General features: G+C 35.4%; 1 protein-coding gene and 1 long non-coding RNA gene across 2 annotated transcripts; both read left to right on the top strand.

Moving 5' to 3' along the window:
• The first annotated feature begins 54,193 nt into the window (after nucleotides 1-54,193).
• Nucleotides 54,194-63,800, top strand: LOC134686428 (uncharacterized). The gene is made up of 9 exons (XM_063546097.1): nucleotides 54,194-54,262; nucleotides 54,436-54,525; nucleotides 57,816-57,869; nucleotides 61,608-61,712; nucleotides 61,852-61,905; nucleotides 62,578-62,643; nucleotides 63,191-63,238; nucleotides 63,534-63,599; nucleotides 63,733-63,800. The coding sequence occupies exons 2-9, from the start codon at nucleotides 54,519-54,521 to the stop codon at nucleotides 63,798-63,800; spliced, it is 468 nt and encodes a 155-aa protein (XP_063402167.1). The 5' UTR covers nucleotides 54,194-54,262; nucleotides 54,436-54,518.
• A 124-nt stretch (nucleotides 63,801-63,924) lies between these two features.
• On the top strand, nucleotides 63,925-64,747 carry LOC134686088 (uncharacterized). The gene is made up of 3 exons (XR_010101536.1): nucleotides 63,925-64,000; nucleotides 64,287-64,358; nucleotides 64,649-64,747. It is a non-coding gene; the product is annotated as an uncharacterized LOC134686088 (long non-coding RNA).
• Nucleotides 64,748-72,089: the final 7,342 nt, after the last annotated feature.

Here is a 72,089-nt window from a genome sequence, read left to right as displayed (position 1 = left end):
GCCTTACAAGTAATATTATTTATATGTGTTCCCCAATCAAGATCATGACTTATAGTTACGCCTTAATATTTACTGTCTTTTACTGCTTCTAAAATATGATTGTGCAATCAAGAATCAAAAGTGGAAGGTTTACTGAGATATGAATAACATAACACTTTTCAGGATTAAAATTCATTTGCCAATCCTCTTCCCATTTTACTAAACTAGATAAATCTTTTTGAAGTAATTGTGTATCAGAACTATTATTTACATTTCTATACAATAAACGGTGCATCGCAAGTTACATGTTCGGGGTGGTCATTTATAAAAAGTAAAAATAATGTTGGGCCTAAAACTGTTCCCTGAGGGACACCAGAATCAACAGCTAATTTTGTTGATTTTACACCGTTTAATAGTACTTGCTGTTGCCTGTCAGCTATAAAATCAATTATCCACTTTAAATTTTGATTTCAAATACCATAAAAGTCTTGTTTCTGGGCTAATCTTTTATGAAATATAGAAGTTTAACATCTATTTGGTTACCATATCCCAATGACTTTGCAAGATCTTGTATGCTGATGATCAGTTGGGTCTCGCAAGACCTTTTACTTCTAAACCCGTGTCGACTATCATATGCTGCTTGTTAAAATGTGTTCTAAAATTTTGCAACATATTGCAGTTAATGAAACTGGTCTGTAATTAATAGCGTTATGCTTGTCACCTTTTTTAAATATTGGTACATTAGCCTGCTTCCAATCATTTGGGATTTTACCAGTATCAGTAGATTTTTGGAAAAAGAATGTCAAAAATGGAGACAATTCTTCTGCAAAATTATGTAAAAATATGCTGGCAGATTATCAGGGCCAGTGGCTTTAAGTTTTTAAGTAACTTTAATAAGCCATTATTACTAATAAATATGTCTGGCATAGTGGGGTGGGGAATTGTACCTTTTTTGGCATAGAAGATGTATCTTCGGTAGTAAAAGACTTTTTAAATTGTTCATTTAGGATGTTAGCATGTGTATTCGGCTCACTATATAATAAACCATCCTTTCCTCTTAATGGTGACACTCCAGATGTTTCTGTTTTTTTTTTTTTGCTTTTTATAAATTCCCAGAAAGATTTAGGTTTTTCTTCTAACTGGGGGCTAATTATTTCTTGCATGTACGTGTTCTGGGCTCTTCTTATTTCTTTTTGAGCAGTACCTTTCAACTTTCTATATTTATCTTTATGTTCTTGTTTACCCGTTTTTTTAGCTTTGTTTTAAGCTTTACGTTGGTTTTTACATTAATGGTCTATATCCCTCTTTGCTCAAGGGTTGGTGTACTTATATTTAGTGATTTTGCTTGGTACATTATCATCTATTATTTTATTACTACCTTCTTTGAATTTATTCCATAATTGGTCAATATTTAAATTTTCATTATACAAATTCAGATATAAAGTGAGAAGTTAAATCTTTTATCTTTATGATATCAACCTTTTTCCATAAATAAATTTTATGTTGTGATTGTTTAGATCTTTGGGGCTTGCAGATGTAAACCAATATCATGGTCAGATATACCTGGTATAGATTTTATTTTTGTTAGCAATGCAGGTTGGTTTCTTGTACCAAGTCAGGAATAGGACAGTTGATGTCCATTTGTTTAATTATTTAATTTTGTCATTGCTTATAAAGTACTTTCCGTTTCGAATTTTCCTCAGAGTTCAGCATTTTAGTGATTTTACTTTTTAAATTTCTCGTCCAGAATGTACATAAAAGACATTTCACTTGTTCATTTTGTCGTTTGTAAGCACAAATTCAATATTTGTTCGAAAATGCAAAAGTTTGATTAACTAGCTTAAAAAATTGTATAATATTCAAGATTAATGTAAAACCAAATGCTCTATTTTGATTGGTAGGAGAATTCTGATTGAAGTATAGACTAGAACACGTGGCATGGAGCACACAACTTTAAACGATTGTCAAATGTTAATTTGCAATGATGATTATTTTTGCATGACGATCTTTTAACTGATTAAAAAACTCATTATTGGTTAGTAAAATATGGAGACTGTCCGTTGTGTTAAATAACTATATACAGACATAATGGGAAGGCGTCGACAAGAACATAATTTATGAATTTTATATAAAGGACAACTTCATAAATGTTTGTCTGAAAGCATGGCTTCCGATCTGTATATGCTCGCACAATTTATGTATTTTGTTGAGTCATACTAATCGCAACTTATTAAGGATTCCATACCCTTGTGTTGCTTCAATGCTAAACGTATGGAAATTTTATAGAAAATCCACAGCCTATATTAGTTGGCAATTTGATGACCGATAGATATAGGATTATTGCATGAAGTGCTAGCATTGATTTCATTACAATAAGTTTATTAATGTAGTTATTGGTCAGAACAAATAAAAATATGGACCAAATCAAGTACACACTTTAGGGTGCGCTCGCCTCTAGTGACTCAGCACGAGGTATTTTGGAATTTACAGGTTTAGAACTTTTTGCAAAAAAAACCCACTAGCACATCATAGAAAAGCAAGTGAGTAACCTATGTTTCAAATTTTATAAAAAAAAATCTCTATATTAAAGGCTGTTGATTTTCTATAAAAATGTTGATTTATTTGCCACTAAGTACTCTTTTTCTATTGCAATGCAACAGTAAATAATTATGCGTTGCATCAAGTTTACCCCTAGTATATGTTCAAAATTGTTTGTCTCTATTATTCATTATATCTATAGTTTTGATACGATTGATGTTTGAAAAATTCGTCTCTATCACGAATAAAAAAAAAAAATCCCCGTTCCCACTCCCTATTGGTCGGTGTCTCTATCACGAATAAAAAATAAAAAAATCTCAGTCCGTCAGTCCCTCATTCCATTTACTAAATCTATCCTTCGGTGCCTTCTTCTTCTTCTTCCGTCTCGTGTCCTCAGCTGGCCTTCCCGTCTACAAAAATAAAGATACCTTTAGCCAAGGCATATCTTTTATGCGTAGCATTTTCACGGTTTGTGGTTTATGGGTAGCATTTTCACAGTTTCTTCGGCTGTGTATGTTTTCATCGTGTATAATTTTCTGCCCGATCTGGTGTGTTTTATCGAAGGTCCGACTGACTGAGTTTACTAATTAAAGTACTTACCTCTACCTTACTCCTCTCTACAATCAGCTCCTCTAGATTCTGCTCTCTCTCCGCCCGAGAGGGGACCACACCGCTGCCTCCGGCCGCCTGCTGTTGTCCTGAAATTTGATAGTGAAATTTAAAAAAACATTAAGTAACATTTTCACAAAAAAAATTAAAATAACATTAAGTAACATTTTCACAAAAAAAAATTAAAATAACATTAAGTAACATTTTCACAAAAAAAGAATCATTTTTACGGGAATAATATATTTGTTGCGACTAGTAAGCTAATTTACCTTGTAGGCCTTGCCAAGTTTGTCAAGGACAGCATGACGGCTTTCCACTCGCCGGGACTTGTCGTAGTACCGGTCGGCAGTCGCTACATTGTGCGCCATGTGCTTGGCCAGCTCAATGGTTTCCTCCCGGGTGGCCCCGCTCTCTCTGAGGGTGCTAACCGCCAGCTTCCTGTTCCGACTGGCGGTTAGGGTTGTCTTCTCCATCCCCTCTCCCTCGCAGAATCTATCCCATTCTGTCTGGACCAGCTTACTCATTGCCTGTAATAAAAATCACACTGACATTATGACCTCAACGAATAATACATAATACGACCGATAGCAGACCGCGAAATAAAAACACCGTCATTTACAATGTTCAAACACATAATGTATGTCTTATGTAAATGTACGTACCGAGGGCGAAAGGAATTTTCCCTTGCCCGTCAGGAACAAGTAAGGCTGGGGCTTCTCTGGTGGGTTCACTGGTAGGCTCAGGTGTGTCGCGTACACCTGTAGCAGTCCAAGGAGGTCAGCAGCTATCCTCACATGGCAGATCTTGCCAGAGCGCGCCTCCTTGTGCTCGAACACCTGTAAGAGAGGGATTGATATTAATACGATAGACAGTAATACTTAATCACCTGTAAGAGAGAGATTGATATTAATACGATACACAGTAATATAATTACTTAACACTTAATACCGATAACTTATAATTTATTGTGATTTACCTCGATATCAGTCCCATCTACTGGTACAGCTGCCAGGACATCAGCCCGCCTCAAGTGGGTTATGTCCCCAGCCCTCTTGGCGTTACTCAAGAGTAACCGGAGACATAAGATGATCCGGGCGTCCATCTTCTCTGCCCTGGACAGCTGCTCTCCTCTCTCTGCCTTCTCAATCACTCTCCTGGCTCTGGTGGGTCGTTGTCCGTCCAGGTACTTGGCTATCTGCGCTGGCTCCAGATCCACAATGTCCTCGCCACCTTGGCGATGAGGACATCCTCCTTCAGGCTCTTGCTCACCGTCTTTATTGTCTCGGTGAGCTGGTCTGCAAGGAGACGCAGATGGCGGAGCCAAGTACCCTTTCCTGCAAGGAACTGCAGGAACCCAGCCAAGCTGTGGCGGTATACCCGCAGGGTAGCAGGCTTCACTCTGAAAAAGAAAAAGAGGAAATAACAGACACTGCATTACGTATGCGTAACATTTTCACATGTATACTTACAAAGTTTCACGTATGCGTAACACTTTCACATGTATACTTACAAAGTTTCACGTATGCGTAACATTTTCACATGTATACTTACAAAGTTTCACGTATGCGTAACATTTTCACATGGCGTGCAACATTCCCCCCAAACACAACGTAAAGGCTTACAGGGTATGATTGACTTACCTGTCTTCTTGGAGTTGGCGGTTGACCTCACCGTCCAAGGTCCCGATCTTCTCCAGATCCAGGAGCGCCTGCCTCGTCAGCCCTGTGGGCAACCAAAACTTCACTGCCGTCAAGTGGCTCTGTGTGGTGGTAGCCTTGCGGGCTATCCCACAAGCTCTGTCTGTCATCGTCTTTCTAAAAGGGAAAACAACATTTGTATATATATGCATTTCTTATGCGCAACATTTTCACATGTATACTTAAAAGTTTCACGTATGCGTAACACTTTCACATGTATACTTACAAAGTTTCACGTATGCGTAACACTTTCACATGTATACTTACAAGTTTCACGTATGCGTAACATTTTCACATGTATACTTACAAGTCTTGGGTCGTCAGCGACGTAAAAGGCCGGCCGTACCCCAATTCTTTCCCACTGACAATCATACCACGTCATATTTCAATGTATTTTTTTTTCTCTAAAAACGCAATCAAAGGTACCAAAATACAAACTCACCCGTAGTCTACTAGTGCCTGTTGTAGTTCCTGCTGAGCCTGGGTGCCTTCCTCGTAAGGCACTGCTCCCTGGATGGCCTCGCGGAACTCTTCACTGTCCTTCTGCAGCTTGTGCACCGTCTTAAGGTGCACATCCATGCGGATCGTATTTGACCCGCACAGACCACACTCAAGACAGCCACCGTAGGTCCTGTTGCCCTGGTCGCGGGGTCTGCCCTTGGTCTTCACAGGCTCGGCGTCAGGGTGACACCGTCATGTGACGTCTCAGGTTGACCACCGCAGCAGTACACCCTTCAACTTGGCACTCCCTGCGTGGTCGTTTCTGTCGTTTCTGAAAATAAATAAAACAAAAACATTTATGTGTAACATTTTCTCATGACGGGTAGCAATTGTTAGAAAAATACACAAGTCCGTCCACCGAATAAAGTTTCAGGTCCGAAAATTTTTCCTATTTATGTGTAACATTTTCACATGACGGGTAGCAATTGTCAGAAAAATACACAAGTCCGTCCACCGAATAAAGTTTCTTCAGGGGTTCGATATGTTTTACACTGATAGCCCTTATAAAAATATATTAACATAAAACTCACCGTGTCACCCTTATACACCTTCGTGGCGGCTCTCCTCGTCCTTCTACGAACTGGCTCGTCAGCTGGCTGTGGGTCATCAGCTTCAGGGTCAGACCCTGACTCCTCCGCTGGCACGTCAGCAGCAACAGCTGGAACATCAGTTCTACGAACTGGCTCGTCAGCTGGCTGTGGGTCATCAGCTTCATCAGTGTCAGACTCCGACTCCTCCACTGGCACGTCAGCAGCAACAGCTGGAACATCAGTTCCAGCGGAACTGGCCTCAAACTCCGCAATAGTGCGGGCGACAAACCCCTTGGCCGAAGAATCTGCAAGAAAAGTGCGAACATTTATAAGTAACATTCACAAAATTTGTTTTTTTCTCGGGCCGCCTTGTTTTTTTCTGCGGCTTCCCTCTGTCTCCAGCCGTTAACCCGCGGCTCTCGCTAATTTTTTTTTTTTCACATTCAGTTAATTTTCAAATCTAATCCGTCCTACAAATGTGACAACCGCGTTCACAGTAAGTCAAGTTAACGATTGTTAAACTTACCTAACAGGTCCTTCTCCTCCTTTGTATCCTCCTTCCTCTTCTTGGCAGGAGGTGCCTCCTCGTCCGAAGCCCGCTGTAAAAGGAAATAGTCAACTTTCAATATTACTTGTAACATTTTCACACCTAAAAATATATTTTCATAATTTGATATATTTTCATACCCGTCACTTCGATGTCTAATGATAAACTTACCGCTGTCGTCCGATGAGTAGTCATCAGCGCTGGGTGGCGGGACATACTGGTCACAGGAGTCCTCCCCTGATGACATGTCTGTTGACTCTGTAAAAAAATTATTTGCCATGTACATCTACAGTATTCACCATTATGCGTAGCATTATCACAATTACGCGTAGCATTATCACAATCATATAGAACAGAAAAAAAAAAAAAAAACCAAAAACAAATACAGTATCCACCATTATGCGTAGCATTATCACAATTACGCGTAGCATTATCACAATCATATAGAACAGAAAAAAAAACAAATACAGTATTCACCATTATGCGTAGCATTATCACAATTATATACCCTGCTTCTCCTGTTCAATGTCAGCTGCCTCTGGGAAATACACCATAGACTTCCTCCTGGAAGATCTCCTCTCCCCCCTAAACTGGCGAAACTTCGGGGCTGGGCAAGCTGCTGGCGCCGGTGACTTCTGGAAAGCCTTCAACATCTTGCTCTGCTGAGCCAGCAGGTTCCCAAGGAAGGATGGTGTCTTCCTCTCTTCCTTCACGTCCAGCTTGGACCATTCCAGGTCCAAGTCCTGCAATCCTTTCCCTGTAAGAATAAGTATCAGAAAATTATACACGATGAAAACATGCACAGCCAAAGAAACTGAAAATGCTACCCATAAACCACAGGCATAGCCCGTGAAAATGGTACGCATAAAAGATATAAGGCAGGAAACATTGGCGCCGATATCTAAATACAATGTACCTACCAGAGTCAGAGTCCTCAAGGTACGCCTCCTGTACCACGTCCCTCAGCTGGCTGTTGCTGGTCACCTCCTTCCGCGTTGGGGTCGGTGTGACCCTGGTCTCCTCCTCCACCATGTCCTCTTCTGTAAAAAATGAAAGGAAAGATTAGCAAGGCATGTTCACGTACTTAACAGTGATAATGATTGACAGTGTTGGCTAATATCTAAATACAAGGTACTCACCGGTGACAGGCTCTGTCTTGGGCACTATCGGGGCAATAGGGACCGCCTGGAACAAGACGGGGTCGGCCGTGCCAGCGTCCACCTCCACCTTGAGGTCAATAGGGACCTCCATCCTCTGGCCGGCTCCCGCGTAGTTACCTGAAATATATAATGTGTAAATACATTGCACAACAGTTCTCTATGAAGTTTGCATTACCTGAAAAAAAATAATGTGTGAATACATAGCACAGTAGTTCCCCATGAAGACTTGAAAGTAAAGATTTAACATAGGAGGTAAAGGTACTCACCTATAGAAAGGTAACTGTCTGTCCAAGCCTGGACGCGGTTGGCTGCACCGCCGACTCTCAGGCTTGCCCGTCCCAGTCCTGCCGCCAACTGCCTCTTCCCCAGAAACAGGCTCCTAACAGGCCGTCCCACACTTTTATTGAGGGCAAACCTGCTAGGCATACCCGCTAGCATGCCTGACACGCAGCGGGTCCTGTCCAAGCCTCTGCTGGTCCATCCTTTTGGCGTCCTGGACGCGGGCCAGCCACCAAGGCTCACTAGGCAGTGGAATGTTCACTCCGGGGGAAACCCACCTCAGCTCCTTCCACACACCATCCCGAAGAATGGTGTGCTGCCGGGCCACCCTACTGGTCTCATGGTGATCCTTAATGATCACCACGCTAGTATCGTCCATCAAAACCTGCAATGTAAATGTTATGTGTAAGATTAGAGAATATCCACCCGCTGCCTCTCGATGAAAAATCCTCGGACATAGAAATTTCTCCCCCGGCTAATCGTACTACCCGCGGCCGCCCGCTAAAACGTCTTCCGCGGATCCTCGATGAAATGAAATGTAAACGTTATGTGTAACATTTTCGCTAATTTTCAAAAGTGTGGACCGATTTCAACAAGTAACAGATCGCTGCTTATAACCCTACTCACCTTCCTGCTTCTAGTCAGCTCCAGCTCAAACGTGGGCTTCTCCGTGGTCGGGATCCCCCAGGTCCTCAGCTGTGCCATGGGCATCTTAGTCTGCCGCCACTCGCATCCGGACCTCTGGATATCAACGACGGGTACATCCCGCACCACTACCTTCGGCACACCATCTTGAAAGATGATGTGCTTCGGGCCTGTCCCACTCGTTAGTGCTGTGGAGGGGTCCTCTATTATCTGCAATATAAACGTTATGTGTAACATTTTCACTGAATGATTCATTTAAATGTGAAATATTCACTGATGACATTTTTTTCCCTGGTCGTCGCAAGAGGCCGCAGAAGCAAGCTAAAAGATCTCCCGATGAAAATTTCATCCTCGTAATTTTTTTTTACCGAGGGTATAGTTAGACGGCCTCGATGGTCGAGAGACCCGCAGTAGCTTGCCTGCGTCTAACGTACGGCTTCCCGATGAAAATTTCAGCCTTGTAAATCTTTTTTTACCGAGGGTATAGTTAGACGGCCTCGATGGTCGAGAGACCCGCAGTAGCTTGCCTGCGTCTAACGAACGGCTTCCCGATGAAAATTTCAGCCTTGTAAATTTTTTTTACCGAGGGTATAGTTAGACGGCCTCGATGGTCGAGAGACCCGCAGTAGCTTGCCTGCGTCTAACGTACGGCTTCCCGGTGAAAATTTCAGCCTTGTAAATTTTTTTTACCGAGGGTATAGTTAGACGGCCTCGATGGTCGAGAGACCCGCAGTAGCTTGCCTGCGTCTAACGTACGGCTTCCCGATGAAAATTTCAGCCTTGTAATTTTTTTTTACCGAGGGTATAGTTAGACGGCCTCGATGGTCGAGAGACCCGCGGTAGCCTGTCCGCATCTAACGTGCGGCTTACCGATGAAAATTTCAGCCTTGTAAGCAGGGACGAACGATATATACCCGCGCCTCGTACCAGCGACAAGGGAAAGGCAGAGGCCTCGATCAATGAAACTGTCAGATACTGCTTGTAGTGGGGGGGGGGGGGATGGACAATTTGTATCCGCGGATCCTACCCGCAGATAGGGACAAACAACAACAATGATAACGATACTTTAATTAGAAAAAACATATATACATTGGTAACAAGAATAAGAGGGGAATGGAAAAGGCCGCGGTTAAAGAAGCTGTCCGGCGACCGCTACTTTCTAGAGGTCGACGGACATTTTCATGGGGAAATTTTTTCTAACACAGAAAAAAACGACTCATTTTGTTTTGTATCTAAGTGCTTTTTACAGGCGTCCCCCCAAAAAACGCAACAAATATCCATTTCGATATCGTGCTTCCTTTGGGGCTCGAACCTGCGCGTAAAATTTTTATGTGTAACATTTTCACAACCAAAGTACCCTGTGGGGTATGTATGATGGGTAACCTTTTCACAGGTACCCCATGTCGCGAAAAAAAACCTATTTACTCACCAGCGGACGCCCCCTGTCCACTATATTGCCATCCTCAACCATTCTTTCCACATATGATGCTTGATGGCTCATCTTCACAGTACTAACGATCAACAAGGTTGTTCACAAATAGTGTGTTTAAGCCTAGTTTTAGCTGCCTATATATACTAAAATGGTGTCACGTGACTATCAGACTCCAACCTTTCTCATAAAAACACTTGTAACTTTCTCAGTTTTAAAGATATTTCTTAAAGTAAGGGCTCATTTTGTTTGCAATTGAATTACCCGTCTGGTCCATGTAAAATATGTTCGTTATTTTTTATAGGGTCGTCAGGAAAAGGGCAGATACAGTCAAAAAAATTATGTCTAACATTTTCACATAAAATGACACAATTAAACTCATTGGGAAAGTACAAGTTTTATGCGTAGCATTTTCACCGATACATTTAACAAAATTATGTGTAACATTTTCACAATTAAACTCATTGGGAAAGTACTAGTTTTATGCGTAGCATTTTCACCGATACATTTAACAAAATTATGTGTAACATTTTCACAATTAAACTCATTGGGAAAGTACTAGTTTTATGCGTAGCATTTTCACCGATACATTTAACAAAAATATGCGTAACATTTTCACAATAAAACTCATTGGGAAAGTACTAGTTTTATGCGTAGCATTTTCACCGATACATTTAACAAAATTATGTGTAACATTTTCACAATTAAACTCATTGGGAAAGTACTAGTTTTATGCGCAGCATTTTCACCGATACATTTAACAAAATTATGTGTAACATTTTCACAATTAAACTCATTGGGAAAGTACAAGTTCTATGCGTAGCATATTCACAGATACATGTAACATTTTCACAGAAGGTAAGACCGGTGCTCTTTTACTTTTTAGTGTGGATTGCCTGAGACCTCGTACTAATGTACATCGCTCGGTCAGGCAGCAATCAGTATTGGCAATTCCTATCCATGCCTTTCTCGTTAAAGGTTCCCGAATAAAATGACACAACTCCTATCCGTAACTTTTTCACATCTTAAGCGTAACAATTCACAAGACCCGAACACGTTTAACCGTTTTACTTATTTATTTTTAATGGGTTTCGTACTTTGAAATGAGGGAATTGTCATGGCCTGCAAGAAGACTACGCGCAAATATTACCGGCGCCTTTCTCTTTATCCGTCGCCAAATGAAATAACAAACTCTTATGGGGTAACATTTTCACATCCCTATGCGGAACCCTTCACAAGACAGCAAGAGGGAAGGCCGTTAATTTTTTTGTGTAATGGGTTTCGGGCTTTGAACAGCGGGGTATTGGCTAAACCTATAAGGCCTACGTAGTCCTCGATTGGCAGAGGCCTGGCAACAGCCGTTAATCCTCGGTACATGGGGGTGGGATGTCACTGTTTGCAAATCGACCAAGTCCTGAAGTAGCCTTTTCACCCTTGACTCGGGGCTGCATTTAAACACGATCGAAAATCATGGAAAGGTGCCGGAGAAGGTAGTAGAAGAGAGAACAGGTTTTTCTACTCACCGTTGGCGTCGCTTGTCGCACGTGTACAGGGGCCTAGCCCTTGTAGTTAAAGATATACGGGGATCACCGAGAAAGTTGACACGGCACCCGATACACCATGCTATCCGATCGTGAACTGTTCCCGAATTCGAGAGCTACCGATGCTTCTTTCCAGTTTTCCCATCCGTGAACAGACTAAGTTTCTGCGAGTTTCTAAGTTTTATGCGTAACATTAGCCTACAAGACTTTTAAGGAAGTTAATTTCGAATTTGTCAGTGACTTACCATCTTCAATGGTCAACGCCTGCCACTTGTCACCCTCATCTGACAGGTTGTACAGACAAGGCTGTATTTTAAAAGACTGAATATCTGCAATAAAGATATGTGCATGTACCTATTGATACCGTAAGGAGTGATAAATAATATGACTAGAGGCCCGTACTCATTTCCGACAACGAACTATTCGCAAGTTCTACTCAGATGTGTTTGTGTAGCGTTAAGAGAAGAATGATTAAACATTTGGTTGATCTACAGTTGAGAGAAGGACGCTTGAAACTGTGATTGTTTACATATAATAAAGTGATAACACCTTCTTGGCGGATACATGGATTGACAGTTTTGCGTACGCGAACAGTCTATATAAGGGAGTAAGACGGTTCATTTAAAACGAAATGTGTCATTGACTTGCCCACATCAGTGTCGATGTGGGCTTCTTCCCACAAACCTGCTATTACCGTTTCGTGTAAGTGTAGAACATAATGGACTCATTTAAGGATTGACATTCACTTACCAATATGACACTGTGTAATGTCGGGGCCTGCCTCTTCTTGTTGGTGTTCTTTTGATTCGGTCTGTTCGTCTGCAATTACAGACATATATTTATGTTATTGATATATTGATAAATCCTACACATCTACAATTAAAGCCGTGACGTAATCGTGTACATATTTTACAGTGATATCAATTTTTGGGCAGAGGCAGGGCTATGAAATGTAATTGACTTACCGATATCTGTGTCTGTATCACGCTCCTCATGAGGAGTATTATCTGCAATCAAAAATATGTTGGTGTTATAATTGACATGTTAATGATTTATACAGATACATAGGGAAAGCGGTTACCCGTTGTCATTTACAACGACAGATGACTTGCATGAATCGCGACTTGTATAGAAATGTGTTGATCTGTAAAAAAAGGTTTTCTTATATAGGGACCTACAAGATTCGGTTTCTCGTTCCAGATCCAGATCTGTATTCACTACTTTTGACGACTGCCCTTACTTGTATATTTTAACTTTAAGACATGGTAGTTGGAAATTGCCTTCTGATATCCTGTTGACACCTTTCTCCCAATTTATATTTAAGTGCTCATATTCTGTTTTCAGGTTGGAAGTGCTGAAGTGATGCAGAGTTGGACCACTAGGACGATATTCCTCCTCATCTGGACCATCTAAAAACTCGATATTTCCATCATTCACTTGCCACCAGACATGTTTTCCAGACAAAAAAATCAGATATTTTCTCATAGTGAGCTTGAACTAAGGTTGATCTTATTATGACTATTTGAGCAGAAATTATTGTGTTTCATCTTCGCGGAAGTAAATATGCCTGCTTACTTATAATAGATTCCTGACGTTTGAAGGAATCCAACCTATCATCATCATCAATTTTTTCATTAACCTTTAACCGAAGCATACAGTTGTCTACAATATATTTTGCCTGCATGTAAGTGGTCCTTAAAGATATATTCCTCAAAACACCGAATGTTCTCTCTTCAGCTTCTGGTATCAAGGAACGCAGACAAAACATTCGATACAGTTCTGGGAATCTGTCCTCCTCTGTGTTCTAATTTTCTTCACCATCTCTCTTCTCTGCCACTCAGATACCATTCCTTCAACTTTTATTGAGTGTTGTTATAAATGTCTCTTATTTTCATTAAAATGCCTGTGGCTCTGATTTTATTATTATTTTATTTTCTGTTAATATATTTTGTGATAGTCCTTTTAATGAGTAAACAAGTAGTGTAATTAATCTGAGACAGTTAAATTAATGGTCAAGGGTACATATGTATGTTATAAGAATGTGAGGATTGGCAAGTCTCAACAAGGTAAATATATGAGATTTTGAATGTTAAATTTGTACCATATGAAAAAAGCTGTAGTTTCTGTTGGTCAATAATCATCAGATCCTCTTGGTATTTCGTAATGTTTATGTTCAGAGTCACCATTAAAAAGTAACAAAGATATATCTTGAATCACAGAATTTTCTATTCTTCCTCATGTCTAACTACAATTTAGTTACTTTCTTTTTTGTATTCTGAATCATACGCTTCCCTTTTCGGCTTCCATAGCTGTGGTCCTCATTCTGTAAGAAATAACCAAATCTAAGTTATCAATTATAAGCTTGCATGTGTCTTCTAATTTTTCTGTTTCTTGAGAAGAATATATTTTAGCTGTTCAGTCACTATAAATTGTTACAACTCATATATGAACACGCAACACATAAGTAGTAACTGTAAAGGTGCTGCAATTGTAACTGCCTAAGAAGTCTACAAATACAAAAGAAAAATATTCACAAGAGCTATATGGTTATACAGCTATAATGAAATACATATATACGTATATATACTAAAACAAAATAAGAATTAAACAACAAATTTAACTTTTGACAAAAGTCATATGACTATCTTATATATTCTAGCAGGACTGCCATTTAAAAATTTAGAAAATCATAGAATGGTTTGATGGTGACGTAAATGTAAAAATGTATTATGAGATGACTTACAGACTATATACAAATAAACACATTTTCTTGTTTTCAGTTTTACATTTTGCGACATGACTTACCCATACTGTACGGTACAATACATGTATTTTACATCTTTTTAGAAACAGAAGTTATAAATTGTATACCAAAGTTAGCAAATTTCTTTGTTTAGCTAAATAATATTATGCAGCCTTTATCAATATAGTTCTAATTCAATGCAAAAAAAAAAAGCAGTTTAATTGTTATTTGTTTTATTTTCAAACTAATTAAAATGTCATATCTTTCAATTCACTGATATCCCCTTCGATTCAGTGAATTCACAATAAAATGTGTTTATGGAGTTTCGAATACTATTGCATTTGTTCCTGCGAGGTTTTTCTTATTTGATTTATATTAAGCAACAAGAACCCACCCAAAAACTAGGGATGATCTTAGGTGATCTGGATAGTTAAGCAGATCCTGCTCCACATGTGGCACCCATTGTGTTGCCCCTCTTATAACTTATAGCAAATTCAATAAACATTATAATTCGGTAGACTGTGGTAAAGAGTTATTGTCATGCAATTGTTTTGTGCTTTTTCATATATCCCATATTATCGTATGTTGAAGTTTTATGTTTTGTTTTCACATGTTTGGCTCGATTTGCATGCTTTGAGTTTCCCCTTATTTATTTTCTGTAACGAGGGACTTAAATATCGAAATACGCCTGAACATTGAGAAATAGCTAATTTTGAACAATGAGGTCAGATATAGACCATCTTATATTTGTCCTAATAATGTACTGACAGTAACTTCGCCAGCTATAATAAGGTCAAACCATGTTATATACGTTTAAGACTGTACTGACTTTAGTCTCACCAGCTACAGTGAGGTCAGATAAAAACTGTGTTATAAACGTCTTTATATTGTACCGACTTTTGTTTCTCCAGCTACAATGAGGTCAGATATAGACCATTTAATAAACGTCCTTATAATGTACTGAAATTAACTTCACCAGCTACAATGAGGTCAGATATAGACCATGTTATATACGTTTAAGACTGTACTAACATTGGTCTCGCCGGCTACAATGAGGTCAGATATAAACCATGTTATATACCTTTCATGATTGAACTGACATAGCTCTCACCGGCTACAATGAGGTCAAATATAGACCATCTTATATATGTCCTTATAATGTACTGACATTAACTTCACCAGTTACAATGAGGTCTGATATAGATCATGTTATTTACATTTTAGACTGTACTGACATTGGTCGCACCGGCTACAATGAGGGTCAGATAAAGACTGTGTTATATACGTCTTTATATTGTACTGATATTTGTTTCACTGGCTACAATGAGGTCAGATATAGACCATCTTATATACGTCCTAATAATGTACTGAAATTAACTTCACCAGCTACAATGAGGTCAGATATAGACCATGTTATATACGTTTAAGACTGTACTGACATTGGTCTCGCCGGCTACAATGAGGTCAGATATAGACTGTCATATACGTTTAAGACTATACTGGCATTTGTTTCACCAGCTACAATGAGGTCAGATATAGACCATTTTGTATACTTTTTAAGACTAGACATTTTTCTCACCAGCTACAATGAGGTTATATAGACCATGTTATATCCCTCTCATGATTTCACTTACATAGGTCTCACCGGCTACAAAGAGGTCAGATATAAACTATATAAGATATAAAGATATGATAAATGAAATAAATGCATCCAAAATTCTAGATTTTAAAGCAAACTGAGTGCATAAATTTATATTGCGACAGGTGTGTGCAATTTGCATAAGTCATCCGGTTAGTAGAAATTGGAATTTGCCAAAGGGTTATATTTGGAAACATTAGGTACATTCCCAAGTAATAAATAAAATAGTCGAGCTTTTGAATAACTACTCAAATAGAAGCTGTAAATATATATCTTCAACTGGCTTCTTCTATTCACAGTCGATTATTTCAATTCAAAAGCAAACACAAATTCAGCAATAATCTTTTGGTGACCCGGCAGTCAGCGGTCTAAGGTTCATGTATTGCTTTTCTTTTTTTAAAGAAAGCAACTTGGTTTGGAATTTTTTGTCCTCAATGCTCTTCAAATTTATATTTGTTTGGCTTTATAACTATTAGCGTCACTGATGAGTAATATGTAGACGAAACGCGCGTCTAGCGTACTAAATTTTAATCCTGATACCTTTGATAACTATTTACTAAGTTTGAAATACAAAGCTTCTTTTCATAGTTCAAACGCTGAATGGAGAATTCGTCATTTGAAAAACTCTCGAGAATATGGGTAACTATAAAAACTGATATCCGTAACTGTAATAAACGTTTACAAGAGGATATCCGTAACTGTTGAGTAACGTTGTTTCTGCTCCATTCAGTGTTCTCGATTTAATAGTTTATTTCGGAAATAAAACTGTCATAAATTCGTCAAACTATCAAAAATTACCAGGAAAAAAAATATGCCCACAATGTTATTGCAACATTAGAATATTTTCACTGTGATTATTGTCAGATCTGATTGACTGATTGTTGCCCAGTGGCAAATAGTGCATGCATGTTCAGAATGAGAACAAGTTATCAATACAAACAATAGGTAGGTTCTCATAATAGATGCTACTAGTATTTGGGATGATGGTCGGGTAAATTTAAACTGCCACTGGAAATTGACGATAATTAGATAGGGACAGAAATTTGGCCTTGCAACAGGCCACCAACGGACCCCTGAAAAGTAGTTGCAAGAGTTCTTAAAGTGCAAAGAGCGTGGCACTCCCTTTACACGAGGCATCTGCTTAAATGTCCCCATTCTGACGGGACGTGACTTCGAACTTAATACATCCCGCACAGCCAAATGGACGCCCTACTTTGGCAAGCGTTTTACTGGCGGTCGGGAGAAGACCAAGTGACCATATTTTGTTTCCTTGAATAAGGCCATTAGTTGAGTTGTGTTACACAAGTCATTTCGGGGTCTTTGTAATAAATAGCAGACTATGGGCATTGCTCACTGTGAAGTGTTAATTTTACTGTATTGTGGAGAGTTGTCTCAATGACACTCGTACCTCATTTTCTTTCTATTATATGTGTTCAGGATGATCAAAAAACATAGATACAGTAGGTAGTTTTACATCACAGGCTGTTCTGGATAAAGGATAAAGTTTTTTTTTTGTGTTTTCAAAATCCTTTTGTGTCATGCTTTGACAATGTTCTCAGCTCATTTGAACATTTGTCTTTACATTTGTGATAGTTAACTTGTAGACTTTTTTTTATATTCTCGAGCTGTGTGATTTAATATGGTTTGTTTTCATGGTCGGGGTTGTGTATTTTCTTTTTTGATTTACCAAATACAGTCTCTGAAAGTACACGACCTAGGTCATTTACTAGACCGTTAACACTTTCACTGGTGGCTGTGTCAATTTCAATACTATTCAAAATATCATTTAACTGTTTTAATGCCATAATGAAGTAGGAATAACGTTAAGTATTCACCAGAGACAGTTAGATCATATATTCTATGGTGATAACATACTGAAAATTACATGAAACTAACCTTTTGTTTTGCACGAATATTATTGAACAAATACAAAATCTCCAATACTTGTTTCGTATGTGACCGTTTTGTAGTGGACATTTTCACACGTTTTATTTTCCCCACAATCCCTAAATTGCATAGTAACAAGAATGATTCTATTCATCAAAGCACTTACTAAGCTGTACACTGATATTTTTTCATGATTTTTAAAGGAAAGGAGATTTGAACCGTAACATAAATACGGTATCACTCTGGTCCATATGATGTGCTCTTTTTTCCAACACTTAAACTGCCGTTATAAAAGCATAAAATCTTTTGTAAGACCCTTATGTTTGTATCTCTTGCAAACATTGAGAATGAATGTTGAATAAGGCGTTTAGGGACATGCTATTTTTGGTTATTTTGAATCTTTCAGGAATCAACAGCTTATTAGTCCCTCTTAAAATCGTATGTTTCTTTGCTTAAAAATGTTAAATCTAATTCATGTATTTGGTTTTCATGTTATATTTGTTATTCTCGTGGTGTTTTGTCTGATGATTTGTCAGTTTCTGTGTATGTTGCGTTTCGGTGTTGTGTCGTTGTTCTCCTCTTATATTTAATGCGTTTCGCTCGGTTTTGGTTTGTTACCCCGATTTTGTTTTTTGTCCATGGATTTATGAGTTTTGAACAGCGGTATACTACTGTTGCCTTTATTTAATAGTATGTACTGACTGTACAAAAACTCACTTGTAAAGATTTAACACATTTTTTTAAGTGGCTGGGACAAGAAATCACGGTTTTGTTGAAAAATACCCATAACTTGAGATGTATAAGTAAAGGAGTAAGTTCGATAAGTACCATATTTGGCCCCAATTATAAAATTCATTGTAACAAGACAATTATTCTTTTAAGTTGCCTTAAAGACATGTGAGAAGGTTAAACAGAGCTGTTTTTGTCAAAGTTTTTTTTCTAAAACGTTGATTTTTACATCCCAAAATGGTCAAAATAAGGGATTTTGGTGAAATTTGACAAAATCTGCTGGATTTCAACCAAATAGAGGACCAGGAAACATAGAGCGCAGGCGTCGACAAGCTTTATATTTAAATAAGACATGTTAAATGTCTTCACAAACATTATTTGAAAAGATCTTTGATGTTACCTGTCCAATAATCTATGGAAATTTAGCCATTTTCATTGATTTTTTCGTGTAAAATCAATATGAGTACAACTTGTGACGTCATAATGAAATGCAAAAACGTAAATTTTTCAAGAAAATGGCTCATATCCTATTTAGTCAATGTATTAGCTATAATTTATCGTGATATTGGTCAATAAATCAGAATTTGAGATTTACGCTAAAAGAGGGGGCCGTTTTAGGACCTTATCGAACATACTCCAAAGATATTAACCTGTAATAAAATCAACGACACCAATTTTGTTGCACCAGATGCGCATTTCGACAAAACATGTCTCTTCAGTGATGCTCGTGGCCAAAATATTTGAAATCCAAATCTTATATAAAAGATGAAGAGCTATAATCCAAAAGGTCCAAAAAGTATAGTCAAATTCGTGAAAGGAATCAGAGCTTTGCATGAGGGAGATACATTCCTTAGTTTATAATAATTTCTAATATTTTGTAACAGCAAATTTTAATAACACAAACAATCCGTATTTTCATGCCAGTACTGAAGTACTGGCTACTGGGCTGGTGATACCCTCGGGGACTAATAGTCTTCATTTAAGTAAGTTTCTTCATTTATTTTTAGCTCACTTGGCCCTTCGCTTTTCTCACCACTTGGCGTCCGTCGTCGTCGTTAACAATTTACATATTGAACTTCTTCTAGAGAACCACTGAATGGAATGGAACCAAACATGGCATGAATGATGAATGTTCCTTATGAAGTGTTGTTACTTTGTAGCCGATCCATCATCCAAGATGGCCGCCAGCGGGGGACTTAGTAAAACATAGGACCCTATGGGAAATGCATACAAATGACTTCTTTTAGAGAACCACTGAATGGAATGAAACCAAACATGGCATGAATGTACCTTATGAGGTGCTAACCAAGTGTTGTTTCTTTGTTGCCGATCCATCATCCAAGATTGCCGCCAGCGGGGGACTTAGTTTAACATAGGACCATATGGGAAATGTATACAAATGACTTCTTTTAGAGAACCACTGAATGGAATAAAACCAAACATAGCATGAATGTTCCTTATTGGGTGCTGACCAAGTGTTGTTACTTTGTAGCCGATCCATCATCCAAGATGGCAGCCAGCGGGGGACTTAGTTTAACATAGGACCCTATGGGAAATGCATACAAATGACTTCTTCTAGAGAACCACTTAATGGAATGAAACCAAACATGGCAGAAATGTTCCTTATTAGGTGCTCACCAATTGTTGTTACTTTATAGCCAATCCATCATCCAAGATGGCCACCAGCGGGGAACTTAGTTTAACACAGGACCCTATGGGAAATGCATACAAATGACTTCTTCTAGTGAACCACTGAATGGAATGAAACCAAACATGGCATGAATGTTCCTTATGACCAAGTGTTGTTACTTTATAGCCGATCCATCATCCAAGATGGCCGCCAGCGGGGGACTTAGTTTAACATAGGACCCTATGGGAAATGCATACAAATGACTTCTTTTAGAGAACCACTGAATGGAATGAAACCAAACATGGCATGAATGTTCCTTATGAGATGCTGACCAAGTGTTGTTACTTTGTAGCCGATCCATCATCCAAGATGGCAGCCAGCGGGGGACTTAGTTTAACATAGGACCCTATGGGAAATGCATACAAATGACTTCTTCTAGAGAACCACTTAATGGAATGAAACCAAACATGGCAGAAATGCTCCTTATTAGGTGCTCACCAAGTGTTGTTACTTTACGGCCAATCCATCATCCAAGATGGCCACCAGCGAGGAACTTAGTTTAACACAGGACCCTATGGGAAATGCATACAAATGACTTCTTCTAGTGAACCACTGAATGGAATGAAACCAAACATGGCATGAATGTTCCTTATGACCAAGTGTTGTTACTTTATAGCCGATCCATCATCCAAGATGGCCGCCAGCGGGGGACTTAGTTTAACATAGGACCCTATGGGAAATGCATACAAATGACTTCTTTTAGAGAACCACTGAATGGAATGAAACCAAACATGGCATGAATGTTCCTTATGAGGTGCTGACCAAGTGTTGTTAATTTGTAGTCAAATTTTATGTTTTTTTTTTATATGAATTAAAAAACCCAGGTTATTTTCCATTAATGTCATCAATTAACTGGACATTTGTTTTTTAACACACAAAATACCATTGAAATGCTGAAAGACACGTTAATTATTTTTCAGTTACTATTATTCGATAAAGAAATTAAGATTATCAAACAAGAATATGATGTAATGGGTACACAAAAAATAATACCTACTTGGGTGGCAAATTTAGTATTAATGGCAAATTTACAGATGCCCAACATGAAATGTATAATAAAGGGTTAAAGGCCTTATTTAAACTAAAAAAAAGTTTCTCAGGTCATAAACCATAAATAAAAACTCTCATTCATGTTTTTGCCCATACAGTTAAATCAGTCTTAATGTATGGCAGTAAAATATGGGATGACATTAACTTTCACAAACTAAACACTCAAGGGGATAACTATTTCAAAAAACTATGTGGAGACCTGGCAGTAGAGAAGGCTCATTTACGCTTTTGTAAATTTATACTTGGAGTAAGTAAAAAAGCAACAAATATTGCAGTTATGGGTGAACTGGAAAGATATCCTCTATTTTTGGAGGTTTTGTTAAATATGTTTAAATATTTTATACGTTTAAAAAAATCGACATGTCGTTACTTATAAATTTTGGTTGCAAGGGTGCGTAGACAATAAATGGGAGTTTTTGCGCCTTTTATATTTAGAATTATGCGTAGGTGATATTACTCATTAACAAAACATATTAAGGAACTAGTGTCTTTTGATTTGAGATGTTTAGTCTATGACCTTGAAATTAAGGTCAAGGTCGTAGGTTAAATGGACGTTCCAGATTTAAACCTTTGCTCAAAATTTATATTTATACATCATAAAACAATAGGAATTGATATTTTCAACCGAACTTTAATATTTGCATTTCAAAATAGATCCTTTTTGGTTGAAAGACCTTCAATTGTTCTCTGAACAATTGGTTTTTAATTATTATTATTGTTGTTGTCCCTATAGAAATATTATAAATGTTGTAGATAATGCGTAGTTGTTAATTATATATTGTCATAGAAAGTATCATATAGCTTTACGAAAAACCAAAAGAAAGCAATAGATTATACCAATAGTAATCAGCCACGTTTGATTCATTGTGCTTATTAATTGCATTTTAAGTTGGATCGTGATGTTTAATTGATAAATGATATGAAAATATCATTGACTTTAAGTTTTCTACTATATGTATTTTAGATGAAGCCAATTAGTATCTACAACGTATATTTCAATAGTAAAGACAGATTCGCCCGGTTCACAAAATCGTTAGAAAAATAAATCTAATTTCAAATAAAGTGTTCCAAAGTAATTTGCAATATCAATGTAATCAGAAGATCTAAAAACAGAAACATTTATATGAAATTCATCTTTAAATAAATACTTTGACAGGTATGGTACACGTTTTTGTTTACCAGAAATATGCATCATTTCGAGGCCTTTTATTGTTGAAGGTTCGGTATGGATTTTGCTCTTTTTTGAAGGTCGTACGTCACAATAAATCTATAGCTTTTTTTATGTCATTCGGTCCCTTGTAGAGAGTTTTCTCATTCGCAATCATACCACATCTTCTTATTGAATATTTGAAAACAAAATGTTACCGGTTGCTTATGTATGTACATGTATGTACCTTTCTAATCTATGAACAGTGTGATTAGAGTAACGTTTTCACGTTGTTCTTGGTCTAAGGACCAAAAAGCAATATATTTCCTTTTTATTTCACATTCAGTTTTGTTCTTGGTATAAGAACCAAAAAGCCTTATACGCATTATGTTTTACATTCAATTTTGTTCTTGGTCTAAGAACCAGAAAAATAAGATTGATACTAATTTTTTTGTATATCATTCGTTTAGTTGGTCTATACACCAAAATCTGTTGGACAACAGGTCTATCATCTGCATGAATGTAATATTTTTTTGTTTAAATTAATTAAATATAAACAACTTAGCACTGACGCCTAATGTACAAAGTGTTTCTGTTTTTGGTCTCGAGACCAAATTTCTTCGAACATTAAAAGTTTTACGCAAGTAAATACAAATAACAGTTTGTTGTGTTGTTTTCAAATGATGGGTTAATGCATGGATTCAGCCATACCAGTTTTATTCAATGTGAGAACTAACCAGATATTTTTTTTATATTCTGGTCCAATGACCAAAATATGTAAACACCGATCTAAAAATTATTCCAATTCTGTTAGACAAAACTGTTTTAAATTATCAATTTGGGGAAATTTCAATGTCACTGCTAGTAAATTAATCATACGGGTGTTAGAATTTTCAAAATTATTCAAACTTTGCAATGAAGTCAGTAAAATATGCGTTCTACATTGGTATTTAAACTAGAACATACATGTAAAATGGTTGACATGTATCAAAGAGGAAAATAATGCATTTTCTCTTTTAGAAATGGATTCAGTTCGTTATGTTTTCATTTTTATCGGTTGTACGACGATCATAATTGTATTGACTTGTATCAATGATTTTAGTTAATATATCTTTGGTACGGTAGGAATACTGAATGCATGGTGTCCCAATTAAGGTTGTGCTAGTCTAAAATGTGGGAGGGTTTTAATTTATATATATATATACAATGTATATATCTTATTTACGCTGAAATTAAGAGTACTAATATCAAATATTAGTAGATTTGAGCCCAGATACTGTTACAAGGTATCTAAAAAAGCTCATCATAGATAGATACTAGGATATAAATTTTGCCGGTTTTTGCGCCAGACGCGCGTTTCGTCTTCAAAAGAATTATCACTGACTCGAATCAAATTAATATAAAAAGGCAAATAAAGTTAAATAAAATTAAAAAGGTCAAATGAAGTAAACGTTTAAATCCAACTTATAGCTCTGTTTTATAAAAGTTGAAACCTTTCATATCATATATAAACGTATACCACAAACATTATTTTCACGAGCTTTCATATTTATTTAATAGTTGTTGCTGTACTACATTAAGCGCCCATCTAGCGTTCATATTTATGTAATAGTTGCCGCTGTACTACATTAAACGCCAATCTATCCATTAGTAGGTGTCGGCATTTTAAAAATTGAAAATTCTTTTCAAAAGTTTATATCAGCGATAAATGGTAATATTTTGGGGAATCCAACACTTTTTTTTACTTTGATACTACCACGAGGGGCTTCGATAATGGTACATTAAAATATTGTGATCCCCAATTTGATGAAAAAAAATAATATTCTATGCTAGCAGAGGATAAAAGAAAAATTCTGAATCCAAATTTTCTCCATGCCTTATAGTGTTAAATTTTTAACCTGACAAGTTAAAATAGCTTAATATCATTGTTAGCGCTTCGACAAAACAACCATTGTGGGTCCTAAATCAACCACTGTTTTAAAATAGTAAATAAAAGGAAAGGGATATTTTTGTATTAAGGGATATTATTGTTCCGTATTTGCATTTTTTAGTTATCGTACGACAATCGACTTTGAGCAAACTAAAAGCACACATGTACATCCAGTCAAAATGGGGTGTGTAAAGAGAAGTCACACTGTCGGCAGCTGCAAGTCCAGTTTAAGTTCAAAATCGGAAAAATTCCGAAATTTTGTGAATTTTGGTGCAAATGACCTTCTTTACACTGATGAATCCAGATCAGTGTCACTCCCACCTAACAACTGTTGTGTTAAAAGTGTACACTGGTGTCCACTCTACATGTAAACTACAGATGGATGCATCTACAGTTTTTTTTTCATTTTTGGCCGTTCACCAATGTCCCTCTGTCCTTTTAAGTCTTGTATGGTTTAAATTTTTGTTTATTGTTATATTTCGGAGTTTAGTATGACGTCTATAATCACTGAACCAGTACACTTTTAAGTTCACCTGGCCTAAAAGGCCATGTGAGCTTTTCTCATCACTTGGCGTCCGTCGTCGTCGTCTGTCGTCGTTAACAATTTTTCAAACATTTTCTCCTCTGAAACTACTGAATGGATTTGAATGAAACTTAGCATGATTGTTCCTTAGATTATCCTGCACAAAGTGTGTGCTTCGATTTTTGATCCGTCTTAAAATAGAAAATAGGGGTCAAATGCAGTTTTTGGCTTATATCTCAAAAACGAAAGCATTTAGAGCAAATCTAAAATGGGGTAAAAATTTTCATTAGGTCAATATCTATCAGCCCTGAAATTTTCAGATGAATCAAACAACTTAATAAAGTTGCTGCCACTTAATTTGCAGTTTTTGGTCATTATCTTGAATATTATTATAGATAAAGATAAACTGTAAACAGCAAAAATGATCAGCAAAGTAAGATCTACAAATAAGTTAATATGACCAAAATTGTCAATTGACCCCTTAAGGGGTTATTGTCCTTTAATGACAATTTTTCACAATTTGATCATCATATTTGCTAACTTTAAAAAATCTTCTCCTCTAAAACTACTCAACCAAATTCAACCAAACTTCAACTGAATGATCAGTAGGGTGTATAAAATAAAGTTTGTGCTTTATTTTTTTTTTCGTCAAAAAACATGGCCGTCATGGCTAAAATCAGAACACAGGGTAAAATGCAGTTTTTGGCTTATATCTCAAAAACTCCAGCATTTAGAGCAAATAAGGCAAGAAGTTAAAGTATTTAATAGGTCAAGGTCTACCTGTCCTGAAATTGTCAGCCGAATTGGGTAACTGGTTTTTCAGGTATAATGCCCCTGAATTGATGATTTTAAAGAAATTTTGCAGTTTTTGATCATTATCTTGAATATTATTATAAATACAGATAAACTGTTCATAGCAAAAATGTTAAGCAAAGTAAGATCTACAAATAAGTCAATTTGACTAAAATTGTCAATTGACCTCATAAGGAGTTATTGCCCTTTAAAGACTTTTTCACAATTTGTTCATCATGTTGACTTACTTAAAAAAATCTTCTCCTTTGAAACTGCTGTATCAATTTCAGCCAAACTTAGGCTACATGAGTTTCATAGTATCTAGTATAAATTTTAATTTCATTTCCTTGTATGTCAGAAACATAGCTCCTATGGCTAAAATAGAACATAGGAGAAAATGATTTTTTTTTTGCTTTTGAAGAAAATAGGACGATTCAAAGAACATTTAAATAAATTGAAAAGCCAAAATAATCATTGATGAGAGATTTAACCAAAAAAATTAAGGTGAGCGATTCAGGCTCTTGAGAGCCTCTTGTTTGTCTAGGGGCCAGCCGAAGCACGCCTAGCACAACGTTCATTGCGACACTTTACATTAAGTATTCCTTCCGTAGCATTTCTTGGAACTGAAATAAATCATAAAAGGCAATATATTATCGTCATGCAATCGAAAAAATAGAAAACAAAACGTTTAAAGTTGCATGCGACCGAAGCGCTTTTTCTGGATCTACCTTCATCAGGAACGTCAAAAAGGCGAATAATACTATTTGGTTTACTGCGAGTTGGTAAGTTTTCACTGATACTTCTAAATGTTGAGCAATGGGAACACCAAATAGCTCTGAATTATTTATCTCAAACGCTAACCCTACTAGCAATAGTTATCAAAAGTACCAGGATTATAATTTTATACGCCAGACGCGCGTTTCGTCTACATAAGACTCATTAGTGACGCTCAGATCAAAATAGTTAAAAAGCCAAATAAATACAAAGTTGAAGAGCATTGAGGACCCAAAATTCCAAAAAAGTTGTTCCAAATACGGCTATGGTAATCTACTCCTGGGGTAAGAAAATCCTTAGTTTTTCGAAAAATTCAAAGTTTAGTAAACAGAAAATTTATAAAAATGACCATATAATTGATATTCATGTCAACACCGAAGTGCTGACTACTGGGCTGGTGATACCCTCGGGGACGAAACGTCCACCAGCAGTGGCATCGACCCGGTGGTGTAAATAGTTATCAAAAGTACCAGGATTATAATTTTATACGCCAGACGCGCGTTTCGTCTACATAAGACTCATCAGTGACGCTCAGATCAAAATAGTTAAAAAGCCAAATAAATACAAAGTTGAAGAGCATTGAGGACCCAAAATTCCAGAAAAGTTGTGCCAAATGCGGCTAAGGTAATCTACTCCAATAAGAGATTTACAGAAACTTATTTGATTCCGGTTTAAATAGGTTTTATTAATTTTTTTTGATAGATGCACAACCTTAAAATTTCAGGATACTGTTGTTGTCCCATGTGATGTCTAATATGTTAATAAAAAAAAACGACTCCTTCTTTTCATTATTTATTTTGTAATTAAAAATGATTATATATATTTCGTGCTCTTTTGTTATAATCAAGAATGATTGTTATCAGCGCCGTGTTTACATCAGTGTTTACAGGAACCCCTCTTTTCGCTCCTTTTATATTTTTGATATTTTAATCAACAATTTGAAAAATCAAATCTTCAAAAAGTGAAATAATCAAAATTGCACGTAAGGTTTAGTATTTTAAAAGTTTGATCAAATTCATTAACTATCAAATTTATAAACGATATTTAGATTTTTAATATTTTAATAATTTGGTTAAAATTTCAAAATTTCAAAACTTTTACACAATTTGAAATTTTGATATTTTAAAACTTTGATCAACATTCCGAAAATCTAAAATTTCAAAACTTTTTAAAACTTTTAATTGATAAGTGTTACACGAACCAAAACTGAGCTAAATAATGATGTCAGAGGCAATAAACTAGATGGTAACAAGCTCAGAACTTATAGACTTTTTAAAAACAGATTTTGCTTAGAAAATTACCTTTTGCAGGAAAATTTTAGATATAGACATTATTTAACAAAGTTCCGTATCAGTGCTCATGATTTAGAGATTGAGAGGGGAAGGTACACAAATCTGACAGTGTCAGAACGTATCTGTAAATTGTGTGGTACTGAGGTTGAGGATGAAATTCATTTTCTTCTTCACTGCCACAAACTTTCAAATATTCGTTTCAACTTTTTAAATGAAATAAAACAACGGTTTAAAAAATTTAGTGGTTTTGATATTAGATCACAATTTGGCTAATGTCCTCTGAAGATACTTTCATACTCCAGAAACTATGGGAATATTGGAAAAGAGGTAGGGCCAATATGCCGAGGATTTTTTTCACAGAAGAGCCAATTTCAAAAAGTGCCAACAGAGTAAAATTTACTATAAAAACAAAAAATAATAATGCTTTTTGATCAATATCTCGATTTACAAATAGTATGATATGTGTGATCAATAGTTATTTTAACCCTAAAAAAGGATGAAAGTCCAATATCCGGATTTTCGGGTGTTTTTAAGTTGGAAAAAACAGGGAAATTCAATCCCCCAAGAAGGACATTCATTTCAAACCAAAAAAAAAGTTATGCTTTTTATGACTGTTGTTATTCATACTACTTTTTACTTGAAATTGTAAAAATTGAAAATGAAATTGGTTTAGCGTGTCCTTATTACATAAAAAACAACTTTTTAAAGAAAAAATTGTAACATCGATAAATTGTACCAATATAGCTTCTAAATATGAGATATAATTATAAGAATCGCCGTAGCTCCACCAGTAGAGTACAGAATTACTAATAAATGACGGTTTTGAAGAAAGGGTTCGAACCTCGCTCAGAACTTTTGTATTTTTTTGTGTTGTTATACTAAATTTTAAAGTTTCTATCATATTTTTCGGATGTTTGCTTGATTCATAGAGTCATTCTGGTTCATTTTGACTATTCAGTTAGTTTACTTGTATATAATTTTACGTGTATCAAAGAAAAAATAATGTATCGCTTATTGTGAGCAATCCTATGACTGTCCATACTCTTGAATTACTTTCTATTCATGTGTTTACATTATTACATATATCCAAGGGACAACTGCCGTCAAACTGATGTAGGTACATGTACATAACCAATAACACGAGAATTAATTCTATAGAAATTAAGCCTACATGTTGTGGGTGTAATATACACATAACTTTAAACAAGGCCATTGTATACAAGTTTCATAACAACAAAAAACAATTCGTCGAAACCTTTTTTGAACATGGTATTATATGTAACAAATGCAGTCAACAACAATTTTGTCGCCAAATCACAAACTGTAAAGATACTAGTACTGAAATTTTTACCACCGTCTATACACGGGTACATAACTCATCAGAAAAATAAAACAACATAACAGAACAAATCAATTACACTACAAATCGTGAGTGTAGGTAAAACATTAAGAAGCTGTTGCATCTGTATCACAAGGAAGGACCTATTTGTTAAAATTACAGAAAATGCAATAAAACATGAAGTAGTAACACAGGGTGATCTATGACCAACTGATGTAAGATGTTCTCCGGTTAAAATATATACATGTACATGTATTTTCTTGTCTTATCTTATAGACGATAAAACCTTAAAAGACCAGGACAAATACAGATGTACATATTCAGAATGAGAAAATCACGATTTGAATAAGTTCGATATTATTTGGCTCCTTGACAAGTTACATGGTATGGCATCTTGCATAAAGCATGTTAATAATAAAATAAAATCAATATTAAAAAATCAATAGTCATGGCCTTTTTTTGTAGGAATACCTGTTCAAGTTATGAAAATAGATGATGTGACGTATTATTGTGTACTATAATTAGCATCTATCGGGCTATTTAAAACATGATTTACCTATCTTATCGAATGAAACAAATTGCCGGCAAATTGTCCCTACCTCTTTACCCTCATATAGGAAAGTTTCCTTAAATAATATATAGATATAGAAATGCCCAGTGACCCCCTCCCCTTATATTATTAAACACTGTGCTTGTTGTATTCTTGTACTTGTCTTAAAAAAACCTTGCAGCTGAGTAACTATTGACAAAAACATGCTACATTTGAGAAAAAAGACTGTAAACATTTTACCTATATCTGCCGTCGCCATATTGGGATAATCGTAATTGCAGTTACGATTATCCCAATATGGTTTTATACTGTTTTCACTGTATAGTTTTAAGATAATATATCAACCAAATAAATAAATAAATATATGTATGGTGGAGGTATGCGGCCATTTATTTCACCTTTTCGCGTTTTCGTGACTTCTATTTCATTTTGCAAACGCGAAATTTGGAATTCATGAAATCGAGAAAGCAAAATCTAGAAATTGAGAAATCGGGAAATCTAGAAATAGGGAAGTTGAGAAATTGGGAAATCTAGAAATAGGGAAGTTGAGAAATTGGAAAATAGACAAGATCGGGAAATCGAGAAAGCAAGAAAACAAAAACGCAAAAACATGAAAGAGAAAACACGAAAACGCGAAATGAATTCTCGATTTTGCGTTTTTGCTTTCTCTATTTCTAGATTTCCCAATTTCTTGATTTCTTGATTTCCCGGTTTTTCAATTTCTAGCTTTTACTTTCTCGATTTCAGGATTTCCCCGAAAACACGAAAAGGGGAAACGTCTGCATCCGTCCACCATGCATATGTCTCTGTCATATTATATTCTTATTTCGTATGTATTTGCACGACATTGTATGTTGAATTGATTATTATTCCAATCATTCTAAATTCTAACCCATTTTATTTTCCCCTTTTGTGATTATGTGCGTTTTTCACTAAATACTTGTCGCATGCCAATAACGATATAATTTGATGGTGTAAAAGCTTTTATGATTCTTTTCAAAAATGAAAAAGAATACTGGACCGTCCGTCCGTATCACACTTGTGAACACGAACAACTTGGTGTTTTTCAACCGATCTTCACCTTAGTTGATGTACATATTCAATTTCTGGAGGGATAATAACATATTGATTTTTTTAGGTTGAAGGAAAATATCACTTTTTTTTTCTTATCAACGACGGTCTTCTCCGCTTCAAGATATCTTGTTCCAGTTAAAGTTTTTCCTTAATGAATTTGGGAAAAAAATATAATTGATCCCTCGTTTTTAATGTTATAACATTTGAGCAGTGATTGGTGAATGCAGAATTCAAGTGGAACACCAAATTGGTGAATTGAAATGATACAAAGTATATATTGAGTAAATTATGGAGAGATCCAAGGCCAAAACTAACAGACATGTGCCGCCCTTGTCAACCGAAATGATCATTGTTTAATAAAATATCAACTACATTCAAACATGATTAATTTTTGTTCTTTTCGTTTTCCAAATTTAACCAGGACAGCTAGAAGCACAACGTCTAAAAGATGAAATGTGACTTGAAGTCTATCATTTTCTTTATAATAAATTGAAAAAAAACATGTAATTTGGACTCTGTAGGAAAGTTTTATCATTGTCAATGATTGAAAGCAATAAAATCAGTAATGATCTCATTTTTTTTTATTTTTGAGCTACCTGTATCGTTTGTCAACACCTGAGTGAAATCGTCTTTTTTTGTACTGTCCCACCTGATGCAAGTATTACTGATAATTGAATTTCAAAAGGTTTTTTTTACTTAAGAGTATCTAATTCTTAATTTTTTCAATGTGAAAATATAAAGGTAGAAAGCTATTGTCGTGGCTAAATAACTCTTAACTGACACAATTTTATTTTTCCAACCCATTAACAGACTTTATTTCCATAACATTCACTAAAACGTGGTATTATTCACGTTATATTACAATTATGAAAAAAAATTACCAATGTCAATATATCTTTTAGAACCTAAGTTCTATTTTGTGTCCTTTTATTAAAAACAAATTGATATGCGTATAAGCATAAATACTACATACTTGCGTGACGCATTTTAGTTTTACTGAAAACTGCGCAGACCATGAATTGTTTTGTTTACAGGTGGAAAATGTTCTATGATAGATATCATTTGTCACATACACTTCTTCTTCTTCCAGTTAAGCGGCCGCAATCAATTGCAACTGTCTGATTATTTTGTCACTATGTGTTGCGCATGAAATTTAATTATATTTACATTTCGTGAAAGTTAAAATCCTATATACAGGTGCTCATTAAAAACAAGTGTTTATGTCTATTTTGTTAACCGAGTCTTGAAGCATTTATCAAGGATTGAGGGGGAGAGGAAAGTGGTAAGGCATCCCATTCCCGTATTGTTTTTGGATAGAATGACATTTTCCTTATATCCGTTTTACAAAGAGGAACATGGAAACATCCAGTCCGGTTGTTCTTGGTGCTCGGCTTGTTGGAATAAGCCTATATATGTTGCATCTATAATAACTAGGCAGTTAGTAATTTTGTACACCATGCACATCCTTGTTGTTGATCTCTCTTCTAATTGCTTTATCATGGCACTTTTCTTTTTTTTAAATTGTGCGTTTTACTCTGAACAGACGTATAAGCAACCCGATTAACAGACCAACCGCCCATATAGCCGCATACTCAATATAGATTAACCGACTAGTCTCTCGGTTGGCCGAGTGTCGGCTGTGATAATGGGCCGTATTTTATTTTATTCTATTTCCTTCTTATGCTTTACCCTTTACCCTTGTTCTTAAAGCTTGATAATGAGCCGTGTGATTGAACTTTTAACATTTTTATAATTAGAATGGTATAATCATATTATATATATATAAACATGATAAACTACATGTTCATAAACACCGTGTTTTACTCTCAAAATATTAATAAAATACCATTGTATTTTCACTTCGGCTGTAGAAGAGAACAGATATGCTTAGCAAGACTACGGCTCCAGAGTAGTGATCTAAGGGACCACCTATTTAAAAAAAATCTAATCGAGAACGCACTGTGTTCCTGTGGTCGAGTAGAAACTACCTCTCATTATTTCTTCAAATGTCCAAAATATAATGAAATTCGAAGGGATACTATCGGGACGATCTCTTGTTCTAATCTTAAAATTATCGTATATGGGGATGGTCTAAAAGCTGACGAGGACAATATGCAAATATTTCATAAAGTTTCTGAAAACATAAATAAAACAAAACGTTTTGAAAGTTAATTTAGTATATGTATATAAATTTTATATTTAGATTTTTTTTTTAAATATGATGTAAAATCGAGTGGATTGTCCGTTGTAATTGATTGTGGTCGGACGTGTGTGTTGGTTCCAATGACTGTCTAGAAAATTAAATAAGAGTTGACTGTTTTTTGTTGTTTTTTTTGTTGTTGTTTTTTTTCCTCACTTTTTATTTTTTTCCTTTATTTTATTTGTAGTTTATATTTTTATATTTTTTTTTTCCAAACTTGTTTCCGAATCCCATATTTGAACTTAGTAACATTGTAATATTTGTCTTGACATTTTTCATTAATAAATACTGTTTAAACTAAAAACCGTGTATCATCAGCACAGCGGATATAGGTACTAACCAAGCGGGCATGATCGATTTTGAACTTACACGGTAACGAAAATCTTTGTTTTGTTTTATCAATATTTAATGTATATTTCTCAACATTTGACATTCCTGCTCCCAAATAATTTTCGCATCGACTTTTCCTATTCATAAAACAACTGTGATATTATAATGAGAACAATTAACAAGTTTATGTGCAAATAGTTGTGAATGGCAACACTAATTTTCAGTTTCGATACAGTTTGTTGAGACATTTACATGTTTTATCTGAACGAAACCTAATACAGGGCAAGAGTAAAAGTTGCCAATCATAAAGCTACCTGTGATTACTCATTCCTTGAAACTTTTTGGGTTATAGACGAGTATGAAAATAAAAGTTTTTGTGTACGGTGTACAACAACTTAACTATGCACCGTACATAAGGATTTATGTGGTCAGCTAAACACCTCAACAACGCTTCTTTCGTGATCAAATTTTGAAAAATAACATATGTATGTAAGATTTTAATGCCAATTATATTTATTACACACACACAGTGGCCTTCTATCAGAAAAAGAGTTGCAATGCATATAGAATATAATCGGATGAGACGAGGGCCAACTTATTTGACATGTTTTTCGTAATCTTTCTTGTTTTGGGAAAATAATGAGACATATCTTATCATCAACCTACGACCAAACCATTTCTTAAAACAGGAGTCATGTTTAGATTGAAGTACACATCAATATTATGTGAACAAAACAAAGATTTTCGTTGCCGTGCAAGATCAAAATCGAAGGCAGATTGTGAGCGTAAATGAAAGGTGACCCCATTTTTATATATTTCATTTTTCTATTAAGTACAATGTATTAGATAAAGTTCATTTATACAAAAATATAGAGAAATCATATATTAGATTAAAAAAAAATGATTAAGACCCGCGAGCCCCCTTAAGCTTTATATTTAATCACTGAAAGCTGTTTTGTTACGTTGGTGCAAGGAATAGCCTTTAAATCATAAAAAAAATGAACTTATTCTTTAATCTTTTAATGTGAATTCAATGTAAAATTTGGACAATAAAAGGGGAGTTTGAACCCTATCAATATAGTAGTAATGGTTCAAGATAAAGCTCAATACTGTTTCTAAAAAGGACAACTAATTGGTTGCTCTATAGGATCAGAATACACATGTATCTCATCAACTGGACATTTGTTAAAGATCCATGACAATGAGCCATTGCGGTCAAGGTCAGACAGACACCTTACAATTGCTCACTTCAGTACACTAAAGTAGTTTTATCTTGTTTTGCTTATGAGAATTGAAAAACATACCAAAACACAAAACTTAACATTGACCGATGAATCATGAAAATGAGAACAAGAGCAGATCAAACTGGTAGGTAAATATTTATGGTTTTGTTGAAACATGAAAATGTTGTAAAGGAAAAGGGACGCCTGACAGAAGGAAAATTCTTAGCATAAGGCATCTGCATAAAAGGTTTGAAGCATCCATGTCTTATCCCCTCTAAAATACAAATAGTTTACATTGTTGCAGCCAGATAGTAATAAGTAAATCTTTAAGTCTTCCATATAGTTATATAGCTCTATTTTCACAGACAATACAAAAATCAGTTAGCATTATTTTCTTTATAATTCTATAAGATTTTGGTTTTTACAAATAGTCAATCAAGTCTTTTCCTTTAACATGTTTAAAGATGCAGACACACACAAGCCAATTCAGTCCCTTCTAAACAAACCACTTGAATGATTATGGCAAAAATTGTATGGCCCAGTCCTTAATGTTAGATCAAAACTTCTTCAGGCTATAATTCATCCAAAAGGGTACAATGTAGTATGTCTACTGTCTTATTGATATCTTATAAAATGCTGCTTCCAAGACATTATGACTGTGATAGCTCTATGTCTGTTATGTAACTCAATATGTAGTTACTCTAGAAAGTCTACATAACAGAAATGAAAGTATTATAATAATGATACATGTATGACAATGTATGATCATGTTTAAAAAAATTGTAAGAATAAAATTAAAAACCAATTGTTCAAAGAACAATTGAAGGTCTTTCAACCAATAAGGATCTATTTTGATATGAAAATATTAAGATTCAGTTGAAAATGTCAGTTGCCATGGCTTTATGATATGCAAATATGAATTTCGAGCAAAGGTCAAAATCTAGAACGTCCAATTAACCTATGACCTTGACCTCAATTTCAAGGTCATAAACCAAGGATCCCAAATCAAGAGACCCTAGGTCTGTATTATGTATGGTTCATGAGTAATATCACTTTACGCATAATTCTAAATATATGAGGGTCAAAAACTCCAATTTATTGTCTACGCACCCTTCCAATCAAAATTCATAAGTTACGACATGTCGCAACTAACAATTTAGTAAAAAAAATAATTCGAAATCTTATAAAGTTAATGAAAATTAGTGAAAATAAGCCAAAATCAAAATTTAGAATTTGACCTTGACCTTTGACCTTGACCTAATTTTTTTTTTACTAAGGACCTAAAATCTAAAGACCCTTGGTCTCTATGACTTATGGTTTACCATTTAAAAATGCGTATCACTTAATTTAAATGAAAAAGGGGAATAACTCTCATATGGAGTCTCCGTAAAGCTTCGGTCCAAATGAATATCCTAATCCTGAAGATGTAACGAGCAATTTGGTAAAATAAATTTGTCATAATCTTTAACGGTTGAGAAGGAGTAGTGGCCACAAGAAAAACAGTGTTTGGGGAGATAACTCTTACAACGTATAGTATTTTGTTACGCAGTTGTAAATTTTTAAAGCGTATAAACTATACGATACCATATTCCAAATATCTAAGCGACATCTTTTGAAACATCAATAATACGCAAGAAAAAAAATTAGGCGGAAGAAAAAAAAAAAAAAAAAAAATAATAATAATAATCAGAACAAATTCAATAGGTCTTTCCACGGAAAGGTGGAAAGACCTAATTAATAGAAATCAAATGTCATACTTATAAACACCTGTTTACTCAACAAGCATGTAACATTGAAACTTGAAACCGTTAAATTTTGTTAAATTGCTTTGGGAGAGGAAAAAGTGAAAGTAGACAGTCAGCAGTTATGATTAGATTTGATAAATAGTAAATATATTTTTCTATATTTATCTGATCCAAGTTTTAAAAAAAAAAATGACTCTTAAAAGTGTTGTTGTAATATCATGAATATATGTATAAGTATTATAAGTTCTGCTAATTTTAAGTTTTCATTTATTGACAAACCTGTGTACCAGGATATAGTGAGTTTCACCATTTCATGAGACTCTATTCAAAGTTACAAGCACATTGATTCACCTTATACATATATGATATAGAGTTACAAATGCTGCTACATATATTGGTCAAAGTTTCATATCAATGAAATTGAACTTTTTCAGCCTAGTTGTAATCTAATGTACTTTTACAATGTGTGTATAGAAATCAAAGGATCAGTACTAGTCCAGTTGAAAAAAGGCATCAAAAATATGAACAAGAGAACAAAAGTGGCACAATCTACTAACAGTTCTCTATCAACTAAGTCAATTGTAAGTTGTCTGATATAAGAATATTTAAAAAAAAACATATTTTCTATTTGTTAATTACCTTTTATATATACAGTGTATCACTTTCTTCATGGTTTCAATTTCTGCTCTATTAACTTTAAACGACACTGGATGACTAGTAGAAGGTACCTTAAAAACAGTTTTAATAATAAATATTAAATCAAGCTAAACAACAACAAAAATATAGAATATGGAGTTTAGTATGGCTTTCATTATCACTGAACTACATGTAGTATTGTGTATTGTATATATTTGTTGAGTGGCCATTTGAAGAACACCTCTGGATGCGGGAATTTCTCACTGCATTGAAGACCTACTGGTGACCTGTCTGTTCTATCATGTGTCTATGGTTGGGCTGTTGTCTCTTTGACACATATTTCCCATTTCCATTCTCAATTTTAACCTTCATACCTTTTCTCAAAACACAGTTTTGTATATATATTGACTTAATTAGGAATAGAAAAAAAGTAAATATATAACAAACAAAAATACAGTAAAAACAATGTATGTATAATTTCAGTTGCTGACTGTTGCTCACTCTGACATATTAAGAAAAATAGTTTCACAATGCAAAGGCAACATGACATACATGTAGTTACCAAGGTATTGAAGATTTCTGAAAGTTTCATGTAATCCAAGTCTTTCATTGTCATACATATAATTCAGTGCATGTGGTTGTCCTTTGTTATGTATATATGTACATGTACTAACTAAATGTTGTACATGTATCATGTATATATATCATACCGACATTTGTTTTTTTATATAAAAAAAAATGGATATAAATCAGACCGTTTAATAGTTTTCTGTTTGGAATGCTTTACATTTGTTATTTTTGGGTTATTTAGATCTTACTATACAGTATGGATTAACTCATTGTTGAAGGATGTATAGTGTTAAAATGACAGTAACATGTTCAGTCTGTTCGCCCTACTAAAAAAATAATATTGAGGGAATTGGAGTTAAATTAAGATATTTTTATTCTTTATATTTATGAAAACTGTATCATGGAAATATTTAAAAGCTGATGGCTTGTTTTAGATCAATTATTGATCAATGACAAAACAAATCAAAGGAAAAATAATAAATTGGTGTTGGCTATACAATTATTATGGTAATTTTTCAACAACAAAATTTTAATATATTGTGACATGTTAGTCATAATAAATATCGTTTTTATGCCCCACCTACGAGAGTAGAGGGGCGTTATGTTTTCTGGTCTGTGGCTCCGTTCGTCTGTGCGTTCGTTCGTCTGTGCGTCCGTTCGTTCAGGTTAAAGTTTTTGGTCAAGGTAATTTTTTATGAAGCTGAAGTCCAATCAACTTGAAACTTAGTACACTTGTTGCTTATGATATGATCTTTCTAATTTTAAAGCCAAATTAGACTTTTGACTTCAATTTCACGGTCCACTGAACATAGAAAATGAAAGTGGAAGTTTCAGGTTAAAGTTTTTGGTCAAGGTAGTTTTTGATGAAATTGAAGTCCAATCAACTTGAAACTTAGTACATATGTTCCCTATAGTATAATCTTTCTTATTTTAATGCCAAATTAGATTATTACCAAATTTCACGGTCCATTGAACATGCAAAAGGATAGTGCGATATTTTGACAGAGCGGTTTTGGACAAACAGTTTATTGGGAGTAAAATAGATATTTTTCAATTACATACAGAAGTCGGTGCCTCATGTAAACGATAACTTTCTCATTTTTGATCCACTGCGTATAAAGATAAAGGAAGCGACAGCCTTACAACACAATGTCTACGCCAGTCCATTCAGCTAAAACATAATGTCTACGCCCGTCCATTCAGCTAAAACACAATGTCTACGCCCGTCCATTCAGCTAAATCATAATTTCTACGCCCGTCCATTCAGCTAAAACACAATGTCTACGCCCGTCCATTCAGCTAAAACATAATGTCTACGCCCGTCCATTCAGCTAAAACACAATGTCTACGCCTGTTCATTCAGCTAAAACACAATGTCTACGCTCGTCCATTCAGCTAAAACACAATGTCTACGCCCGTCCATTCAGCCCTAACACAATGGCTACGCCCGTCCATTCAGCTAAAACACAATGTCTACGCCCGTCCATTAAGCTTAAACATAATGTCTACGCCCGTCCATTCAGCTAAAACACAATTTATAATGAATAAAATGCCGGCAACTTCACATATTGTACAGACACATTTTTTTTAAACCTGTATGTTGGCCTTTATAGGTCATTTTGCCGTTAATAAATAACTAGTGAATTAAATATAATATTACAGTAGGCTAATAGTTTGTCCATTGGAAATAATTCCTATTTACGCTGATAATTTTCTTTTTTTGGATATTTTGTCGTCGGGTTGCTGTCTTGTATACGGCAATATCTCATTTTAATGTTATTTGAGAAGTAAGAAAAGACATCAGTGCGAGTGACGTGCATATTTTTCAAGACGAAAGCATTTTTTATCGCTCACTGTAACAACTCCTAGTTAAAATGAATCATTACTTTTCAAAACATAAAAAAATAAACAGCTGTGTTATAAGCGCACAATACGCCCGTCGTCTTATGGTGAATTATTATGCAATAATCATAAAAAGTTTCGGACATTCGGCGCGACATGTGAAAAAAAAACCACCTTTTTATTACAAAAAACTCAATAACTCTAAAATAAAACTTTGAATCATCACCAAATAAAGATAAGGTCTTTAGATTAATATATTTAAGAAGTGTGTAAAGTTTTAAGCAATAATCATAAATTGTTTCTGAGATACGGCGGAATATATAAAAAAACAAACTCCCCTTTTTTTAACAAAATACTCAATAACTCAAAATAAATAAACGAAGGAAAATGTTTTATCCAGAAAAAAAATATTCCGTTTTAGTTTTATGATACTTGATTTGATATTTGTTCAATTATCAAGCAAAAAGCACTTGTTCGAATCTATTCAAAATCGGATGGAAAAATGTATACTGTAAACAGAACGCTATATATACACGATTTACTTGAGTTTCGGTATAAAATCGGATGTTTTGTCCGTTGCTTGGTCCGTTTCTGTGTGTGTTGCGTTTCGGTGTTGTGTCGTTGTTCTCCTCTTATATTTAATGCGTTTCCCTCGGTTTTAGTTTGTTACCCCGATTTTGTTTTTTGTCCATGATTTTATGAGCTTTGAACAGCGGTATACTACTGTTGCCTTTATTTAACAACATCATCACACAATTTTAGGGAAAACAAGTTCCATTTCAAGGAACCCCCATTTTGTTACAGTATGTATTGTAAACTTGTTCTCGTCCTGAATATGCATGAAATATTTGCCACTGGACGTTAAGCAACCAACTGTCAATCAATGTAAAGAAAATAATATATAAAAACTTTAATAGACAATACAGAAACTGACCTAATTTTTCATCCGACATCTTGGGATGACGTTACGGTCATCAGCTTTACACCAGTGATTCTGACTAATGATATTACCAAGAAATTTAAACTTTTCCATTTGCTCTAATTTGTCATCATTATAATTAAAAGAATGGTTAAGATTTTCCTATTGTTACTTGCGCTTAAAATCATAGTTTTAGTTTTTTTTACAATTTACAGTTAACTGCCATTTATCACAGTATTGTGCCAAATGGTTCAAACTTGACTGAAGACCTTCGTAAGTCTCGGACATTATCAAAATATCATCAGCAAATAGGAGGCTTCCGATATTTGTCTGTTTTATTTTCAAGGGATCACAGTCATCCTGTTTAAAAAATTGAGGTAGATCATTAATGAAGATAATGAATAGGGTGGGATTTAAAGATTCACCTTGTTTTACCCCTCTAGTTACTTCAAACCAGTTAGTGAGTTTATCATTAATCTTAATTGAAGATTTTGTGGTTAAATACATATTCTTTATGACTTGATACATTTTACTGCCAATACCCTGAGACAAAATTTTATATATTAATAAAGCTGTTCTCCAAATGGAGTCAATTTCTTTACGTAAGTCAACAAAACAAAAATATAATGGTTTTTTAAATTTATATTTAAATATTTATTAATCAAAGTTTTAAATACAATAGGTTATCTGTAGTTCTTTATTTTGGAAGAATTCCAAATTGTTCCTGGCTAAATCTGTTCTTCATATATTTAGTTATTTTGTTATTTAAAATTGAACTAAATATTTTGGCAATACCATTTTATAAAAGATATTCCTCTGTAGTTATTTGGGTCTTTTGAATCTCCCGACTTAAATATTGGCACTAATAGAGAATAACGCCATGTTTCAGGGGAATACCCTGAATCAAGAATAAGGTTATATAATTTTGTGTAGCATTTAATAGTTACTGGACTACAATATTTAATCACCTCATTTACGAGGCGCGTTTTTGGCGTATTGAATTTTAAACCTGATGCTTTTTGTTATCTATTAATCATGTTTTTCTTTGTCTAATATGTTCTCCTATTTATTTGTATTGTAGTCCTGTAATATTATGTTGACATTTCATATTATTATATTTAACTTTGCCATTAAAGTGCGAGGTTTGGCATGCCACAAAACCAGATTCAACCCACCATTTTTATTCCCCCTTTAAAAATGTCCTGTACCAAGTCAGGAAAATTGCCATTGTTATATTATCTATTCGTTTCTGTGTGTGTTGCATTTTAACGTTGTGTCGTTAGTTTTCTCTTATTTTTTAGACGTGGCACGGTACTTGTCTATCCCAAATTCATGTATTTGGTTTTGATGTTATATTTGGTTTTCTCGTGGTATTTTGTCTGATGCTCTGTCCGTTTCTGTGTGTGTTGCGTTTTGGTGTTGTGTCGATGTTCTCTTATATTTAATGCGTTTCCCTCGGTTTTAGTTTTTTTTATCCCGATATTGTTTTTTGTCCATGGATTTATGAGTTTTGGCGGTTGTCCAATTGGCTTTTTTGTTGCTCTGCCAGTGTCCTGCCGCTCCCTACACCAAAACTAAAGTTGTCTTTTCCTGGTGTAAGAAACTCTTTAGCAGCATCCTTCTGGAACACTGGCATTGCTAGCTATTTCCTCTTCTTGCCGTATTGTAAGTCTTCTGTTTATGGCAATCCCTCCATGAATTGGCTTTTTAGTTTCCCATATCTATAGGATGTGATTATTGTTTAACCCTTTTTACTAATCAAGAATAGCGGGTCCAGTGGTTCATATATTTGTTCCTTTTCAAGTTTAACAGCTGATTGCCTTAACTTATTCATGACCCTTCTTTTGGACATTTTTAAATCCTTGATTTAGCAATTTCTTTCTTTCTCTAAATTCATATATTTTTTTTAAAGTTCCTGGTTTCAGTTTTCTGTGAATAATTCGAATATCACAATTGCTGTTGTCCTCTGTTGCTACAAGAAGATATATTAGTATCAATACGTATTAACTTTAAGTTTTAGAAGGGCAACACCATTAAAATTAATTTACTATAATTTTTAAAGATCACAATGAATTTACTTTTTTTTAAATTAGGACATTACCCTTATAAGTTTACAAGTGAATACCCTTGGTTTTGCAGGTAAGCATGGTAAGTAAAATTTCATCACATTTTTTTTAACAAAGTTGACCTGTACTTTCTATGATGATTCTTAAATCATTATTTAATGTATTTCAAGTATTTGGTGGGTTAACTTTTGGAGAAACATTGTCTTGGTTTTTCCAATGGCTTTATCAATATGTCTTTGGCTTATGAGTAAGAACTTCAATATATATCATTGTATATGTCAACTATTTTGCATAATAAAATAATAAGAAATACACTATATATCGCTGAAATTTAAAAATGTCATTACATGGTTAAAAAAAATCAAAACATGATAAATTAATCAAGATTCTCATTTTAAACTTACATGCACATCATGCATATGCTCAAACAACATGCACCAACGAAAGATTTTTTTTTTGCATGAACACACATATAAAATTAGGTTTCTCTTCCAACACCCTTGTTTGTTTGTCTTAACTTTAGACTTATAATACATGTATCTTATTCTAACACTGTTGGGTTAAATTTTAAGACTTTAAATTATATAGTTAGTCATGATGATTTGGCAAAATTTGCTACACGTGGGTTTTTTCATGTTCTACAAATACCTTGCTCTCAATTTAAAACGGCACTTTATCTGAAGATATGAGCGTCTCTAAATCGAGTTTGAACCTGCTCTCCATTATACATATAATCGCAAATACCAAAACAATCACTAACATGCAAAATATATCCATGCTGATGAGGTCAATTTCTTAAACAAAGAAAAATCATATTTTAATCAACAAGCATGTTATAATGGCATGATGTCAAATGTTTGTTAGTACTGTTTTTGGCCCCTTTTAAACACTCATTTTTTTTCTCATAAAATGCACTTTTAACAAGAAAAAATAGAAAAAATACTAATATAACTTATGACATACATAAGCATACAAAACATTTAAATAACTTCTAAAAGTTTTATTTTACACATATTATGTAAACATCGTAACTATTATATTATTGACTTAAAAAAACTACTACAGTTTAAGAATAATAATTTACAGATGTCATTGAAACTCAAATGTCTGTGAACACGTAGTTTTTATTGTGTCTTTTCTTTTTTATTAATGCCACGTACCTATGCATACAAGTTAAATTAGAATTGAAATAATCATAATGCTCAATGTGAACATAACTGCCAAATTTGCTGTTCTCGTATCATTATGTCAGAAATACTCACTCGTTCAGCAATCCGGGTGGCTCGAGAAAACCATACACCGAATCGCCCGTCTATATTTGTTCGCAGGGAATTGTACGACGACTTCACCAAATCAACCTGAATGTTTAAAACGAACAATTTACAATCAACACATTAATCGGCAAATAGACAAACGACATATCCGAGAGGAAAAAGACACAAAAGCACAGCCGAACAAGAGGATGGAACATTGTATGTGGTGATAATAATCTATAAATCAATTGTATAGTCATAATAAAATCATATTTAATACAGCTTGTGACAAAACAAAATATATTCTATAAATGGCTTTTCTTCCTTCGTGTTCTTTTTCTGAAATATCATACATGTAGTCTTAGTCTTTTTATCATTTACTGACAATGTCAACTTTCACAATATTTCGAAAAAATAACGTATACACTCTTGAAAACCTTATTTGTTTTTTTAATAGGATAATTATATTGTCTGCGAAGACTTCAGAGTCCATTGCTTTAAGAAGATTACAAGTATAGCTCTTGAATATATCAATGATATCATTTATGGATATATTAAACAAAGTGGGACTAATTGTATCTCCTTGAAGGGAGAATGAGCTTCGATATATTTCAATGCTGGATAATTCGTTTTATTGCCAGAAGATTATGATATTTTGTTATAATGAGTTTTGTGTAAACGACGTAGATGTATTATTGTCTAGCCCTCTGCACTGGACAGCTGTGTTTGCCAAAGATACTAGTTCAGAAGAAAAAATGTTGTTGTTCATGTGTGTATTGACCATAATTATGTACTGTGGTTTCTGTTTTGATGCAATTCCCGTTTTTTGAAAGTTACTGTTATTATTTGGTTGCAATGTAATGATTTTACAGTTTTACTTTGGAAAATGCGTCATATACACCCAAGGCATTGCGCTTAAGTCCGACACTTATCCCAGCTAATGCAGAAAGACCCTGGTAGATGGTCATGAACAAAATGATAAAGCCTAATTCTGTTATTGTGTTCAAAAGAAAAACCGCATCATGCTTGGTGTTGTTATCCCAGGGTTCATCATACAAGTAAAGATCATATTTGTCTTTATGTAGGCCTAATACATGAATTCTAAAGACTATTACAAACACATAAGAGTCATAGAAATGGGAATACGCGCAAGGTTTTTCTGCCCATCGTGTCTTGCAAAGATCTAATAGAGGCTTTCTCTTGTTTGTTGACGACACGGATTGTTCAATGATACTTTCCAGTAGTCCTTGACGTTTCGGGCTGTATTTGTAGAACATACAGACTTCTTTCATTTTTGTAAGAGTATGGGCTACATCTGTTTGTTTGCATGCAGGAATACCTGGTTAACCAGATTAAGGGCATGGCTGTTGCATCTGGTGTATGGCGCTAAAGGTGCTTGTTCACGTATACATCTCTGTAGTTCACAGCGGTCACTTGACATGTTGGTCGGTCAGTCATAACATTTACCCCGCATATCATTCAGAGGAATCTCCTTACTGGTTCAAACAATCCAAAAGTTTATCTGCCAACTTTCGACCAGTTATTCTCTTTATGGTTCAGAACTCCAAAAATTCTTCTCTGATGTTGTTCTCCTTGTCTACAAATCTTATCCACAAAGGCATGAATTCTTGGTTGTGCGACGTTACTTTATCAGCCATTATGGTGTAAAACTTAGCACTTAAAATGTCCTGTATAAGTTGTTCTGAAAAAAAAGTTAGCAATTATAATACTTATGAGTTCATTCTGGCTACTTTTTAGCTCACCTGTCCCGAAGGGACAAGTGAGCTTATGCCATCACTTGGCGTCCGTCGTCGTCCGTCGTCTGTCGTCCGTCGTCGTCTGTCGTCGTAAACTATTTCAAGAACCTTCTCCTCTGAAACTACTGGGCCAAATACTTTCAAACTTTAACTGAATGTTCCTTAGGGTATCTAATTTATAAATTGTATCCGAAGTTTTGATCTTTCAACAAACATGGTCGCCATTGCTAAAAATAGAACATGGGGGTCAAATGCAGTTTTTGGCTTATAACTCAAAAACCAAAGCATTTAGAGCAAATCTGACATGGTGTAATATTGTTTATCAGGTCAAGATCTATCTGCCCTGAAATTTTCAGATGAATCAGACAACCCGTTGTTGGGTTGCTGCCCCTGAATTGGTAATTTTAAGGAAATTTTGCTGTTTTTGGTTATTATCTTGAATATTATTATAGATAGAGATAAACTGTAAACAGCAATAATGTTCAGCAAAGTAAGATTTACAAATAAGTCAACATGACGGAAATGGTCAGTTGATCCCTTTAGGAGTTATTGCCCTTTATAGTCAATTTTTAACCATTTTTCGTAAATCTTAGTAATCTTTTACAAAAATCTTCTCCTCTGAAACTACTGGGCCAAATACTTCCAAACTTTAACTGAATGTTCCTTAGGGTATCTAGTTTGTAAATTGTATCCGAAGTTATGATCTATCAACAAACATGGTCGCCATTGCTAAAAATAGAACATAGGGGTCAAATGCAGTTTTTGGCTTATAACTCAAAAACCAAAGCATTTAGAGCAAATCTGACACGGAGTAATATTGTTTATCAGGTCAAGATCTATCTGCCCTGAAATTTTCAGATGAATCAGACAACCTGTTGTTGGGTTGCTGCCCCTGAATTGATAATTTTAAGGAAATTTTGCTGTTTTTGTTTATTATCTTGAATAAAATTATAGATAGAAATAAACTGTAAACAGCAATAATGTTCAGCAAAGTAAGATCTTCAATTAAGTCAATTTGACCAAAATTGTCAATTGACCCCTTAAGGAGTTATTGCCCTTTAAAGACTTTTTCACAATTTGTTCATCATGTTGACTTACTTTAAAAAATCTTCTCCTTTGAAACTGCTGTATCAATTTCAGCCAAAATTAGGCTAAATGAGTTTCAGAGTATCTAGTATAAATTTTATATTTTATTTCCTTGTATGTCAAGAAACATAGCTCCTATGGCTAAAATAAAACATAGGAGAAAATGATTATTTTTTTTGGATTTTGAAGAAAATAGGACGATTCAAAAAACATTTAAATAAATTAAAAAGCCAAAATAATCATTGATGAGAGATTTAACCAAAATAATTAAGGTGAGCGATTCAGGCTCTTGAGAGCCTCTTGTTTTGGATTCGAGCGTCACTGATGAGTCTTTTGTAGACGAAACGCGCGTCTGGCGTATATAAACAAATTTAGTCCTGGTATCTATGATGAGTTTATTTATGTTGCTGTGTTTCATTGTTTATTTTTGTACAAAAGCACTCCAGAAAAAGTCTCGCGTGCGATAAAATCGTTATATGGTTCACAACTGACACCCTACGGACCATACAGGGTGAATATAAGCCATAGGTGATTCGGCCTCATCCCCGATGAATTTTACTAACCCTCTATGGAGTTGTAGGGGGTCAGAAGCGTATAACAAACTTTTCTAAAATTGTCCGTTTATATATTTATAAATTATTAAGAAACTAAGGTTTCAAATCCCTCAGGCAAAGTTGGTTTTAGATGAATTTGGCTATTTATTTTAGGTATTTTTGACATACAGCTCTTCAACGGTTTCGGTACTCATACATCTTCGGATTTCAAATGTTTGGCTTTGAGCGTTCCTGATGAAGGTAAATCCAGAAAAGCGCTTCGGACGCAAGAAATTAATAACGTGTTGTTTTCAATATTTTATAACCATATAACTTATAATGACGTATGCATTTTCCCAGTTAGATAGCAACGATATAAAACTGTAAGCAAATATTAAACATCTTTTTTTTTTATGTAAGCATTGGTGAAGATGTTATACAAAAATGTATTTATATAGTATTAGCATTAACGGTACCAATATTCCTGCACCAGATGCGCATTTTGACAATACATATCTCTTCAGTGATGCTCGTGGCCAAAGTATTAGGTTATAAATCTCAACCATGTCAGTTTTCCATTTCTGTTATTTCTTTTGACAAAGTTTTGTTTTTATTTTCTGTTATCTTTAGATATATATTAAACTAAATATGAATGAAAATATGCCAAAACAAACTGTTGAAGTGAAGTGCTGAAATGTTCAAAAGTTTTAAGAAGAGAACAATAAGAAACATAAAAAATAAATATGCATTTAAAATGTATCATGCGTAATAAAAAAAAAAACAGGAAACAGACACTCACACACCATTAAATATATTGAAATACTAGTATATAAAATAACTTCATGTACAGGTAAAATTTAATATTGTATACCATATACCCCAAGGGTGACTGGGGTATATAAAATATGGTCACTTGGTCTTCTCCCGACCGGCAGTTAAACGCTTGCCGAAGTGGGGCGTCCGTTTGGCTGTGCGGGATGTATAAGTTCGCAGTCACGTCCGGTCAGAAGGGGGACGTTAAATCCGATGTCTCGTGTGAAGAGAGTGCCACGCTCTTTGCATGTTAAGAACCCTTGCAACAACTCTTTGAGGGGTCCGTAGGTGGCCTGTTGCAAGGCATAATTTCTGTCTCTATCCAATATACCCTCATTTTCCTGTGGCAGTCCAAATTTCCCCGACCATCATCCTCTTATAACCACCTACCTATTGTATTTATTGTTAATTTGTTCTCGTCATGAATATGCATGAAATATTTGCCACCGGAAGTTAAGCAACCAACAATCAATCAATCAATTACACCATATATATATTTAGACAATATACGTTATGAAATTTATTGGTATGAGGCTTAGAAACTGGAAAATGCGAGGTTCTACCGAACATTTTCCCGTTTCGTGCCGAATACAAATAAATTTCATATTTCAAGACACCCTACGTATATTGTCTTTATACTGAAATCGAAAAAAAAAAAGAAAAATGAAAAAAATAGATAACAAAAATTGTTAAAACAAAGTGTTTGGAATTTCCCTCTTGGGGTACCATTTTGGGGTATTTCCCTATGAGCATAGTCCAGGCGATAAGACATTGACATATTAAGGAATAAGAAAGGGAAAATGAACTTAATTAATAACATTTGATAATCATAATATATAAATAACCAATTTGAACAGTTGGAAAGTCACGGTTTGACTGAAGTTGATCAGCAACAATAGAGTCGCGTGACCGTGAAAATTCAGTAAAAAAACGGACTAGACAAACCTCATTTTAACTCACTAAATACTATTGTCGTAATAAAAACCTATTGACCTAAATAATCCCGAGTATCCATAGTTTATTCTCGCCAAAGCTCACACATCAAATCAAAGTCCTTTATTCTTTATTTTATCCGCAAACTTGGAGTTTGGGTGAAAATTGTCAAGTCTCTAGTCCTATAACATATGACCTCGGGGGCATTATTCACTATTTCTATTTGCTGTTCTGATATTTTCTTTTTACTAGCAATGTGCCACCCGAGGTCATATCAAAATTTGCGTAGCAAAAACAAATTCTCAAATCAACATGTTTACCTTGTTTTTAAGTGTGTCCAGTCATACTAAGAAGAGAAATATCATATAATATTGCTTTAAATCCAACGAAAATGTGTCATAATATAACAATTCAACATTCATCAACATTCATCAACATCAGGTTCAAACTTTCAAAACGGCTAATACAAAAACGGATTTCTTCGTGAAACGAAACGAAATTTTATTCTTCTGTGTGTAAACCTCCTTTGAACAGGAGTACATGATAATAAACCCTCACTATAAGATAACGTATAGACATAACAGAAGTTATTTTGTTATATGATAGATTTACATGAAGATTTTCTTTGTAAATAAAAACTAGATAGAATATAAAAAAAAAACTGTAAATGATCGGTATACTCAGTTGAGTAATATTCAATTAACGGTCTCCCTGTAAAGCTGAACTATCTCAGTCATTTTCTTCTAAGTCAGGAATGATTTTATATTTAGTTTACAGTTTGATAACATTGCATTGGCTCAATTGAATAATTTTATAATTATGGTTTATGCTTGGTTTTTAAATAAAAATTGAAGTGAAACACCGATGATAGTATCATTATTTAATGTACAGTCTAGTTTGAACCGAACAACAACTCCTTGGACGAGCGAAGCAATCTTCATTCACCCATTAGTTGGATTGACAGTATGTATTGACATTTATTATACAATTCAGTTTTAACAAGACAAGTCTCTATGTACAATCCATGGGTGAGAAAAGAAATCTTCATTCACCTATTAGTTGTAAATGCCACAAGAAACTTTTAACTTAGTTTGTCATCAACACATTCTTGGTTAAGGAAAGTCTGTACATTGCAAAAGCATCTCTTTTGACATGGACACTTTTTAATGCGCACAGAACAAGATCTACAGGAAGAACAATCACAATGTTCCAAGTCGCATCCACTGCATATAGTACTTTCCGACAGACTTGCTACTGTTTTTTTGTCTGAAATATTAAAGTGACAGTACTTGCGTACGGACACACATGCTATCTTTGTTCTGTACGATTATCTCTAGCGATATTTTTCAAAGACATGTGGTGATCATGTCGTAAATGAGACTTAGTCGGCCATCTCTCGCACAACGGCCTGCCTCTTGCCACTAAAAGAGTACAGATTTAGGGCATCCAATATGTACTAACAAGTCTACGTCCCGTATGTTTAGACCCATACCAAAAATAACTATAGCAATCACACATCGGGTCCTTCTTTCTTTCAGTTTGAAATTCTTTTAAAATTCTATCTTTTGAGTCTTGGTGTGTACTTTTATGGAACATTTCTATGAATGTATTATATGGGTTATATGCCTTTACTCCAAGACAGAGCAAAAAAAAAATATATTTAATTTGAATTTTTCATTTTTTGGCATTGAGTTTAAATTGTCTGCAATACTTGCAACCGGACTTTAACAAACATCTATTTTTTGTTATCTTTATTTGAATAATTGTAGACATCAAACATGTATAATTAAATACCTGCTACTTCGTGTATGATATGCAAGAAATATTTCAGACTTTACCATGTTTACTAATTGAGCAAATCTATCTATTCGCGAGAAAACGTGTCTATGATATCAACATGGTCATCCGCTGGAAATTACATGTGACATTCTTTTTACACAAAATGCCTCAACACGCAGTGCGTAAGCAATAAGCCAAGTCTGGTGGCTATATAAGTAGGAGCACCAAATTTGTAGAAGATATAAAAAAGAAGATGTGGTATTATGCCAATGAGACAACTATCCACAAAAGACCAAAATGACACAAACATTAAAAATTTTAGGTAACCGTACGGCCTTTAACAAAGAGCAAAGCCCATACCGCATAGTCAGCTTTAAAAGGCCCCGATAAGACACTGTTAAACAATTCAGACGAGAAAACCAACTGCCTCATTTATGTAAAAAAAAATAATTAACGAAATACAAATATGTAACACTTAAACAAACGACAACCACAGAATTACAGGCTCCTCACTTGTGACAGGCACATTCATAAATAATGTGGGTTGGTTAACATGTTAGCAGGATCCCAACCCTCTCCCTAACCTGGGACAGTGGTATAACAGTACAACATAAGAACGAACTATAAAAATCAGTTGAAAAAGGCTTAAATCATCAGATAGATATAAAATCAAAGTGGACGTGGTCGGGTACTTATACATCCCGACACAAAAAGACCCAATGAACTGATCTGAGAGTACTTGAAGTTATCTGACAGCTAGTTCAAAGCCACTAACAACTAATAAAATAATCGTGCAACTTAAACTAAACCATCAATCCGTACACATCCAACATCCTATGGATTTAGTGTAAAAACGTCATAAACAGCCAGAGAAAAAAACATGACCTTGTGCAAACTTGTAGGTCGTATTGCAAGTTGTGAGTTGGAAAAGCCGGAGGTAATGGTTTGGCTTGATAAGGAGGGACGAAATATACTAAAGGGACAGTCAAACTCATTAATCGAAAATAAACTGACAACGCCATGGCTAAAAATGAAAAAGACAAACACACAAACAACAGTACACATGACACATTATAAAAAAAAACTAAAGAATAAGCAACACAAACCCCACCAAAACCTAGGGGTGATCTCAGGTGCTTCGGAAGGGTAAGCATATACTGTTCCACATGTGGCATCCGTCTTGTTGCTTATGTGATAACAAATCCTGTTAATAGTCAAAATCGGTAGGTCACATCATTAAAGGGAAGGAGATTGTAGTTACGACGTAAGGAACATATCCGATATCATTTGTGTAACAGTCTAGAATGTGGCTACTTAGAAATGGAAAGATTACAATTTGAAAGCAGAAATCATCTCTTTTGTCGTAAAGTTTTGTTTTCAACCGACCCTCATTGTCAATTTCTTGATCTATGTAAATCAAGATATGAACCTACTTAACTGTGTCTGTTGTATCCTTAATCTCCAGTTCGGTTGGATAGATGTGTTAAACATAGTCGCCAAATTTTGAATTATTTAGTGAAAGAACATCATTTATATAGCGGAAAGTATAGTTAAAGGATATTGCTAACTTCTTATCTTTCTTTCTAAGAATTTCCAGTATGAAGTCAGCCTCATAATAATAAAGAACCAAGTCGACAAGAAGAGGGGCACAATTTGTTCACATTGGACTACCGATCTGTTGAAAAACACGTCCTCCGAACATAACAAATATGTTATCAATTAAGAAATCAAGCATCTTGTCGATAATGTCAGTATCAGAGAATTTTTTGTTTGAATCAGAGTGGTCCTTTACAAAGTAGGATTTATCCCTCCCTAAGACAAGATACTTGTATCTACGTTGGTCATTCTTTTTTTATGAAACAAAGCAATACCAACTCTTTCAATTTGGAACTTGCGAGTTCACTAAAAAGGTGAGCTCACCGATATTTTTCGATCAATTCGTATGAAACTAAAGATGGCGTAAATTAATAGTATCTATATAGGCAAACATATTAAGAGGTTATTTTTTTTTTATCGTGTCCAATCTTTTTTACCAGACACTGGAATGAATATCAAGGACATGCTATTCAATTAGCGTTTGCAGACAAGGACATCTAGCTTCAGGAAATTATTGAAATTTGCAGGGGCGGGTCCACGCAAAGGCGTAATGGGTGTACGCACCCCCATCCTTTTTAACAAAAATAACCCCTATCATTATTTGCTTTATTAAATAATTAAACACGTACTCTGAATTCTTTTTATACTAATTCCCTATTCGATGGGTACTTGGACACCATTTTTATACAACAAAAACGGTAAGGAAATCCATACATGAAATGGTTGTTTTGTGTGACACTTCTCCAATTGCCATTTTACTTGTACCTGGTGGATACTTACTGGATAAATATGATACCGAGACGGGTATGTTAAGACGGACAGGGTTACATTTTCAGCTCATTTGTCTGAAATGGGGTTATGTTTTTTTTCTCCTTGTATTTGAAAGGGTCAGGTTTGACTATCTAAAACGGGGTATTATAAATACAATGTTACACCATTGTTTCAGATAAAGTCGAATGTTTGATACAATTAAAATGATTAAACTCGTTGCAATTGTTTGCACCTGTCCTAAGTCAGGAATCTGATGTTCAGTAGTTGTAGTTTGTTGATGTGGTTCATAAGTTTTTCTCGTTTTTATATAGATTAGACCGCGTCGGTTTTCCCGTTTGAGTGGTTTTACACTAGTAATGTTTGGGTCATTTATATCTTGCTGATCGGTGTCAGCCAAGACTCCGTGTTGAAGACATTGATTTTTTTTTTACCTATAATGGTTTACTTTTATAAATTCATAAAACTCTAATAAGAATTTCCTTTTTGTCTTTTTGAAACAAACTGTATTCAATTCTGTATATTAAAGCTATAAACTACGTTTAAACAACATTGTAACCGATCGTCGTTAAACGATGCCATAATAGATAAAGGAAGAAGTTCGGTTTTTTTTTATTTGGATTTTATATTTCGAAAATTAATCAAATCTGGGCGCCATATTTAAACTGGTGTTATTGAGCTCCGCCTCGAGAATAAAATTTTCTTAAAGTGATGGATTAACTATTTCTTTAGCACAAGTAAGTAATTTTTTTGATAGTTTTCGTGCTCAAGTTATTTAAAATGATATTTGGCCTGTTAAATTTAACATATCTCGATATGACTTCGCATTAAAAAAAAATCAAAAATGAAAATATCAGTATAAAAACGTTAAAAATTACAACGGCTGTTTGCATTTGTTTGTTGATAATGTCCAGTTGACAAATTATTGTGTATCAGCATCTAGATTTTTATACATATTGTACTACTTGTTCATTTTTTTCAGATCACAACAATAATGTCCGTACGCCAACTGAAACAGGTACGTACTATTCCATTACCAAATATATACGTTTCTAACCAACTGTTATATAGCGTGGCCTAAGCAAAATACGCCACTGCACAATTGCTACAAAAAAAAATATGCATAAGAACAGACCCAAAAAAAACACTGGTTTTTATATCAAGCAAACGCTAGAGTAATCAACAAAGTGAAAGTCTTTAAAACACAGTGTATATTAATCACTTGGAATATTCCTTTTCAGAGAAATATTACATCCGAAACTTTTTCGACACTTATTGGAAACCAATTACAAGTTATATCATATATTACATTGTCATTGAACTTGAACTTCAATACAACAAACTGGTAGCCTTTTCATTAACACGCAGGAGCAATTGATTACAAATGATTGTGCATATCATGAATATTAGGTGCATGCCTTTCGATTGATGAAGGTGTACTAATAAACCAAAAATAGGAGATGGGGGCTACTCACAAATTATCAACAGGAGTAATACAGTGATATCGGTATTACCAAAAAAAATATAAAAATATATACATTATTTCTTCAGGAGATACAGTGCAATCACAAAGTGGGAGATGGTCGGTGGCCCCAAGAGGTTTGTATTTTACCATGCTATGTTCAAATGTAAATGATATATAAATGAAAAGTGTCATATTTGCCTAAAAATTTATCAATTTACACGTGTATATACTTCGTTCTGCCAAACGTACAATTGAGCTTAACATCTTACAGTTAAGATGTAAATATATTTTTTTGTAATTTTCACAGAACACTCCTCCACAAAGACCAAGAAGACAAGGAGAAGTCCCTATAACTGGATCATAACCAGTGGCAATAGCCAGGCCACTGCTATGACTGGTAAGGCTATGGCTATTATTAATTTAAACCCATTACATCTTGACCTATGTTGTACAATTACGACTAACTCTGGTGGCAGGGCGCTCCCACTGCTGACTTTATGATATGTAGGCGATCACAGTCCTGTTTAGTCATTCTTCTTCACTCAACGGTTAGACACATTTGATTATAATATTGAATTCATGTCATATTTGGAGGTTGGGTTATCAATGTCACAGTGTAGATACTATTCTGTACGCTTTCCGGAAGTCGCGATTTTCGAAGCGAGAACTTTTTGGATCACATTTTAAATTTGTTGGATATACTATATTAAACGGTAAGATGTTCATCTGTACATTGCTTAATGATTAATTCAGCTGACATCGATATTCACAAATGGTTTATAATTAAATTTAGCACATTCATTATTCGTATCTTTGCTTTAATCAAGAGATTTTCAAGTGCATCACTAAAGAAAAGCAGTCGGTGAACCTAAAACAATCTTTTTGCACCCTTACTGTACAAATTAACGTAAAATCCAGACTTAATTTACTAAATAAAGTATATTCTAAGTGGTGGTAAAAGTTTCAGCCAGATCTTTGAAGCCAGAAATAAGAAAATTACACTTGTTTGGATTTATCACTGTACGATCAGTCTCGCTTGTATATTTTGAAACTGTATGATCAGTCTTTATTTCACTGTATTCTAGTAGTGATTTCAAAGTTATTTACGATACATTAGAAGATGGCATTTTTCTAAAGAACACACATGTATTTTAATAAATTCACATCCTGTAAACTTCAAACATTTTTTAGCTTGATAGGGTGTACTCGACTTACTACATTAAGTATAATGATGTTTGAATGTGACTGAAATAGAAAAAGGTTTGTTTGTTTATAGAAGTTTCAGAAATGTCCTCCGTTATACTTACAATTGTACAAACACACTGATTTAATTGTTATATAAAAATGCATGAATTTACAAACATTCGAGGCCGAACTGTAGCCTATAATTGATCACAGTTCCTTCACTTTGTTTTGGATGTAGATCTGCCTCTTTCACACTCAATTGTACACCACTTTGTAAAGCGATGGATTATAGTGATAATGAAGTCCGTCTTTCCGTTCGTCCGTTGGACCGGTGCAACATGTTTCGCCGGTTTTGCAAGCGCATCTTCTCATAAACCACTTAATATACATAGGGGTTTCCAGACATTTTTAAATGGAGAGGGGGTCCAATCCAGGAGAAAAGAGGATTCCAAATATATGTTCCCATACAAATGCATTGAAAGTTAAAAAAGAGTTTCAAACCGCCGGATCCCAATTTTCCTGAATCCATCACTGGTATAACTATTAATTATTTTTTCTCGGATTCCGTATCATAAATTATAATATAAAAAAGATGATGTGGTATGATTGCCAATGAGACAACTGTCCACAAGAGATCAAAATAACACAGACATTAACAAATATAGGTCACCGTATGGCCTTCAACAATAAGCAAAGCCAATATCACAAAGTAAGCTATAAAATGCCCCGAAATGACAATGTAAAACAATTCAAACGAGAAAATTAGCGGCCTTATTTATATAAAAAAGGAATGTATTTCGAATTTTATCAAAAATCTTTTATGGGGTTTCTTTATATAAGATATGGACTTGAACATTGCATTATATGGGGGCACCCATCAGGTTTTTCCAACTGTGACTTCCAAAACCAATTGTTAAACTTTTCTAAAATTGCTCCATTTTTACTCTATTGATGTATTATGGACCTTCTATTTCGAATTTTTGGTGAGAATATTTTTGATGTTTCTATATCTAAAATACGGACTTTGTCATAACCTTATATTGGGCGTACCTATTTTATATCCACAACTTCCTTCAGACACTTGTCATAACTCAATGAATCTTTTTCAGATTCCTGATCATTTAATTCAATTGTGTACCTCTTATTTTGGTTTTTCGAAAAATCATCATTTTTTTATTTCCATGATAAGGACTTTTCCATTACCTTATTGGGTGGTACCCGTTTACTATATGCAACTTTCAAAAACTTACCATATATTAGTATTTATAAAACTTCATCATATTCGTTATTAAATGATGCCATTGTGCACCTATGATTTAGTTTTTCTGGTGGTTTATTTTTTTCCAAAACATGGACTATAGAAGTGGCGGGTTATAATTTCGTTAATTCTTTCCTCAATACCTTAATTTTTAAAGCAAAGCTTTCTCTGTCTATTTTTTGTCATTTTAAAAGAGACGGGCTTGATGTATGTTATCACTAATTGGTCAACGGCAGATGGTGTAAATAGTCTTTAAAATGTAATAGTTAAACAGATAGCTGCAACGACACTCTAATACAAAGTCCACAAGCGGATCATGTATTGCTTTTTAGGCATTTGATTTTAAGTAAGACTGACGGAACCAAAATATAATTATTTTGCCGTCTATTAAAATCATCAGAAATATATTTGTATTGTCTGATGAAAGAAATCACACGTTATAGTTCCATGGACACAATCATAATATCACATAGACACGTATATACCTTCAAATTGCCTTTGTTTTTCAGTCAAGGTCGTTAAAAACTTCCATTTATTGTTGGTTTTTTTCTTCAAAATCACGACTGATCATACAGTCAAAAAATCTGAAATCTCTACTAGAATACAGTCAGTTTTAGACTGATCGTACAGTAATTTATTTTGGGATCCTCAAGGAAAACATATTTTTTATTTGAAATACGAACATTCTACTTAAATACGGTAGGAATATTGAAACAGTATATATTTTACTGTTAACTGATGCAAATATTTGCAATAAAAGATTATTTGCTTTTTACTACGAGAGCAAAATTGTCAATCGATTTCACTTTTTTCTACGAAGTTGGTGTGATGCACACGTATATTTTATATTCTACTGCATGTTTTTGTTACAGTTACTCATATTTATGATGTTATACATACATTTAAGATGTGCAAAGCACTTTATAGATATAGGAGTAAAAAGATTATGAGAAAAGGCACCAAAACAAAACCGTTCTGTTGACCAGTTTGAAATCCTCGCTTCGAAAATCGCGACTTCCGGATAGCGTACAGAATAGTATCTACACTGTGAATGTACACGTGTATCGAATTATTTATGAAAAACTTAAAGTGGAAAATATATCGTTTTCATGAACAAACGTTTGGACTCTTCAATTACATTTTGACAGATATAGTGTAGGCGGAAGTTAAGGCAACAGTAGTATACTGCTGTTACATCAACCGCTCAATGTAACAGGTAATTTTTTTTTTTAAATCTATTTTAGAAGCCATGTCTAAGAAGAGAGACCCTCCAAAGACATTCTCAGCACTTGTGATAGGTAAGGCAATGATAATTCTTACATTAACACCATTACCTCGTACATACGCTGTTCATTTAAGCGGAACTCTGGATGACACGCCGCTCCAAATGGTGTTTGCCATTTATTACATGTAGAAGATCACATGTTTACACATTCTTCTCCCAACGCGATACAAACACTTTTCACTAAAACCAAGGATTCAGGCGAAGATTGTGTCTTCAGAATTGATAAGAGACCTCTGGTGTGCTGTTTTATTATTGCTCAATATGTCCATTATAATATGCACCTATGTTTACTGCCGATTATAACCATAGTGGTGTAGAGTACCAGATGCTATCTCCACATATTAGTAAGTCAATAACACCACTAAAATGAACCCCATCACACCGACTCACATTCGCTGTACACTTAGGCGGAACTGTGGTTGGAGACCGCTGACACTTATAATACTTTGACAATATAATGTCCATTGGTTTTAATTGATTAATAGGCAATAACTGTATTATTACTCTATATGAGTGTGTAATGCCGACATCCAGGCCAACTGCAAGTGAACGTGATTGGGCAGGCTTGATGATGTATGGTGGTATAAAAAAAAATCAATGCCACCATCCATCCACAACCCGAGAGAAAGTGGTTCGCTTGGTGTGGGGGATGGATGGTGGTATTGGACAATTATATACAGTTATTATACAATTATACCGAAATAAAGAAGAAGAAAATATATATATATATATAGCCCAGGTGGTCATGTGGTCTAGCGGGACGGCTGCAGTGCAGGCGATTTGGTGTCACGATATCACAGTATCATGGGTTCGAATCCCGGCGAGGGAAGAATCAAAAATTTGCGAAAGCAAATTTACAGATTTAACATTGTTGGGTTGATGTTTAGACGAGTTGTATATACATTATGTACACAGCCATGTATCACCATCATTGATGGCGATCCGATGGATACATCTGTTGTAGAGTTGTCACTGACTCAGACGTACTTAATTATTTTCTGTGACTGTATATTACATTAATTTGTAGGATCCTTTTCTATAGATAATTTAGCTGATCTGTAACAATAACATCTTCATGCCTTATATATCATGTACTGTAGTACGCCGCTAGATTAAAACTGACGAGGAAAGGTAAAACACGGCCAGCGAAAGCTCTATTATTGTAGAGCCCAGGTGGTCGTGTGGTCTAGCGGGACGGCTGCAGTGCAGGCGATTTGGTGTCACGATATCACAGTAGCATGGGTTCGAATCCCGGCGAGGGAAGAATAAAAAATTTGCGAAAGCAAATTTACAGATCTAACATTGTTGGGTTGATGTTTAGACGAGTTGTATATATATATATGGTAGATGGTCGGTCGCTTCACCAGGTTTGTAATTTATTAAAGCATGCTTGGTTCAAATGCAATGTATATCCTTATGGCAAAATGTGATCTAATTTATTAGGAAGAGTGAATGTAAATGAACACGTGTTTAACATTATTTTTGCATAACGTAAAGTAACACACGTTTCCTCTCAATGACACCATTTGACTCTTAACAATACCTGTTACAGTTTTGATGTAAATTCAGTGGAACAACCACTCAGAAGACCACCATCCACCCCATTCAACTGGCTTGTAAGATCCAGCCAGGAGTCATTGCCTGATATAGGTCAGCAGTCCCTTACTACAGACCCACTGCCTGATATAGGTAAGTCAATGACAATTCTTGAATAACCCAATTATATCATCACATACGATGAAGAGTGACGCCAACCTCTGATGGAAGAAGCTGCTTTATATGTAGCCAATCACATGTTTACCTATTCTACTCTCAATGGCAGATAAAGAGGTTTATATTATGATAATGCAATTCTGGAAAGAATACTAAATGTATAACTGGTTTTTTTTGCATAACGGCAAGTAACACACGTTTCCTATCAATGACAACATTTGACTAAGACTAAGTGTACATGTTAAGGTTTGGATGTAGATTAAGTGGTTTACTATTACAAAACAACCATCATCGACACCAGCCACACCGTACAACTGGATGGTAGCCTCCACCTTAAAGGCTGCCACCTCAAAGGATTGTTATAATATTATTGTAATAAGCACACACACACAGTACCCTGACGCGTGACTTCGGGACTCTTGTATTCTTGGGGTATTACTCCTCAGCTCATCAATCATAACATGGACATATCTTTATTGCAGACATGAGCCCCATTACGCAGGACATACAGGAGGCTCCTGATGTTGGTAAGTCAATGACAATTTTTAGGATGAACCGTCTTACTTCCTGATTTACACTATTCACCTACGCGAAACTGTCAATCCATGTAGGTGCCGAAATGGGGGTTATCACTGTATTATATGTATGCGATCACAAGTTCAAACCTCCTTCTCTCAACTGTAGATCAACACCCCTTTCATTATTTTTACATAACGACAAGTAACACACGTTTCCTATCAATGACAACATTTGACTAAGACTAAGTGTACATGTTAAAGTTTGGATGTAGATTAAGTGGTTTACTATTACAACACAACCATCATCGACACCAGCCACGCCGTACAGCTGGATGGTAGCCTCCACCTCAAAGGATTGTTATAATATTAATGTAATAAGCACACACACACAGTACACTGACGCGTGACTTCGGGACTCTGTATTCTTGGGGAATTACTCCTCAGCTCATCAGTCATAACATGGACATATCTTTATTGCAGACATGAGCCCCATTACACAGGAAACACAGGAGGCTACTGATGTTGGTAAGTCAATGACAATTTTTAGGATGAACCGTCTGTCTCCCTGATTTACACTATTCCCCTACGCGAAACTGTCAATCCATGTAGGTGCCGAAAAGATGTTATCACTGTATTATATGTATGCGATCACAAGTTCAAACCTCCTTCTCTCAACTGTAGATCAACACCCCTTTCATTGTTTTTACATAACGGCAAGTAACACACGTTTCCTATCAATGACAACATTTGACTAACATTACTGTAAAGTTTTCATGTAAATTAAGTGGTTTACTATTACAGAAGAACCATATGCATCATCAAGACGCACGACACCGAAAAACTGGCTTTTAGCCTCAACATTAAAGCCCTCCAACTCACAGGCCTACACCTCCGAGGAGTTGTATAGACCCTAGTCTACCTCAAAGGCCTCCACCTCACAGACCTACACCTCAAAGGAGCCAGTCGGTAAGTTAATGACACTACATCCATTAACCCCATAACCTCATCACACACAGTACACTGACGCGTCATTTGGGGACTCTTGTATTTTTATCAATAATAGCATGCACATATCTTTATGTGTTATAATTTTATTATATGTATGCTATCACTCATTTCAACATCCTTCTTTCAAGTGTAGACCAGCACATTTCAATACAACTCTCGATTCATGGCAGTAGTCTGTCGTCGCAAATGACAACGGGTTAACACTTTCCCTTTGTATCTGTATAAATCAGCAACATTTGACACTCATCTTGCTCAGTCAATGAACTCCCTCATAGACACTGTTCGCGTACGCGAAACAGTCAATCCATGTAGGTGCCGAAAAGGTGTTATCAGAGTCTTATATGTATGTGATCACAGGTTCAAACCTCCTTCTGTCAACTGTAGATCAACACCCCTTTTATTATGTTTGCATAACGTCAAGTAACACACGTTTCCTATCAATGACAACATTAGACTAACATTAACTGTACATGTTAAAGTTTTCATGTAAATGAAGGGGTTTACTATTACAGAAGAACCAGATTCATCAAGACGGACGACACCGTACAACTGGCTCTTATCCTCCACCCAAAAGGCCTCCACCTCAAAGGCTTGGTCGGATCCAGTCTGGGATTTCGGTAAGTTAACAACACTACATCAATTCACCCCAAAACCTCCTCACACACAGTACACTGACGCGTTACTTCGGGACTCTTGTATTTTTTGGCTATTACTCCTCAACTCATGAATAATAACATGGACATATCTTTATTTCAGACATGAGCCAGATAACCCCGTCAACACAGGACAGACAGAAGGCCACTGTTGTTGGTAAGTCAATGACACTTTTATTTTCAATGAACTGTCGTACTCCCTCATATAAACTGTTCACGTACGCGATAGCTGTCATTCCCTGCATCTGCCAAGAAGGTGTTATCACTTTATTATATGTATACAATCACAGTTTCACACATCCTTCTCTCAACTGTAGATCAACCAAATGTTTATCATTCTTCTCTGAACGCTTCACAAACACTTTCGAGTAGAACGTTGCATTGATGTCAATAGTTCGTTGTCGGAAATGAGTACGGACCTCTGGTCAAATTATTTATCACTCCCCATGGTTTCATTAGTCACATGCACATATCTTTATTGCAGATATTCACTCTGTGGATGAAGGCCAGATGGGCACTGATACTGATGTTGGTAAGTCAATGACACTTTTATTTTTAATGAACTGTCGTACTCCTTCATATTAACTGTTCACGTACGCGATACCTGTCATTCCATGCATCTGCCAAGAAGGTGTTATCACTTCATTATATGGATACAATCACAGTTTCACACATCCTTCTCGCAACTGTAGATTAACACATTTAAATACAATTGTCGATTCATGCAAATCATCTGTCGTTGCAAATGACAACGGATCACCGCTTTTTCTATGTATCCGTATAAATCATCAACAGGTCAATGATAACACTAACATATTTTCAATTGCAGACAATACTCCTCCTGAGGAACAGCCCGACGAGATCGGCGGAGATGGCCACACACCCACTGGTGTTGGTAAGTCAATGACACTTTTATTCTCAATGAACTGTCGTACTCCCTCATATAAACTGTTCACGTACGCGATAGCTGTCACTCCATGCATCTGCCAAGAAGTTGTTATCACTTTATTATATGTATACAATCACAGTTTCACACATCCTTCTCTCAACTGTAGATCAACCAAATAATTAATCATTCTTCTCTGAACGCTTCACAAACACTTTTGAGTAGAACTTTGCATTGATGTCAATAGTCCGTTGTCGGAAATGAGTACGGACCTCTGGTCAAATTACCGTATAGCGGGTTATTTTCGCGGGTGTAAAATTTCGCGATTTTCATTGAATAAGGTATACGAAAAATTTTGGCGATTATTATTTTGGCGGATTCGACATTTTTAACATTACCTTTGCATGTACACATTTAAATTGGCGGAATTTATTTTGGCGATTTTGTTCTATCCGCGAAAATAAGCGAAAATTTACACCCCGCGAAAATAACCCGCTATACGGTATTTATCACTCCCCATGGTATCATTAGTCACATGCACATATCTTTATTGCAGATATTCACTCTGTGGATGAAGGCCAGATGGGCACTGATACGGATGTTGGTAAGTCAATGACACTTTTATTTTCAATGAACTGTCGTACTCCTTCATATAAACTGTTCACGTACGCGATACCTGTCATTCCATGCATCTGCCAAGAAGGTGTTATCACTTCATTATATGTATACAATCACAGTTTCACACATCCTTCTCGCAACTATAGATTAACACATTTCAATACAATTGTCGATTCATGCAAATCATCTGTCCTTGCAAATGACAACGGATCACCGCTTTTTCTATGTATCTGTATAAATCATCAACAGGTTCAATAACACTAACATATTTTCAATTGCAGACAATACTCCTCCTGAGGAACAGCCCGACGAGATCGGCGGAGAAGGCCACACACCCACTGGTGTTGGTAAGTCAATGACACATTTATTCTCAATGAACTGTCGTATTCCCTCATATAAACTGTTCACGTACGCGATAGCTGTCATTCCATGCATCTGCCAAGAAGTTGTTATCACTTCATTATATGTCTACAATCACAGTTTCACATTTCCTTCTCGCAACCACATGTTTAATCAATGTTCTCTTAACGCTTCACAAACACACTTGAGTAGAACTTTGGATGGATGCGAATATTCCGTTGTCGGAAATGAGTACGGGCCTCTGGTCATATTATTTATCACTCCTTATGGTATCAATAGTTACCTGCACATATCTTTATTGCAGATATACAATCATTTAAGATACAGCCTTGTCTGTATAACCTGTCAGAGGAGGGCGACAAGTGGCGGGCGTTGGCCATTGAAGATGGTAAGTCATTGATAAATTTGAAATTAACACTATTCCATTTTAACATATGCTGTACAACGACGCGCAACTGTGGCGGCCGGACCGTGCCAATGCTATTGTCACTTTATTATATGTAGCCGATCTCAGGTTTACTCTTTCGTCTGTCAATGGTAGACAAACACGTGTCATTAGAAAAATTGATGCATGCGTATAGTGTGTCGTCAAAATGAGTTCGGGACTCTGGTTTACTGATTTTTGTATTATTCCTCAATATATCAAAGATAAAATGAACGAATCTTTATTGCAGGAACTGTGGACGGAAACCATCAGGATTCGGGTGATGATGATGATGATTCCCGGAATGTCTGTCCTCTCCCTGGTAACGCATTGACACTTGTTAAATTAATCCCATCATCTGGTAACGTACGGCGCTATTCAGTAACAAGAAACTGTGATGATACTTCGCTGCAAGTAGTCTGTCGGCGTTATGATACGTAGCCGATTACATTCTTACTTTTTTCCTTTTCTTTACGGTGGACAAACATGGTTCAATTGAACAGATAATTAATGCGTTGTATCTGTTGTAGAATTTGACTACGGACATTTACTTCACTTTGTTTTAATATTCCACAATATATCAATTATAACATGGACGTATCTTCTTTGCAGAAAACGACACACTAAATGTCTCGTTGGAGCAGCTGAACCTCTCACAGGATGCCCACAGTGTCCATCCTACTGGTAAGTTACTTGCCAAATTCTACATGAAGCATATCCCCCACATATACGCTATACACGTACGCAGAACTGTGAACTCTACAAAAGCTGTTATCAATGTATTATATGTGTGCGATCACATGTTCAAACCTACTTCCCTCAACTGTAGATTAACACATTTCAATACAATTCTCGATTCATGCAAATCATCTGCCGTTGAAAATGACAACGGGTCACCACTTTATCTTTGTATCTGTACAAATCATCAATATGTCCATTATAACACGATTTTTTTTTTAATTGCAGACAATACTCCTCCTGTGGGAGAAGGCCACACACCCACTGACATTGGTAAGTCAACGAGACTTTTATTTTCAATGAACTGTCGTACTCCCTCATATAAACTGTTCACGTACGCGATAGCTGTCATTCCATGCATCTGCCAAGAAGGTGTTATCACTTTATTATATGTATACAATCACAGTTTCACACACCCTTCTCTCAACTGTAGATTAACACATTTCAATACAATTGTCGATTCATGCAAATCATCTGTCGTTGCAAATGACAACGGATCACCGCTTTTCCTATGTATCTGTATAGAAATCATCAACAGGTCAATTATAACACTAAAATATTTTTAATGGCAGACAATACTCCTCCTGAGGAGCAGACAGACGAACTTGATACACTGACAGATCTCGGTCAGTTAATGACATTTTATAGCCTTGTCTCTGCCCAAAAATGGTTATCACTTTATATGTATACGATCACGTGTCGGCTTTAATTGTAGATTTGTATTATTTATCAATATTTTAATAATAACATACCTATGTATTTAATTGCAGATGATCAGACCCTGCCAACGCCTGCGGCAGACGCAACCACTGAGTGTCCTATTGGTAAGTTTATGTCAATTCCTAAATGAGCTCAAAAAACGCGAAACTCTAATAGCAGGTGTGTGCAAATTGGTGTTGCCTTTTATTACATGTATACGATCACATGTTTTCTCGATCTACTATCAACGCTGGGGAAAGACCGATCAATTGAATATTGCATTTACACAAACCGTCTAGCGCGTGAAAAACGTATTAGTTTTGGATTGTTGTATTTTTCCGTCATATTCATAATAAACATATATATAAATGAAAACTTTCAAATATCTTTATTGAATAGATGAGAAGGCCAACACCACCACCAACAACAACACAGTAGTGGTGACAGCCGAGCTGCACCATCACAGCTCGGATAAGTCTTTGAAAAGTGAGTAAACAACAATTCTTCTTAACATGTCCTGTACCCAGTAATGAAAACGGCCATTGTCTATTCTGTGTGTGTTACATGTTAATGTTGTGTTTCTTTTGTGTCGTTGTTCTACTCCTATATCTGATGCGTTTCCCCTCAATTTTAATTTGTAACCCGCATCTGAATTTTTTGACTCTCAACCGATTTATGACTTTCGAACAGCGGTATACTACTGTTGCCTTTATTTGGGTCATTATTGATCAATTATGTGTTAAAGTGGAAGAGTATTTTCAACAAATCGAGACTACAAAAAGGGTAGCTGGTCACAAAGGACTTATTGTTGGTGTAGAAGATGAATTTAAAGATCACCAAAACCTCAATATTATATCAACTACAATTTAATGGTATCCGCCAATTTGATACATATACGGTTAAATTTCAACGAAACGTCATCATCTACTTTAAATTAAACTAACCTTTTTCTATGTTAACAGGAAAAGAGCAGAATCTGATACGACCGTCAGCTTTCCAAAGGAGTAGTAAGTAAATTATGCGCTTAACAATTATCGATAGGTGTATTGGTCATGAAACTGGCATTGAAATACCGAAAATTCAGGTGCAATAAAGAGCAATTGATGTTGTGGATTTTCATAAAATACAATGATTAACTCATGTGTTATCAATTCACTCATACATAAACTATATATCAAATTAAAACAAATTAAAAAGGATGGGCAATGATCACAAACGTTTGTCTTGTTTTTTCCAATAGCGAGAGAGAGATTTTGCAACGGTGATACATCATGTACATATTGTTTAGTGATGCTTCTTATGACTCAGGTTATTAATAATAAAAAAAACAACACATTTTCTTCTTCAGGACCACACCTCCCCATTCCGGACACGGACAGAATAGGTAAATATAATATTACATCGTAATGAAAATGCAATCATACATATAACTATACCAATCCTTTTTTAATTCATATAGCGACGATAATAACAGTGTGGTGATAGTACAATTAATACCAATCCTTTTTAAATTCATATAAAGACTATGATAGTAAAATTTAAAGTTGTGGACAAAGTGTTGAAAGTGCATTATGACAGAGCATCATTTTATACTTTTCAGTTCCTTTGGATTCCGAGGACGACCGGATAGAAATACTTTGTAAGTAAACACCTTAATTCTTTCCTCTGCAAATGAGGAGATGTCGGCACCTGCGCTAATACTAATGACCATACTGTCTGAAACAGTAGTAATGCGGAATCTGAAAAGGATGAATACTTTCGCAAACTACTGATTAGTCCATCATAAAAGGAATTATTAAATGGGTGTTGTAGACCCAGTGCCATAACCATGATAAAAGGACGACACCATATTCCTTTGAAGCATAAACACATGTTTTCTTATCACTATTGACACTCGGTAAATACCAGAATATCATGAATAACCACTTATTTTGCTTCACTGGAATACATGATAGTAAATGATATACAACACAAATGAACATAAATGTTTCTCGTTTCTCGTTTTGTTTATATAGATTAGACCGTTGGTTTTCCCGTTTGAATGGTTTTACACTAGTAATTTTGGGGCCCTTTATAGCTTGTTGTTCGGTGTGAGCCAAGGCTCCGTGTTGAAGGCCGTACTTTAAACTATAATGGTTTAATTTTTAAATTGTTATTTGGATGGAGAGTTGTCTCATTGGCACTCACACCACATCTTCCTATATCTATAAAATACGTATATGCATATTCATCTCACAGAGCATGAACTGTGACTAATGTAAACTATTTTTTACAGCATCCGGGGACGAATTCCGGATCACTAAAGAGGACATTCGACAATTGAAGGAGGATCGGCGGGAGGATATTACCCAGCGCCCTCCACAGCGGTCCTCCCGCCGTTCCAAGCGCCCTTCCCAGCGCCCTTCAAAGCTGTCGTCACAGCCCCCTTCAAAGATGTCACAGCGCCCTTCCCAGGTAAGAATGAATAAACGTATATAACAGAAAGACCGAAAAGAAAACTAAAAACACAACATGAACAATTAAAAAAAGGGTGGCGACATCCATAATAGACAAACCAAACGTTCAAACGTTGGATACGAGCGTAAATTTCCAGAACTAAAACACTTATTTTGTTTGTAACCCCACACTTGTATAACAGCTAGGTATATTATAAATAGCAAACAGTCCTAACAAATTGTAATGACCATAATCACTGAAGGGAATCCCAAAGAAGTATGATATGTAAATATTACGAAAATGAACCAATGGAAAATAAAAAAAAAAAAAAACAACATCGTCACAAAATGAATACAAACATCTCCAGAAAGGGGTGTTGCCATATGACACACATCGTATCTTGCATGTACCTATTGTTGCGTATAAATATTTGTTTTTGTTCTGTTGAACTACATATCAGTGTTATTTATACTTTTTTAATGACCAAACAGAAATTGAAACAGACCACTTTGGCGTTTCTGAAAGTGCCTGCACCTGCACAGGTGGATGATTCAGATGTTGAAATTATGGAAGTGGTGGTGACGGAAAAACAGCAGCCCGTAAAGAGAGCCGCGCACACGAAACAGAGGACAGGAGAGACAGTAAGTAATACATAATGTTGCATGGACATCCTTATTTACGATTTGATAGTGAAATATACATGCATGACTGCTATTTACTGATATCATTAACATATTAATCATCACCGACATCGTATGAACTTACCCGAATATCATCACTATGGAACCCTAAAATAGACATGCAGAACTCATATGTACTGGTATGATTAAGATGTTAATCATAGTCTACATCGTTTTAACCTACCGAAGACCTTCACTATTGAACACTAAGATAGACATGCATGACTCCTAGTAGTTTCATTAACACAATAATCCTTACCTATATCATACGAACCTACCGACACCATCACTATTGAACCCTTAGATGTACATGCCTGCATGACACCTATTTACTGGTATCAGTAACACATTAATCGTATCCTATATCGTTTCAACCTTTACAACTCCATCCCTATTGAACACTGGTTTTTATACTGTTCGCTTTATAAATGTGACAATGACGATACTCGAAACCTTTATTGTTCCAATTCAGTTACACAGACAAATTGTTCATGGTGTTCCCATAGCGTATAAAGAATCTGTACGTAATAGCCGAAGCGTATGGAAATTTGTGCTTTACTTTTTATAATATATGTATTGTATGTTCCAAGTGTGAACATTACAATAGTGAATAGTTTTTAATAGTTCTATGAATGCCTACACTGACGGTAATGTGTTAAACAAAATTTAAAGCGAATGAATGGGTTTTAAAATCACTATTATAGTGTCATAACATCAATTAATTTCGTTCCTTCGTCGTGGATCAACGGTTTCGTTGGCAATTTTTTCATCTCGTGATTAATTTTCAGAAACGACAGAGATTGGACTGTCCAGTCCCAGGGTGTGGTGCCAGCGTCGTGAATGTCACACGACATCTGGCCGTCAAGACCCCTGCCCACTTGGCTGTTGACGTGCAGGATTATAGGATTATATCCCTGTACGCGAACCAGCCAAGCGTCAGTATGGGGGCAGACGGGTCTGTTCCATTTGCGGCGTTGACACCATACGCCTGGACCTGCATCTTGTGCGTTGTCACGACATGACACGCACAGATGCAGACTACAAGAAGGCCTGTGACGAGTCGGCGGCCCATGTTTTCGTGAGTGAGGAGAAGACTCACCTGCAACACTCCATTGTAGATTATGGGTATGTATTATTTAAATAACCTGTACCTATGCACAAAATTCCTGTAACATGCTTCTCAAGGCTCTTTCGTTTCGTACTGTACTTGTGTTTTTGTTTACATTTTGTGGAATTTAACCGTCAGAGATAAATCTTTACTAGACAACAAGCCCGTCTGGCGTACAAAATTATAATCCTGATACATTTGATAACTATGTAAATACAAAATTTAAAAGTCCCGTCTATCTATGATTATTTTTTTCATATGCATTAACTGAAATACTATTACACAGTATTTCTATCTGTATTGTGTGCATTAGTGTTCAAATGACCCAACATTGGGTTCTTTCACACCTGTACCTGGTAAACCTTATAGCACTGAAAGTTATTAAATTCCTCTGAAGTTGTATTGTAACAGGTGACCATAATATCTGATTATATTTTTCTTTTATTCAGAAAATCTCTCTCTGATCGAGCGACGGGTTCCAAGAAATCGCTGGGGACCACGCAGGCCCACACCTGTGCCATCAATTTCTTCTTGGACAGCTTGTCCAAGGGAGCCATTGATGGCTTGGAAAGAATTGGCGAGGCCAATGGTCTCATTGACCAGCAGCTCCAGGCCAAAAAGTAATTATCCTTATATAAGCAATTTCAACAGTAAATGTACAAATCATATTACACTTAAATCACATTTTATCCGAGGAATAGATAATCTTACCCGTATTGGCCACCACTGTGTGTCATTTTTAAGTCCTGACTGATCTTCAACTTCAACTACATGTTTTCGTTGGATAACTATTTTTATTTCATCGTCACTGACGACTCTTATGTAGACGAAACGCGCGGCTGGCGTATTAAATTATTAATCAGGTGCTTGTAATAACTATTGATTGCAGTGTAGGGGGTTATTGCCAAGAATTAGAACATAACAAAAATACAGTACAATTGATCTAACAAGTGTACATATCCCCTGTACTAGAGGGTAGTGCTGTTATTTGTTGGTACGCATTAAAGATATATTCATTCTATGTGGGGTTTTTTGAATTAATTCATAAAAATGTTTCATTTTTTTCAGAATCCAACCAGAGAGCATGAAGGCCTACCTTCATAGCCTGGCGAACTATCTGAACTACCTCTCCGGATCCAGCAAATGGATGAGGCACATCCAATACACACCAATCCAGCTGCTCACACTGGTCAATAAGTTGAAAAATATGGCAAAGTCCCTCAAAGAGGATATCAACAAGAGACTAGTTGAAAGGTACAATTCTACACTCTATATCTTAAGGGTTTAAAGAGAATTACTTAATCACCCTTTTTACCTGACCCTTCACCAGTATAACTGGTAAGAATACGATACAAATTACATTAAACATTTATAGGAAGTCACATCCTTGAACATGTGTCCACACCAAATGTCTTTTTTATCGATTATTATTTACAACCACTGGGTTTATCACCTTGTTCTGGGATGTTTCGTTGATTTCTTATACAAATTTTAATACCTTTAAAGTACCGGACGAAAATAACACCAACCACACGTCACTCGTAGAAACACACGTCGGGTGTATAAACACATATCTGTTTGGTCATTTGGAGTAGAAGTCACGTCACCTTCAAATAATATATTACACACAAATTACGGCATATAGATAAGCTTAAGACGTTTTTTTTTCCCTTTCTTTCAGACAGGCAGCCGGGGAATTAGACCTTGCCATAGAGGGATGGATGGTGGGATCCTACTTGAGCGGAGACCGCCATTCATTCCTCCACAACATCTTGGAGGAGGCAGGCGCAAGAGACTTAACGCAACCCGAACAGCTGGAGGTGCGTAATTGTCTGATGACCCTGCTCATCTTGACCAACGCCAAGAGAGCAGGGGACATTACGCACCTCACAAAAGACCAGGTGGTAAAGGCCAAATCGGCCAAGGGAGACGATGTCGAACTCTTGGTAAGTAAATATAGATTAAAATCATAATAAATTATCCACGTCTCAAGTCATATTGAAAGTAACATTACATGCGTTCAGTTTTAGTTTCTTTTGGTAATGAATCAATATTGTGGCAATTATAAGTAAACAATTGATAATCTGTTCAAGTGGCATTTAAAGAAATTGGTACGAAACAGTAAACGCCAGTATGAGAATAACACTTCATCTATTAATGTTTGGCGCTTGTCTCAAGTCCAGAGCGTTTGGCCTTAGTTAATCTTGTAGGGATTCAGCCTGTACTGAAATAATCATTTCAAATACGCACTTTAATTTTCCTGGCTGCACCAGGTGCGTACAGCTGTACACGTAAAAAAATACAAGTATCCGATCACATGATAACTACTACCTCACTTGTTTATGTTTGTCGGATGTTGTTGTACAGCGATTAGTATAAGTATATATGTTTT

This window comes from Mytilus trossulus, chromosome 10 (assembly GCF_036588685.1).
Source record: "Mytilus trossulus isolate FHL-02 chromosome 10, PNRI_Mtr1.1.1.hap1, whole genome shotgun sequence".
NCBI classification, from domain to species: domain Eukaryota; kingdom Metazoa; phylum Mollusca; class Bivalvia; order Mytilida; family Mytilidae; genus Mytilus; species Mytilus trossulus.
The sequence above is the reverse complement of the archived record's forward strand: the minus strand, read 5'-3'. Positions and strand labels throughout refer to the sequence as shown.

Excerpts from the sequence above, each read along its gene's own strand:
- LOC134686428 (XM_063546097.1), top strand. Across the intron at positions 57,870-61,607 it reads ATTCTCAGCACTTGTGATAG|AAGAACCAGATTCATCAAGA; the intron begins GTAAGGCAATGA and ends TTACTATTACAG. Across the intron at positions 61,906-62,577 it reads ACAGAAGGCCACTGTTGTTG|ACAATACTCCTCCTGAGGAA; the intron begins GTAAGTCAATGA and ends TTTCAATTGCAG.